Source organism: Anser brachyrhynchus (assembly GCF_964034855.1).
Source record: "Anser brachyrhynchus genome assembly, chromosome: 2".
In the NCBI taxonomy this organism is placed as follows: domain Eukaryota; kingdom Metazoa; phylum Chordata; class Aves; order Anseriformes; family Anatidae; genus Anser; species Anser brachyrhynchus.
The window spans coordinates 102,945,173-103,017,261 of record NC_137695.1 but is presented as its reverse complement, the minus strand read 5'-3'; the positions used below and the strand labels follow the sequence as shown (position 1 = coordinate 103,017,261).

General features: G+C 34.5%; 1 long non-coding RNA gene across 1 annotated transcript; it reads right to left on the bottom strand.

Annotated features, from left to right (window-relative positions):
- Positions 1–27,995: 27,995 nt before the first annotated feature.
- On the bottom strand, positions 27,996–62,667 carry LOC308190326. The gene is made up of 6 exons (XR_013947080.1): positions 61,705–62,667; positions 60,902–61,088; positions 51,762–51,869; positions 48,436–48,587; positions 44,319–44,443; positions 27,996–28,179 (listed from the first exon to the last, which is right to left on the bottom strand). It is a non-coding gene; the product is annotated as an uncharacterized lncRNA (long non-coding RNA).
- Between the last annotated feature and the right edge of the window lie 9,422 nt (positions 62,668–72,089).

The window sequence follows — 72,089 nt, the reverse complement described above, 5'->3', positions numbered from 1 at the left end:
TATGAAGGGGACAGAATAAACAGAAATAATTTTTACAATTATGCTTGACTGGAAATACATTAAGCCTTAAACAGACATGTAGTGGACAGGAGAACAAAACGTGCTGTAGGCAATAACAAGATTCAATGCACTGAGAATCAATTTTAAAGAAGTTATGAAGCCAGACATAAAACAATCTCTTTTGTTATCTTTCAGGGAATTCAAGCATGATATAATAACTTAATTCTCAAACACCTCATGACAAAGTGTCACATTTAAACCAGTGTGGTGATTTTATCCTGCTGAGCAGCTGAACACCACAGCTGCTCTCTCACTCCCCCTCCTCAAAGGAAAAGGGGGAGAAAATATGACGGAAAGGGCTCAAGGGTTGACATAAAGACAGGGAGATCACTCAACAATGATCGTCACAGGCAAAATGGAATAGACATAGGACGATTATTGCCTATTACTAACAGACTAGAACAGCGTGAAACTAAAAGCAAACTAAAAACACCTCTCCCCCATCCACCCTCTTCTACCTCCTCCCCCTGAGTGGTGCAGGGGAATGGGGGCTCCAGTCAGTCCCTAACACCCTAGGTCTCCGCCGCTCCTTCACGGTCACTCTCTGGCCCTGCTCCAACATGGGGTCCCTACCACACGATGCCGTCCTTCCCAAACTGATCCTGTGGGGGCTGCCCACAGGCAGCAGCTATTCAAGAACTGCTCCAACATGGCTCCATACCACGGGGTCCATCCCCCAGGAGCAAACTGCTCCAGCACGGGTCCCCCACGGGCAGCAGCTTCCCCCAGGCCCCCTGCTCCTGCGTGGGCTCCTCTCCACGGGCTGCAGCTCCGGCCCGGGGCCTGCTCCTGCTGGGGCTCTCCATGGGCCGCAGCCTCCTCCAGGCCACATCCACCTGCTCCACCGGGGGCTCCTCCACGGGCTGCAGCGTGGAGATCTGCTCCGTGTGGGACCCATGGGCTGCAGGGGGACAGCCTGCTCCACCAGGGGCCTCTCCACAGGCCGCAGGGGAACTGCTGCTGTGTGCCTGGAGCACCTCCTGCCCTCCTGCTGCACTGACCTTGGGGTCTGCAGGGCTGGTTCTCACTCCTTTCTCCCAGCTGCTGTTGTGCTGCAGGTTTATCCCCTTTCTTAATTCTTCTCTCACAGAGGCCCATCCAGCATCAATCACTGGCTCATCTCTGGCCAGTGGTGGGTCCCTTTTGGAGCTGGCTGGATCTGGCTCTGATCTGACACGGGCCAGCTGCTGTGCTCTGTGAGCAGAGCCCAGCAGCTCTGCAGAGGCCACCCCTGCAACTCCCTGCTACCAAAACCTTGACAAGTAAACCCAATACATCTAAAAAGGAATGCAATTCTGTTCTGTTCACTCTGATAATTAGACCATTGAATTTTCTGATCATCATATTGGAATGACAGATAATTAGCCCTGAATTATTAATGTAAAACATTTGTGATTTTAAAATGTACAGCTCTAAATTTCCCAGGCATTAAAAGCTGTTAGCAATAAGCTGTAAAATTCTCTATAATAGGACTTTTAAATAATAGCAATTGTTAAAACAACTGTTTTTTATTCAGTTCTACAGAATCCTTTTGATGGTAGGTAATAATTTCTACCTATGTCAAATATTTTTAATAATGAAGAGAAAGAAGGGCAATACTAATTTTCTTTTGAAAAACTAAAATTAAGCAAATAATCTGGATATATAAAACTTGGTTATTTGGGAATAGTTATCTTGTTTTAAGAATATAAATACTTTTTTTTTTTTCCCACCAATCCTATATGTTCCATTATTATCATTATTTTCGAAGGAGAGGTTAGAAGGAAGTATCTGTATCCCATGAACTGCCAAAAAACACTTCAATTATTCAAGGACTGTATCCTTTAAAAGCATTACAATAGCTAGGAGCAGAAGGAACTGTTATTTTGATTATAAAACTCAGTCTGAGAATGCCTATTTTATTAGCATTGTGATATATTTTAAATGTGATTGTTGAAATTGTATGAAAAACATGGAAAAATATATCATAACATGTCTATAACAGTGGTAGTTTTCCCTACTGATGCAGTAGATGGAAAATACTTCATATGCAACATCTGCATCTGGTTGAAATGAAATGAAAAGATAAGAGAGATCTTTCAAAAAAATAAAAATAAGAAGAAAGATCTTTTCATCATTTGTAGTGGACTGGATAGCAGATTTTGCTTTTGCATAAGACAGAATGTCTTCTGAAAAGTAGTAAACGGAAAAAAAAATGTCTTTGGTACTACAGTATTATAAATCAAACCTAAACTTTTAAAGGTACTTATACAGTAACCACATGATAACTTACATCTAAATCTAAGCGATATGAAGCTGACTGACAGGATATCTCCAGTTTGCTGGTGCAGTTTTACAAGTACAGCTATAGTTAGAGTATTTTTTAAATATTTTTTTTCAATAAACATTAAGCTAAAAAACTTGAAAAAAAAAAAAAGGTAGATGCAACAATAGTTTTAGTTAGTACTTTAAACCTGGATTATTACTTTGGCAAAAATACTCTACAAAGAGCTGCACAGATTTAAGGATTCTCATCAGATTTAAGCTGTTGGATAGAATTATTTTCAGAAATATGGGAGAACACTTGCTCCAAGATCTCAGATTTTAGGCTGACACTTAAAATTTGGTGTATGAATTTACATTTGGAAATATATATTTAAGGGCACTTAAGATTTTTTTCAGACTTCTTAGTAATCCAGAAAGAATAGCAATTTGACACCATATACAGATTAGGCTCATTAGGATACAAACACATAAAAATGTTTTTTCCTGCAGTTGTACAAGAAAGCACTTGGAGATTTCAAGAACTTGTATTTTTCAGCAGCTATTTAACACTTGCAGGAATCTTCTATTGTTTATTCAGCTACTTAACATTAAGCAGGAACAAGCATCTATGCTGAATGTTTGCCAAGCCAGATCATCCAGTAAATTAAATTCAACACAGAATCCCTGCCAGCTAAGCACCTGCTTCTGCCAAGTGCAGCTCTTTATAAATGTGACGGGTTCAGCCTGGTGCCACCTGCACCATTTGGCAATGATGATGATTGCCTCTAACTCAAAGCCATCCACCAGATCTTACCCACCCCTTGAGTACCTATGGTGCAGAGACAGAGTAGGATGCTAGACAGAGATTTGCAATGACTGGACTTGGGGCCAGCTTTCATGAAGACATAATATCCACTTCCCGTAGGGACAATGTGTTTCAGTTTGTACTCATTGCCTCCTTCTTGCCCTTCTTGAAGATAGGAATGTCACTGGCTTTCCTCTAGCACCTTTCCCATTCACCATGATTGATCAAAGATTATAAAGAGTGGGCTTGCAATGACATCTGTCAGCTCATCAGCACTCATGCATGCATCCCTTCAGGGCCCAATTCAGATCACAGAATCACACAGAATTGCAGGGGTTGGAAGGGACCTCAAGAGATCACTGGGTCTAACCCCCCTGACAAAGCATGTTCCCTAGAGCAGGTTGCTCAGGTAGGCGTCCAGACTGGCCTTGAATATCTCCAGAGAAGGAGACTCCACAGCCTCCGTGGGCAGCCTGTTCCAGTGCTCTGTCACCCTCACCGTGAAGAAGTTCTTTCGCATGTTGGTGCGGAACTTCCTGTGATCCATTTTTTGGCCATTGCCCCCAAAAATGGATCACAGGAAGATAGGACCCTGCATCCTCTAAGTAGAGTAGTCCATGTGCCTACTCTTTCAGCTGAAGCCTTGAAGGTTGAAACCATTAATAAAGTTTACAAAGACTCCTAAAATTGCTTTTATTGAGAAAGATTAGCTCCATTTTAATGGTGATTTTTAAGAGCTACCTTTCCCTTTGAGGGCCAGCTCTGTCAACAGCATAATGTATTCACAGTGAGCTGTGCTGGGAAAAGAGAAAGACATTCATATGCACAGCAGCACTGAAGTTAGATGTGGGTTGTCTAACTGGTTGGAAGCCTGGTGAGGTTATTTTCAAAAGCACCAGTACCTGCCTTGCTACCTTTTGCACAGCTAAACAACATGCAAGTCAGGGAACTGATAGTTTAAATTTTAAACTGTATCTTTTACTCAGATTATACATGCAAACAGTCAGGAAATTACACTCTCAGATGGACCATACCAGCAAGTTCTCAAATCAGTAAGTATTTAATGAAATGTAAGGAGAAAATTGCATCCTACCAACAATTAATAGAGAGTTATTCAATACTTATTTTGAATGTTTTATGAAGAACTATATTGTTGAGCTGCCTTATTAATTATAACAGAAATAGATCTGGCATACAATGAGTCCATTTTACCCTTGGAGGTTTCCTAGTTTACTGGAAACCAATCACCTAAAAAAAAAAAAAAAAAGTGTTTGCTCTGAACTCAAATTATAATTCCTATCTTATCTTATTCTGAGTTTCATGCGTTTTACCTTTTCTCTAGAGGAAGCTGAGGCAAAATTTCATATCTAGCTCTTAAAACCTGACAGTGTGAAGGAGATGAGACCTAGTCTTTAAACTACACAATTAAATGCACTATTTCCCCTCTCCCTGCCAGCAGGAATCCCAATTTCCTTAAGTCATAAAATGGACAAAATTCACTTAATAAGCAGATATTTAAAGTCTAGGCAAGGGTTTATTTATTCAAGGCACAGTAAACACTTGCCAGCTTTCTTATAGTCTTTTTGTTTGCATTTATTAGCATAACATCAAAGTCACTGACAGTTACTGTTCTCCCTATTGCTCAGCAATAACTATCCCTTGCTGAAATAGGAGATACTTATTAAAAGCAGCAAGGATGGATTCTCCCTTCCTTATCAGTTTCTATTCTCTTTCAGACTATTCAATTAAGGTTTCTCTCTTTCTATCCCCTTGCCATCCATCTCTTAAGATTTCGTGTTTTCCAACTGCACTTTTTAGGCTGAGCAGTTTTTGCTCCTGTTGCATTCAAGCAATATGGGGGAATAATGCTACTAATGACAAAGGGACACACAGATTCTTCATATACAAACCCATTGGAAACCACTATGTACAGACAGATTCTTCGTTTAGGCCGGAACATGCCTGGTGAAAAGAATGGGCAGCAGTGTGGACTGCAGCCAGAGATGTGAGGAAAGCAACCTGATTTCAAGTGGGGCGTTCAGGATTTGATCTGCATACATTTTCAGCTATTTAAGAAACAAATTCAAGCTGAAACAGCAAGAAGTACATCTATAGAAAGGCAAATGTCTGATGAATTCCAAATTTCTGCTCCTCAGCAAAGAGATCAATCTTCCTATTAGACACTGTGGCAACATTTCCTTCCTTTTTTTCTTATGACATTATAAGAAAATGAAGATAATACTTTTCATTAGAAAACATCGGTAACCTCAGCTATCAGTCGTATAAGCGAAGCATTAGAGCAAGATTACAATATCGATGAGAAGAACAGTCAATCACATTCATTGGGGTTTACTGCTTCTTATTCTCCTTTTAGGAAAAGGAGAAAGAAATATGTATACCTAAGATTTAAGAGTCTCAAGTAAATCCTGTCAACAACAACAATTTTACAAACCACACATCATGAACAAACTTGGCCTGTCTGTCTACTTGGCACTACTACTATCAACTTTCCCTGGACACTATTCTCGCAATAAGTGGAGAAGTGTTGATTTGAAAGGAAAGACATATATTTCTCCTGGTCTATGGCAGCATTAAAATCTTCCTTAACAAAGAATATATTACTTCACTGTTAACACTCACTGTAATGCAGAGTAAACTGTTTTAGAAGATTTGTTATTTAAATTCACTGTTTCTTTTCCCCAGATGTTCTGCTGCTGGAGTTAATGTACAACACTTACGATTATTTTGCGTAAAAAGCAGAGACATAATCACAAAGTTTCTAATTATCTGTCAAGCAGAGCTCCCTTGAACACTGGCAGAAAGACCATATGCTTAAGGGCAATTTTGTGTTCCATGAAACTAACACATAGCTTTGTTATCTCCCACTAGCAGATAGCCTCTGTATATGATGGCAATATCAAACATGTTACTCTGACCTAAAGGGTGGTTTCACCAGAAAAAAAACATATGTTTGATGGTCAAAAGGTCTTCAATTCAGTCTCCACACATAATTCCTTCAGGAGCTTCACATACATTAGGTTGCTACTCTCTTATAACAGATTTATGCACAAACGCAATCCAATATTTTTTTCAAATGAAGTAAACCCATCATTTTGCCTAGAATGACAAGCCCAGTCAGAACAAGTTGTCCCTATCCAGACATTGGACACACTGATTTGTATCGTCGAGGCTGCTCAGTCAAAGGAGTCCAAAGACATCTGATTTTGCCTGCTGAATACTCCAACACATTAAACTCTATTTTTAGCCACTGGCTGCTCTTTGTATCCTGAATCTGCCCTAGCCTCAAGCATAGGTTAATCAAGAATGCAGTGGAGCCAATCTCCTGTGATTGGTGCTGCCTGCATTCTCCTGAACCATCTGACAAACCAACAGCTTTGCTGCCAACCATGTTGTTATCTGTTCCAATAACCTTTGTTATGGGTTTTACTTTTACTTAGCTGGGATTATAGACAACGGTTCTCAGTCACTTAGAAAGAAAGACAATTGATGAAGATGAATATATTTGTAGAAAAAGATCTGATAAACCACTGACCATGAGTTTGCACAATAAATAGAAGAAGGAGGAAAACTACTATATATGTATTTATTCCATTTTAATTTTATAAAGCTTTTATTACTTGCAAATGCTTTTATAGTTTGCAAGTTATAACTTGCAACTGCATTCTAGAGTATCAAGCACACTTTCTGAACTGCTTATGGCATATGAAATCATTCTTAGTGGGACCTCAAGAACAGTCATGTTTTTAAAAAAATCTTTATACTGTTTAAGTAAAAGAAACAGTTCTTTGAAACACTTTTGGAATTTTGAGTGTGTTGTAAAAAAAAAAAAATCAGAATCAACATACTACTACTCAGATTACATATTCACCTCCACACAAAAACATTTTCTATAAAGAGAAACACATATATCAGTATATATCAATAGCCACACAAAAGCAAATAGCATCTTCTCCGTCATCTCACGAATACATGTCCTTTTTAAAGCAAGTACTAACCTTTGGTGTAGTATCACCAAGATGCCAATAAAAATAATTAAAAAGAAAAAACACCTTTTCTGCATCTACCTCATTCAGGTTATGATGGTATGTCTTCAGAATCTGGAAGTGTAACTTTTGCCTGGTGATTAATTCCACATGGTCTCTTGATGTAATCATAAAGCATGAGTATAATCACATTAGTCTAACAAAAAAGTGTTACTTTTATGCTCTCATGTACAAACACCATTTGTCCATGGCAATATTTGGGTGCTTTTTTAATATTACTGTAAGGACTACATAAATAACTGAACTGAACAAAAGTAGATAATGTGTTCAGTTCACCCACCTCACCCACCTCCACCCACATTAAAGATCCAAAATTTGTTTTAAGATACTGACACTCACATGGCCTAAGAGATGCTCTGGGCAAAAACCATCTATCACATAAATATCTGATTTATGGTACCCTGAACATATTGCTGGTAGGTATGAACTTCCATTTACACATTTTCTTATCTTTCTTCATGTATGTGTCATCCTCTTGACTGTTTCGTCAAGCTATTTCCCAGTTTCTTTCTTTGAGTCTTTCATGTGTAAAGAACACAGGAGTACAACAAAACAAACCATACATTTGCTCGTTGTCATCTCTGAAAGACTTCTTTTTTATTTAAGGTACAATTCCAGCTGACTGTAACTATTAAAATGTCAGTCTAGCAAACAAGAACTTTCCCAGAAGAAAAACATCTTCATTTGAAATGTGTCACTGTATTGCAAAGAATTAAAAGAAAGAAAAAATATAAGACAATTTGAGATAATGCAGCATAATGCACACGATCACCTATTTCTGTCTTCATCTGACACTGTTCTTTCTTGATGACTCAAACTGTTATTGTCTCTTATGGCTGACCGATAGAGAAAAAATGTACATACAAAAAAAAATTAATGAGAACTTCTGACAAATATTTTACTCTTCTACAGTCCATATATCATCACATAGCTTTTTCTTGGGAATTTACATATAAAATTAGATTTACCAAGGAGGGAATAAAATAGAGAAAAAGCTGTATAGCACAGCTCTGTGGAGAGTATCTAATCCACTAAAGATCAACTTCTTCCTCCACATAATGAAACTTACAGCACCATTCCCCCCACAGGTCTTTGTGGGATAGAAGGAGATGCAGACAGGATGATTTATTTCTTTTTATTTAAAAAGGCTGTATAACTTATCTTCATCAAAATAGAGTCACAAGTTAAGCCTCACAGGGTAAGATTCATGGGTTAGGTGACTTTAAGAAATAAAAAGCTAGAAGGTTTTCCCTCACTTACATTTTTGCTTGCCCAGATTAATTGTTAATAAAAGTATCCATTGATTACTATAGTTTTTGGAGCTGAAATGAAACATTTGTGTATAAATATGTATGCTAAGGTATTGTGTACTGGCTAGTGAATGCTTGATGAACTTTACAAATGTTTTATCTTTTAACACAAATATGTTGTTAAAGCACTGAGGTGTATAAGAAATGTGTGTTCAAAATTGTGCTGTGGAGTTCCACAGACACTAATATAGAAATTATCACTAGCCACTGTCGTTGCCTTATATCTAATTTGTACTGCAGTTTGGATATATTTGGGATTCCTTGAAGGAATAAACTGGTAAAAAGAGCCCTCTATATTTTTAATGTGTCTTGAATTTCTCCTGCATTATTTTTAAATGATATAAACATATGTCGAGGAGAACACAATTAAGAAAGGGCCCTGTAATGGAGATATCTTAAAATATTTCAAACAATACATAGATGAGATTCATTTCATTATAAACAGAAGCTTCTAGCGCAGTTTTGTTAAGTGATGTATACTATGTCATCTAGAGACAGAAAGAAAAGGAAAAAACAAAGCCACAACACTCTTATGTTACCTAATATCTGAGCTGGTCAGATCTAATAACAGATCTTTCACATGTTGCTTTATCTAGACTTGCTGGATTTTGCTCTCTTTGGACCAGATGAAACTAAAAAGAAAGGACAAGATGACAACAGCATGCTTTGTGGTACATCACAACATGTCAGGCTGACATCTTCCCACTCATCATCTGTGTTCTGCTTACATGGCATTGCTAAGAGCAAAGTAGATGCAGGAAGTAAGAAATGTCTCTGCTCCTCTTTGTAGACCTGTTTAATGGGTGAGTGGATAGAAGCACCACCAGATGGTGAAGAATAAAGGAGAGGGCCTTAGGAGTTTATGCAGGAGAAAAAGATGTATCTTGGGAGATGATATAGATCACTGGCAATCCGTGATAAAAGAGAAAGTAATATGCAAAACAAAACAAAACAAAAAATAGTAGGAGCTCAGGGTGAAAAAACACAGCTTCAAATAAATAAAATCAGAAATGGAAAGGAGAATCTAAGACTGCAGAAATTTTAGAACACAAATATTTTATCCTACCCCTCACCCCCACCCCTCAAATTTCTATGAACTATTTTCAGACAACAGGCAGAAATTCAGTGTCCACAAAGTCAAGCCTGACTTGGCAAATTAACTGCATACTGTGTGGAAAAAGTAACTCCCTGCATTTCCTCTAAACTGATGACTTGATCCCTTCATTTGATACTTCTGGTTGTACTCTGAGAAATAATAGACAATATTCCCTATTCCATGGTTATGTAATTCAACATTTTACAGACTCGTGTCTTATATGACATGATTTTTTTCAGGATCAATTTGGACATATGCACAGCCGTAGAAGAGGAAGTATATAACAGAAGATCCTCCTTTTTTTTTTTTTCCAGAAAATATTGTTTTCTACTGTTCTAGCTTTACTTTTTCTAGAGCACTCTAGCACAAAATAACTTTTCTATACATATTGGACTGAAATGCCTTCATTTTCCAGGTATTTCAGTCATCTATGCGTGGCCTTCATGCATCAAGCCAAATAGCAGGCATAGCTGTTGCTAACGCACTTTAGAGGAAACAAAAAACAAAGAGCTTACATTAAATTTCATTATTTTTATTTGATATACATCCAAAGTCCTGTTTTACTAATTTGGTTTGGGGTTTTTCAAGGGTTGGGAATTTGGCTGCTACCCTTTACTCAGACGTATTTTCTTTAAATTGGGGTTCTTGGTCTCTTTAACAATATTTTAGTTGGTATATACATATATAAATAAAAAAATCTGTAATACACAATGATGAAAAAATTAGATTGCTAACAAAAAAAGAAAGTTTTAGAGTTTTGCCACAATTTTAAACCAGCTTTGGCAAATATAACAACTGTAATATTAGAAATGTTTCTGGCATTTACCAGCAATGACATTTCTCAAAGAACATTCCATAAAGGAGATTTCATATCCTAATCTTCTCATGTCAAGCTCTTCAGAAAAGAAAAATCTATGAGGAAACATCATTTGACAGATAAATTGCTCCTAGCATGTGTCTAGCACATGAGCATTGTTTCTTCAGTGGTTAAATTTTCTTACCAGAACTACAAAAGTGGTACAGTACATATATGGAAAAAAACTCATGGACTCATAACACAGACTGATCCCAGTAAAGCAGTAAAACTAGTTTAAATCTTTGAAGTGATGACTCTGTGTGTTATCTTGACAAGCATCAAGATAACAGAATTTTCACAGTTGCTTACCACAAAAAGTGGTAATAAAGTAATATCTACAGAATTTTAAAACAGTGAGACAGAGTGCACGCACATCTCATCAGCGCTATTGGAACTGTGCAACATTACATGCTCCTCCCCACAAACACAAACCTTAACAGGGTTGATAAACAAACAAAAAATAAATAAACTTTAAACAAAACGACAAAAATAAACATCCTCCCCCTTGACCTTTCTATCTACTCTAGTCTTCAGAAACATAAGAAAAAGAATGTATAAATTGAGGAAAAAAAAATAAAAGCTATAAATATATATATATATATATATTTTCCTGAGTGTTTGGAGTTTGCATAGTTCCAATAGTGCTGATGAGATGAGTGTAACAAGGTGCAAAATGTAATAAGCACACAATTCTGTTTGCACAAGTTAGTAGGTTTTGTTTTAAAAATCAAACATCTCCCCCAAATATCTAAATTACAGCCAGAAGCAAAATAGAAAAATAAATGGAAAAAAAAAAAAAAAAGAAGAAGAAAGAAAAAGACCTTTGCAACCTCTTTACTGAAGAAAACTTCATTCTCAGAAGTGAGTAATTTTTTTTCTGCTCCTAGCTCTCTCAAATATGGAGCCCCCACTCAGGAATGATTCTGCACTTATTGATGATCTTAGTACTGTTAATGTATGACCATTTCCTCCCTACAGAGTTTTGGTAAAACAATAAATACAGACAATTTTTACATCACAGAGTCAGAGAGACAACAAATCTTATTGTGCATTCAGGTTCGATTTACGTAGGCTAATAAAAATTTAATTTTGATATTAACATTGATTAGTGTGTATTCTACTCTGTCTTGTGACTTAATCGTGATTATGAAGCTATACTGTGTCTTCAGTCTCTACATTTAGATTAGGACAAGATCAAGGGTATAAAGAAAAGGTTGGCATTTAAAATCCATTTGTATCTCCTTTTGGATGATTCTCTCTTTTCGCCTTTAAAAACAAAGTTTCCTTTTTTTTTTTTTTTTTTTCATACCCCCACTTCTCCTCATTTTCATATGCCTAATATTTATTGGTTAGAATTACAATTTTTCCTAAAACTCTTTTGGTTTTGTAAGCCTCACACATTTTTAATACTGTAGAAGACCATTAGGAAGGATATATATATAAAAATATACAAGGAGATCTGCAGAATGATATATTTCAAAAGAATAGATTAGATAAAACTAGATTAGAAAAGAATTCTTGATATTAATTTATAAAACTGAAGAATCACTATTGGAGTCCTTAGATATTTACCTTCTTTTTGGCAGAACAATTGTATACAGCTCAGTTAAGCTTCTTAGTACATTTCTCAATTTCTATGACTAAATTTAGCTTTTCTTTACTGTTAGGGAGCTGGGAGAATTAGAAACCCCACAATAAAATTGGAGAGATAAAAATAGCTTTAAAGAAACATCTAATATATTACTCAGCTCAAATAACCATGTAAAAGAAAAAGTAAATTATACTTTGTTTCCTAACAAGGAAGGAAGATTTAGTTAACATTATTGGAAGTAATATCTGTATTCATTTTCTTTCAGGCCAGTAGAGAAAAAGATATTGCTTGCTTTAAATTCAGTAACTCAGACCTTATTGAATAAACTTGTTTTAGAAAAATCCATACACATAAGAATTGCCTCTGTGGGTACAGAGCTGTTGTAAATAAGGATGTATATAAGTATCATCAACTTCATATGGCTTCACAGACAGGCTTATAGGCATCATTGAAAATCCATAATACCTATTTGGTTGTTTTGTTTCTCAAGACCTCTATTTAAAAAAGAAGGTTTATTCTTGGAGATGAAGCTAACATAAGCTTAATGAGAAAAGCTACCACAAACTCATCAAGGTTCACATAGCATCTGGAAGTAGAAAAGGTACTTTTACAAACTCAGACCACACCATATGACACAAGTCATCATGAGAGGTATACAATAAACTGTACAAATAACTGCAGCTTTCTATGTACATTAAACTTGTCTGTTCAATACAATTTAAACTCACTCATGAATTTCCAGACTCCCCCATCACTCACTCTTAACTACATTGGCTCTCCTGCCACACAGCAGGGATTTCAGTACATAGCTTCCATTTCATGATACGAAAGTAGGACTTCATTCTGTCTTCACCCTACTTCAGACATTTTGAAAAGGGAAAAGCATATAACAAAAAAGAGACATTTATACACCTTAAGGCAACAGTGACACCATATAGGAATTGAAAAAAATAAATAAATAAATCCAAGAGTAAGGTACATAGTTTAGTCTCAAAGCTAGAGAATGATGTTCTACCTTGGTTTATTTAGGTGGGTAAACATGTCTTGAGATAGTAGAAAGCAAAAAGAAGTGTCAATGCTGACTGTTTATCATTTTGGTCTGACCTGAGAAATGAAATCACAGAAACATAAAGGCTTAACCAGTATTGTCAGTAGTGATTCTCAAATCATGGTTATGGCCTCAGATATCTGCAGGTGGGATCTGATACAGACACTATTCTTTTTACAAAATTTCCTTGGAAGAATTCTGTTTCAAATATTTCAGTGTTTTGCTGTAACTGTGACAGTAAGATTACAATTATTGTGAAGATAATTTTTAGTCCATCTTTAAGTTAATAAGAACTATATCATCTCCACGAAGATATGATATGTGGGTAAACCATATCTCACAGAGACATGATTTGTAGATGAACCAAGGGTAATTTGAATTTTTTTTTTTTTTTCTGTTCACAGTTTGTAAAAATGACCCACTGCAATATTTCTACAGGTTTCTAAAAGCTGTTGTGCTTCATAGCTTGTTTACTTGCCCAAATGACAGATCTTACACCCTCCCTGAAAATAAAATAATAAAATAAAATAAAATAAAATAAAATAAAATAAAATAAAATAAAATAAAATAAAATAAAATAAAATAAAATAAAATAAAATAAATAAAATTCTTTTTCCTGTATTCACACATCTTCAATTAAATACTCATCAAAATGATAAAAAGTTCAGGAAAGATGCAGAAGCTCTCCATTGTTCTTCCTGATTGTATCTGTATTTATTCTATATACATATATACAATTATATCCATTTCTTAGCCTTTCTTGAGGTACATTGTTAAACTGTCGTAAGCAGAATATTAATCAACTTGAATACTTTGGCAGTAGTTGTATCTATTCAGTAATGGACTTACAAAATCTATGGATTTAAAAATTATGGAAGTGGAGGAATTATAGAATACCATAATTTTACACGGAATTAAATAATTTTTAAGGTACAATGCCCCACCACTTAAAATAAACAAAGTATCACTAAACAAGATAAGAGATAGTTGAGAGATCTTAAGTATATGTTGAAACTAGTACATATTGATAATGTTGATGCAGACAGCATCTCCCAATTTTTAACTTAAGAGAAGCAATGGATACACCTTAAGCTATTATATCAACATGCAGTAGTTTACTTTGATCTCTTTATAGGACACCATATGTTGGTTCCCAATATGTCAGATTGATAAGTAAGAAGAAATCTTACACTAACAGTGAAAAAGAGTAGTAAAAATTTATGCTATAGATATCACCTGGCCAAATGTATGAAATAATCAGAACATTTCTCCTCATTTCATGAGGACATCTCAATCCTCCTCGTGAGCTAAATAGTATTAGAATTTTTTTAATGTTTTAATTCATATTTTTGTAGTATCTCTTTTATGGCAAAAATGTGGTAGCATAAAGTTTGATCAAATAAAAATGTAAGTAATTTTATTTACTGTTTACATTAATATAGGAGTTAAATGCAAAATATTTAATCAAAACTTTCTGTTGAGCTTTACAAGATGTTGGTATTTTGAAACCTCCTTTACTGCAACAGTATTCTAAAAAACTTGCTAAAACTTGCTGCTCAGGATATCTATCTGTTCTGTTCAAAAACAGCAACAAAACACTTCAACTTTTATTATGCTATACTTCACTATTTTCTTTCTCAAAAATCAGGGCCTAGAGGTTACCACATACATTGAGAACTTTCTTTGTTGTGAATGAAACTTCCTTGTGTATGTTTGAAGGCAGAATTTTTCTCTGAAAGTATTTTTTTTTTCTCCGACAGTAATATAAAAATAAAAAGAGATGATGGAAAGGAGCAGAAGCTATAATGGTATTCTATATCCCACTGTGGCACAGTAGTTTATAATCTTTGTATTTGGCCTCCTTGACAAGATCCAAAACTTTACAAAATTCTGCAAGTTGGGCAGAGTCAGAAAAAGTGTCTAGAGCTTAAATTTCGTACTTTTAAAAGAAGCATGCAATCACATACAGCTAAAATGCTCAGATGCTCCTCTTGTATTATCCTATTGAAGGATGTTGTACCCTTTGCTAACAGATAAAACATGCAGATGTGGATATACATGCTATAACAATAACCTAGTAATATTAAGAGCTACTGCTGCAAATTTCTTAAGAGTATCTAATGCAATATCATAAAAATTATTCAAACATTTGTTAATAAATTACTAATCTATTTATTTATTTGTTTTGTCTAAAATCTTCAGATAACAGGTTCTATAAAGTTTTTTTCAAGGTTCTATACAGTATTTTTCAGCATAAAATATTCTATATGAAAAGCTCTTCTTGAAACATTCTTCTAAATTACACAGACATTACAGATGCATGATTTATTGGTTATGGTATAGTATTGTACACTTACCACTCTTTCTTATAAACAAGTTAATTATTTTGCTTAATGATTTTTGAAGACAATGATAAGAAAAACTTAACACTTCCCATGGGAGGAAGGGAGAAGGGAAGGAAGAGAAACCTATATAAGCACAACATAAAAATTACCTTTCATGTTTCTTAATATGTTCTATATTGATTGTGAAATTTATTTTGTGATTATGGAACCAAAATATATTACTAAGTATATTACTAATTAAATTTTATTTTAGGTGGAGCTATAGCTACTCTCACTCAATGAGGAGAATGTCTCAGACATTTCAGGAGGCAAAAATATAGCTATGTCTACCATTAAACAGAAATGAAAGATGTATTCAACAATGTTTTTTTCCTAAGACAGTTCAGCAATATCTGTTCCCCAAACTTTCTTACCTTTGCCTCCAGTGAGAGGCATGACAAAGAAAAGGATGCAGATCTTCAGTCCTCATAGCTCTAATAATAAAAAGCTAGGATTGAGACCCTTAGAAAAATTAAATTAGGCCCAATGAAGATTTTGATTATTTTTCAGCAAGTGCAACTGTGCAAAAGGAGTGGCTTTTCTAAGATTCAAAATAAGAAATGTTTAAATCAAGATTATATACAGACTTAATCATAAGATCTGTATACAGCTTAAGATAACAATACACACACATTTAGTGATCAATATTCATGTGCATGTAATTAACAAAACAGTCTATTTTTACATTACAGTTGTACTCAGGGTAGGAATATATTTAAAGTCCTACAGTGTCCTATTCTATCTCTGCATTAATTTACCCATAGAAATAAAGATTAGATGATCAGTAATGACTGGAAAAACTTGATGGCCATTAGTTCTTACAGCATTTTGAAAACTACAGAAGAAAACCTCACTACCTTCTCTTCTACAATGCCATTTACTAAATATCTCACATGAACATTTTGACTTGTCATACCTGTACATCTACTTGAAAAAAAAAAAAAAACAAACAAAAAACCAAAGACACACAAGCAGAGATTCTGATGTAGAATGTTAAACTAAAGGAATACATTCACAGGAGGGATAATTTTACATAAGAAAGCAAACATACTGTGTAATGAAAAACTAATTATATACAGAAGTTCGTTATGAATAGCTGTTCCCTCTAGCACTAAGCCTATTGTGCTTTTCTTTCTTTCTTTCTTTCTTTCTTTCTTTCTTTCTTTCTTTCTTTCTTTCTTTCTTTCTTTCTTTCTTTCTTTCTTTCTTTCTTTCTTTCTTTCTTTCTTTCTTTCTTTCTTTCTTTCTTTCTTTCTTTCTTTCTTTCTTTTTCTTTTTTCTCCTTTTAATGTTGCAATCATGTTTTCCCTACAAATCCTCCAGAGGAAGAACACCCTAATGGGACAGTCATGTACTTTGATGTTAGACAATTAATACTATGTCTTTTCTTTAGTTATTATCAAAACATATGCATAATGAACATGTTTCAAGGACCAGATATGAGCAGAACAAAAAAATTCTTACAACATTTAAATAAATGCACAAACAAACAAAACCACTGGAGCAAATTTGATATGCAAAGGGCTCTTTCTAGAAGGACAAATGCTGTTTATTTCCTTTTGCAATAATGCCAGATCATGCAGTTTTCTAATGATGGTACTCCCCCCTCCTTCATTTTATTCCCTAACATGTTGAAAATATTCCCAGCCTTTTAGAGTTAGTTACAGAAGCACATTTGGCAGACTCACCATCTTTGATAGCATAATTTTTAATCTCTCTGTAACCCAAGAGAATCTTTTAATAAAGAGATTAAAGTATTGAAATTTTATTCTCCACACTCAAGAGGACAGTGTTTGACCCTGATGACTAATTGAAAGCTAAATTTCATTGCATTATACTGGACACTAATTAAACCAGTTGGATCACTTTTCCAGCAATGTAACATAAAAATAAAATAAATAAAATAAAATAAAATAAAATAAAATAAAATAAAATAAAATAAAATAATTAAAATAAAATCAATACTTAGAAAAGAGCTAAAAGGAAGAGAGAGGAAAGGATAAGCAAAGCAAAGCAAAGCAAAAAAAAAAAATCCTGCCAAATATGATCAGAAATGAAGTGGGAGTTCATAACAGAATTAGATTAAAACATAAAGAGGATTATAATTTAATTAAATTGGTTTTTAGTGGAGTTCTAGTGCATCAGATTTTTTTCTTTTAGTATCCTATTTTGAGACAAGTGACTGTTTCAGCAGGAACAAGAGTTGTTTACATAGATGCTGAAAAATTATGTCTTTGTACAGTCAACAATGATTACTTGACTTGCAACAGCATTAACTACCATCCTCATGCCTGAAGTATGCTCTTCTAATAAGTGCACTTTGATATAAACTGACAATATCTCTCCCAAATAAAGCCAAATGTTTGCTCCATGAGGCTGTGTAAATAATTTATATTGCTTTCATGAGATTCTGGTAAGATCTGTGGGGGATAACAATGTTGATATTTACCCAGAATATGGTAATAATTTTACAGTCAGCACTGACATATCTAGTACTGCTTCAATGTGTTTATGTGTGGGTTTCTTTCCCTTTTCCTTTCCCTTTCCCTTTCCCTTTCCCTTTCCCTTTCCCTTTCCCTTTCCCTTTCCCTTTCCCTTTCCCTTTCCCTTTCCCTTTCCCTTTCCCTTTCCCTTTCCCTTTCCCTTTCCCTTTCCCTTTCCCTTTCCCTTTCCCTTTCCCTTTCCCTTTCCCTTTCCCTTTCCCTTTCCCTTTCCCTTTCCCTTTCCCTTTCCCTTTCCCTTTCCCTTTCCCTTTCCCTTTCCCTTCTTTCCCTTTCCCTTTCCCTTTCCCTTTCCCTTTCCCTTTCCCTTTCCCTTTCCCTTCCCCTTTCCCTTTCCCCTTCCCTTTCCTTTTCCTCTTCTCTTTCCTTTTCATTTTTCTCTTTCTGTTCCTTTTCCTTTAATAGAGGACATTAGTAATAGTAATAGTAATAGTAATAGTGTAATAATAGTAATAGTAATAGTAATAGTAATAGTAATAGTAATAGTAATAGTAATAGTAATAGTAATAGTAATAGTAATAGTAATAGTAATAGTAATAGTAATAGTAATAGTAAAATAAAGACAAAAATAAAGACTGTTTCATGCATCATGCTGATAATGATGTGGGGGAAATCCTTGCTTTTAAGATTACTCCCACTTAACTACTCAAGGAAGAGAGTCCACAGAGGGTGTAAACCATGCTAAAACTGTCATACTCCCTTTGAAGCCCTAACAGTACCAGGAAGAAATATTTGCCTTCCATCGGAACAACAAGCTGATCTCATTAGATAGACATATAATTGCTAGAGCTGACACAGAAAAATGTGAACTCATACCTGAGACAGAGATGGGCATGAGTTAGAAAAGGAGACAGGGAAAGGAGAGAGCACACACAAGGGTGAGGAAGATTTTTGGCAGCAATCCACTGATACATTAGCATACACTAATCATGGAACAGCAGAGCAAGGTGAAAAGCTTCTTCTGTGCATTACATGGTGGAAACACTATTCTGATCTCTGGCTTTCTGCTCTCTGGGAACAAGGAAAAGAGTTCATAATCACCATTGCTGAATTCATTTCATGAATTCAGTACGTCTTTGCTAAATTGACCTTTGAAAATGCTCACTGCAAACTTAATTTTTAAATTACTTGAGATTTTTCACTAAATACAAGCTATTGCATAACATAAATCATCCATTTGCATCCTTTTATTTCTTCAAGGGAAGATAATGGACAAGATGCCTACATATTTTTCTATTAACAGAAGCATCTGCATACTTGAATCAGAATAGGTGGAGAGAGCTGAACATCTGAAAAATTTTCAGAAGTAACCAAAGAGGGGTCAAAGCAAAGCTATACATCTATTCACGTTTTATGATCAGTTTTAAGTGTGTAGGTGCACCAGTATTCAGTCTTGCATAACTCATGGTTTTCTACTTTTGACATTTGGTTAGCTAATTTTTGAAATTCTTAAGACAGCAGAACATTTAAATCATTTCAAAATATCCTAAAACATGTTTCAAAATAAAATAAAATAAAATAAAATAAAATAAAATAAAATAAAATAAAATAAAATAAATAAAATAAAATAAAATAAATAGATAAGCAGTCTTTAAATAAAGAAAATGAAAAATAATATTTCTTTTTGGATACAGAAATACTTACATAGACATGCACACCCTTTAAAAATATAAAAAAAAATTTAATTCATTTTCTTCATTGTTCAAACTGTGGGCACTAAAATTTCAAATGAACCCCTAATTAGACTTATTATCTTAAAACTTCAGTAGAACAGTTCTCATTTATATTAAAGAAGATTTGTGTTCAAAAGAAAACTCTTTGCAGTGAAAGTCATGGTCATTTCTGTCTCTTGTCAGAAATCAATCATATTTTACCATCATTAAGAACAGGCGGCCTTTTCAAGATAAAGGATGCAAACACCTTGTCAAGAAATACCACTACTGAATTAAAATACCCCTAACAATAGGATTTTATTTTAAATAGTCAAAAAACAGTCTTCCTTATGTTTCAATTTTACCAGAAGACAATGGCAATCAAGGGAAAATAAGACATACAAAGAAAATGAAACAATGGAAAAATATGGATATAATTTCTGACATCTCAATATTTTTTATGATGTGCATGGCAGAAAATGGGAGGTGATAATTTTAATGTAGGCAAAATTTATCACCATATAAAAAAATAATAATATCCCACCCTATAGTGGACAATATAAGTTTTTGAATTCATTTATTAAAGTCAAGAGGTCATGCACCTACATTTCCCTACAAATATGGATTTATCAGTAATCCAAGGACCCAGTGTCACCATGTGCTAAGATCATGAAGTCAACACATAATTCAGGTTGAGCAGGTGAACCTTGGGAGGTCTCTAGTCCAATATCATGCTCACATCAGGGCCAGCTCTGAGGTTAAACCTAGTTGCTCAGGGCTTTGCTAGATGGGACTTAAAAACCTCCAAGGATGGAGACCACACAGCTTCACTGAGCAGCCTGTCCCACTGCTGGCCTGTCTGCAGAGTGAGGAGGTTTTTCCTTATATCCAACTGGAACCTTCCCTCTTTCAGTTTATGAGCATTGTGTCTCATTCGTGTACTACCAGAAAGAGCTTGTTTCCATCTTCCTAACAACCTTCTCTTGTCTACTAGTACACATAGGAAAGCTGCTGTGAGTGTCCTTGAAGCTCACATCCCTTCAGGCCAAACGAGGCCTGTCCATTTTGCCTCCCTTGGGAGGACACCCACCCACCCCTTGAGAATCCCCTCCCCAGGTCTCACACCACTGAGATAGTGTTTTTTTTCGTACCAGGGAGCCCAACACTGGGTGTCCTCCACATGTACTCTATTGAGTGCTGAACAGAAGGGTATAATCATTTCCCTTGGTCAGCTGACTATGAGCTGCTGGCCGCTTTTGCTAGCTCAGGTGCAACTTGCTGCCCACCAGGTCCCAGGGCTTATTCCACAGGGCCAGTCCCAGCCTGTCAGTCAGGGCCCAGCCTGTGCTATTGCAGGGACTCCTCTGTCCCAGGAGCACTTGGCACTTGCCCTTGCTCGATTTCACAAGGTGATTGTTGGTCCATTCCTCCAGTCTGTCCTTTCCTGCTCTCCTCCCAGACCCTTTTTTTTTTTTTTTTTTTTTTTTTATGGCAGCCTTTCCCCTAAGATTATCAGTTCCTACCAGTTTGAGATCATTCTTAAACCTGGCAAGGGTACTTTCTGCTTCCTGCAGGTCGGTGTTAAAGGTATGAAGCAGGACAGCTCCCAGGAGAAACCCTGTCATTTCTCCAACTTTTTACTGATCTCCAGGCAGTGGCACGAGCCACTAACCACATCCCACTTTGCTGACAACCCAGACAGTTTTTCACTCATCCTGTATTAACTGCTTCCAGACTCTTTCTTCCCAAGAAACACACAATATGCTGTGGGAAAACATGTACAAAGCCTTGCTAAAGGCAAAGTAAACAACCTTAAAGATTTCATCCTTTATGGGATTTTTTCTTCTTATTTCACATTACAGCAACAAAACAGTACACTAGACAGAACTTATTAGCTGTTGTGATATACAGCCAGAAAAAAATAATACAATGGTCTTTCAACAGAATATTGCTTCCAAAGCATCAGCAATGATGCAATGATACTAATGATACTGCTTTTGTTTCTTTTGCTTGGGGTTCTTTTTTTTTTTTTTTTTAATAGCTAAAGCAGATACCATCTTCTCTTGTCCTTTTATTTTATTTTATTTATTTTATTTTATTATTTTATTTTATTTTATTTTTTTATTTTATTTTATTTTTAACTTAGGTAGATAGAACTATAGACATCACCCACCCATGCCTTTCCAACAGTGTTTCTTTAGGCTTTTTTCAGATGAACAGATGGAGTTATTAGAGGCAATATAAAAATCTGATAAAATTAAGTTATTCACTGAAGTGTATTGAAAAATGCTCATCTCTCTACATCTCTCTAGGCAAAATCTGTTCCTTTACAAAAACAGGAATCCACTGGAACTAGAACAAATTATTTTCTGATATAACACCAATTACTTTACTAACGTTTCACTAATTATGCTTATCCTATGAATTGTACTTCATGGCCCTTTCAGAATCTTGATTATTAAAATGGAAACAAAACAAAAATCTAATATGTAATGATATGTAGATTTGCATGAAACCAAAGAAACTTTAACTGCAGACTTCTTTTGCCCTCTGATGTTCCATCTGCAACATATTTCCGGGCTTCCAATAAGTAAATTGCCTGTTCTGAGCTGTAACCCAAGGTCTGAAACGGCTGGCTGTTTGTCTTTTGGTACCAATGGACTTAGGCCTAGATCTTAGACACGGAAAATCAGGTTACTAAATAAATGCTCTTTCTATCTTGCCCTGAAGGAGAACTCTACTTCCCCAGTTTGGTATCATAAATAAGAAAGTCAGTTATAAATAAGAAATAGCACATAGAATATACTCAGTAAGTAAACTAAACTTATTTATATATACAGATATAAGTGGGAAATTCCCCTTCACGTCTCGTGTAGCAGTCTACGTATGCTGCATTTATATACATCAGGAAAATACATCAGTAAGATGTTGGATGGACAGAAACATACATCTGAAACATACATCTGCACACACAGAACATGGAAAAAAGGTGTGTGCACAGTGTGCAACGCAGGAAGACCTCACAGCCCTTTGGTATGTGTCTGCTCCTTTCAATCTATATTATCTGCTTTGTGAACAAAACAAAAAGTCAGGGTAAATTCAAACGAGAGCAGATAAAATCCTAAATAAAGAAAGCAATGATTTTGCCCTTGATTTCCCAGGAAAATTGTCATTATCATTATCATTATTAACAAGCTCTAAAATGTTTTTAAAACTTCTGTCTTTATCTCTCTGTTGTTCTTTTTGTTGTTGGTGGTGGTGGTTTTTTCCTTTTTTTTTTTTCTTCCCAGGAGGAGGGGATTTTTTTTTTTTTATTTTTTTTACGATTTACTTAATAATTTTACCAATATAATTATAGATTTAACCCATGGTAAAAGGAAAATATAAGCCAGAGTGAACTGTATTCCTGTTTTCAGTATATCATTGACAACATTTCAAACTCATTATTTTCCCAGATATATACAGACTGGATGAAACAAACAAACCACATCTTAAGAATCCAAAGGGAGAACTGTTTAGGCAATGATATCCTATCTCCATAATAACTTGCGGTGAATGAAACTGTATCTATAAAACACTTTTTCTAATTAACAACACTTTGTAAGAGTATTTGGAGATTGTCTGTTCCTTTAAAGGTGTACAGTCAAAGGAACTATATACAAGAACATAAAGACAAAACTGATTGACAAACTATATGAATTTGTTGCAGTGATGTGAATAAACATGGTCATTAGTAGGTGTATGTGGAGCAACAGAAAGCTATTTTTTAATTTAATTTTATCTGTTTTAAGGAAGATTATAGAAACATAGAAGCATACAAGCATACAACCATTAAGGTTGGAAAAGACCTCCAAGATCATCTGGTCCAACCATCCGACTACGACCAATATCACCCACTAAACCATGTCCCTAAGCACCAGGTCCAACCTTTCCTTGAACACCCCCAGGGAAGGTGACTCCACCACCTCCCTGGGCAACCTGTTACAATGCCCGACTACTCTTTCTGAGAAGAAATGTCTCCTCATTTCCAGCCTAAACCTCCCCTGGTGCAACCTGAGGCCATTCCCTCTAGTCCTATCACTAGTTATCTGTGAAAAGAGGCCGACCCCCAGCTCCCCACACCTTTCTTTCAGGTAGATATACAGAGCAATAAGGTCTCCCCTGAGCCTCCTCCTCTCCAGAGGGGAGGACAACCCCAGTTCTCTCAGCTGCTTGTGTTTCAGACTTGTGTTTCAGACCTTTCACCAGCTTCTCAAGTTCCAGGCACGGTCCAGGGCCAGTGCCCTTCTTGTACTGAGGAGCACAGAACTGAACACAGTACTTGAGGTGCGGCTTCACCAGAGCTGAGTACAGGGGGACAATCACCTCCCTGGTCCTGATGGCTACACTGTTCCTGATACAAGCCAGGATGCCGTTGGCCTTCTTGGCCACCTGGGCACACTGCCGGCTCATGTTCAGGCAAGCATCAACCAGCGTCCCCAAGTCCTTTTCCTCTGCACAGCGTTTCAGCCACTCTCCCCCTAGCCTGTAGCGCTGCATGGGGTTGTTGTGGCCAAACTGCAGGACCCAGCACATAGCCATGTTGAACCTCATCCAATTGGCCTCTGCTCATTGACATATCCTGTCTAAGTCCCTCTGCAGAACCTTCCTACCGTCCAGCAGATAAACACTTCCCCCCAGCTTGGTGTCGTCTGCAAACTTACTGAGGTTACACTCAATTCCCTAGTCCAAATCATCATTAAAGGTATTAAAGAAGTTGGGACCCAACACCGACCCCTGGGGAACACCACTCATGACTGGTTGCCAGCTGGATTTCACCCCATTCACCACTACTCTCTGGGCCCAGCCGTCCAGCCAGTTTTTAACCCAGCAAAAAGTGTACCTGTCCAAGCCATGGGCTGCCAGCTTCTCCAGGAGAATACTGTGGGAGACCGTGTCAAAGGTCTTGCTGATGTGTAGGCAAACCACGTCAACAGCCTTTCCCTCATCCACCAGAGGGGTCACCCAGTCACAGAAGGAGATGAGGTTGGTCAGGCAGGACTTGCCTTTCATGAACCCATGCTGACTGGGCCTGATGCCCTTGTTGCCCTGCATGTACTGCTTGATTGCATTTAAGACAAACTGTTCCATCACCCTTCTTGAAACCAAGGTCAGGCTGACAGACTTGTAGTTCCTTGGTCCTCCTTATGACCCCTATAGATGGGTGTCACATTAGCAAGTCTCCAGTCATCCAGGACCTCTTTGCATGACCATGACCGCTGATGGAAAGCAGCCCAGCAATCACATCTGCCTACTCCCTCAGCACCCTCAGCTGGATCTCATCTGGCCCCATGGACTTGTGACAGTCCAGGTGGAGCAGCAGGTCTCTAACTCTTTCCACCTGAACTGTGGGGGTTTATTCTGCTCCCTATCTCAGACTTCCTAGTCAGGAGGCTGAGTACTCCAAGGATAAGTGGTCTGGCTAGTAAAGACAGATGCAAAGAAGGTGCTAAGAACCTCAGCCTTTTCCTTATCCTCTGTAGTCATGTTCCATCCTGTGTCCAGTAAAAGATGAAGATTCTCCTTGGCCCTCCTTTTACCATTAATATATTTGTAAAAACATTTTTTGTTATCCTTAATCATAGTGGCCAAGTTGAGCTCGTGATGGGCTTTAGTCTTCCTGATTTTTTCTCTTCATATGCTGGCAACTTCCTTGTACTCGGCCTGAGTTGCCTGCCCTTTCTTTCACTGGACATAAATTCTCTTTTTCTCCTGGACACTCAGCAAATGCTCCCTGTTCGGGCACGCCAGTCTTCTTCCCTGCCAGCTCATCTTATGGCATAAGGGGCAGTCTCCTTCTGCATCTCTAGGACTTCCTTCCTGAGGAGCATCCAGCCTTCCTGGACCCCTCTGCCCTTCAGGGCTGACTCCCAAAAGACCCTCCATAGCAGCATCCTGAATAATTCAAAGTCTGCCGTCCAGAAATCCAAGGTAGCAGTTTTACTGCTCGCCCTCCCCCTCACCCCCCCAACCTGACTTCACCAAGAATAGAGAACTCTACCATTTCATGGTCACTTTGCCCAACACAACTCCCAGTCACCACATCTCTCACCAGTCCTTCTCTGTGAACAGTAGGTCTAGCAGGGTATCCTCCTGGTAGGCTCACTCACCATCACTAATTATCTAAGAACCTTGCCAAATTGGATGATAAGAAAAGAGAGAAAGAACAACACACAGACCTAAAACCTGACCTGTTTTATTCTGTTAAAAAAAATGCAGTAATGAAAACCTGGAAATAAAATATACCTATTGTGCATTTTAAATATAGCATCTCACTGTATGCAGTCTAACAGCTAGTGAAGGCTTAAAGGATCTAATATAAACAAATGTCCCTCAAATTCAACTCATTACTCCAGTTCTGATTCATTCACTTACATTAACAGAAATGTCAAGCTTTCATACAAAATTTTAAAGGCTGCTTCTGCTTGGTTTTTAAGGCCAAAGGTGATGACAGAAGTGACTAATGAGCTGATAAAAGTAACTGTTCAAACACTAACAGGGAAAAATATTCAAATACTACCCCTCCTGAATTAAAGGTATGCTTTTCTCAACATGGCCTCCAACATGAGCTTTTCTTTCACATGCACTCAAACATTGAGGAATACAACAGAGAGAACAAGAGCAATCAAGGAACATCTACAAGCACTGCAAGAAACAGATTTGTCATGTCCAAAATATCAAGGATTCAAAATTTTAATGTACCTTACAATACATCTTTGGCTAAAGGAAAAAATATATATTTCTCTTGGTATTTCTCTGAGTCTGATCATAGGCAACCCAGAGAAGAATCACAATATTACCTGAATTTTCCATACTTGTAAGTATTTTCTTGTTATTCTGAGATATCTCACAGAGAGGTTGAAGAAGACACAGGAGATGGGAGAAAAAAAGAAAAAAAAAAGAAAAAAAAAAGACAACTATAAACAAAACCAGAAACAAAACAAAATAAAACTGAAATAATATGTTCTCAGTGTTATCAAGAATAGGATATTCTTTTTAGATTCATCCTTCTCATTTCAGTTCTATGTATAATTCAATTAATGTTTCGACTAGCTCTGATCTCATCTTCTGGGTGACAGGAAGTGCAAGTGCCTGAGAGCATTTATTTTTCACATTAAACACCATATTAACCATATTAACGTATTAACCATATTAACCAGGCACACCAGAGTGAGAAGAGGGAGGTGGAAGGGGGGATGTGTTACAGCTATAGAAAGCTTGAAGTATTTCATCCTTTTGGCCTTACACCCTTCTGCTTCTTCATCTGTTATCTCACTGACAGCATCTTTGAATCATCACTCTTAGTAGTCTCATATTTGAATGCCCTTCTCTAATTACAAGCAAACTGTTTCCCTCTGTCAAACTTTAAGAATAAAACGGACTTTTTTTTTCAGTCTTTCTCAAAATAAGTTTTTTGAACAAAACAACACGGATTTAACTGTCTAGGGAAATTTCCAGCTTTAGCATCTTGCAAGAAATTATGATTAAAACAATTAAAAACAAAAAACAAAAAAAAACAAAAAAAAACCAACCCTTCCTTCTCTTTGAGAAATAGAATATCTTTTCTTTACAACACAAGTGTTCAATCTTATTGCACAATGTGTTCTTTGCCTTTGACATTTAGCAGCATGAATGATTGATAACTTAGCATTACTTAGGTAGGAGATTAATCTCTATGTAGATTCAAGAGTAGGAAGAAAGAAACATTCAAATTGTGTGTCTTTATACCTGCACTACTGTAAATTAGAAATGTCAAAAATGTAATTCATCAATGTGCATTTTTTTTTCTTTAAAGGTATTACCAGAAAATGAAAGGACTCTTTAAACCCAAATACAGACATATTGTTTGTATTTAAAATATATGCAATGTTCCTCATTATTAAAAACAAACAAATAAATAAATAAATAAAAATCTGCCATTTTCTGAAGAAATTTAATAAAACATGGGAATAGCCACTAGTATCCCAGGTAACACAGGAAATACAGAATATATTATGGTCATAATATCCAAAATGTGTGTGGCCAATTTAAAGCAATTCTATATCAAAAGATTGTTAGCTATTGTAGGAAAAAAAAAAATACATATAACAATATCAAGAAACTGAATGAAAATTTTTACTTGTTTTTGAAAGGGCTGAAATGGATACATCTCTATAGGCTATACTTGTGTCTCAAAACTGCTGATGAAAAGAACGACGGCAAAATGTCCACACTAGCTCAGCGTAATAGTGGTCATATCCTTTCAGCCAGACATGGTCTTCTAGTATAAGTAAGGGTTGACAAGGGCAAGACTTGACAGGCCATATGGCAAAATTGGACATACAGAAAGCTTTGTGGCACACATTTACATTTTTATTAAGATTTATTTTCTGCTTTCAAGGTGCTCCAGCAGGTCCAGAGGAGGCTCATTGCTTCATCTTTTGTCCATCTTCATTCAGGTGTTGAGGGATTTCTTCATTAGCAGGATCCCTGCACAGCATTCAAGAGCCAAACCAAATGAGGCCCTAAATGTGTACTTCTTGAGTATCCCTTCACATAAATAAAAAGAATATTTTAATTAAAAAGGGCAATGAACTTTCACATAAAATACTTTTTAAAGACTGCCTGTTCTTTATACAAAACTGGGACAATAGTTAACTACCGTGTTACGGTCATCTAAATTTTATCTTCCACGCAGTTTAGCACTATAGAAAACAAACAAATTATTTTAAATTAAATTAAAACAAATAAATACAAATAGAAAGAATAAACTGATTAAAGCAATTCAAATTTCTAATTAAGACTTCAGAAGTACACTGTAGCTAAAAAACAAATTCTTACACTTAGAATGAAAAGCAGTCAAACAAAAACTGAATGTACTTATGTTCTTCACATGCATTACTCAGTAAATTAGTATATTTCCTTACAAATTCAACATTTTCACACACACAAAAAAGCTTGTAAAATAGTTATATACAATTCTGCTTAATAACTTTTTTTTGCAGATGAAAGTGTGCTCAGAGAGTTATTGTTTAAAACAAAAATTCAAAAGAATTGCTCCATTGTATCCTTTGAAAGGATACTTTACTGCTGTCTTGTGACAGCAATCTCTGAGAACAGGGATACTGAATCATAGAACATTTATAATTATTCAGAGTATCTTGATGCATCACTTCATCTTCGTTACTATGAAACAGTTTGGAAAGCCTTGCCATAACATAACTGTGATCCACTGAGTTAAGAATATAGTGAATTATCTCTTTTGAGAGCTGGAAAAAGACTGGTTACTGCAAATGATGGTCTCTTATTCCCAAATATGTAATGTTATATGTTCTATAACTAGAACATAACTATCTTTTAATATGCACAGGAAAACTATGTTAGAAATCGTAACTATCTCCAAAAAGCTGAGAGCTAGAGAATGACAGAATTGTACTCTGCCTTTTAATAGCTATGCTTTATGATGAAAGATTCAATTCAATAATTGAATACTATGTCACCAATATACTGCCCATAGTTAATTCTGTTCCTTGGATGGATAATACTCAATGACCATAGACCTATTCAGTACTGGGTTTTTGTTTAGAGTTTTTGTTTGTTTTTTAATCAATCACAGTGTGGATCCATGCATAATATACTGCATATTATCCAAACTCTATACTGAATATAGAATCAATAATTATCATGGGGCTTTCATGTGGTTCTGCTACCACTATATTTGCCACCACAATTCACATCTGAGACAAAGACTTCCTGTGATCATTACTAACTTTATTTTATGTATCGGGAGCTGACATAAATAAATAGGTGCTAAAATTGTTGAATATGTCTATACCTTTGAGCCCCCTGATTTTTTAAAGTTCTCAACAATATAAGAGATTTACAATATTCATAACACAGATCCTAAAATAGATTAATTATTTGTGCATTTTAGGCTCTAAGCTCCATAAAGAGAAATGTGGAAGACGTTACTGGCTAAATGCAGACACTTTGCTTAATTAATTTGCTTAACAACACACAGTAAATTCCCAGACACAGAATATAAGCAGTGATCCACCATTACAACCACAAGAACTTTTTAAATTCACTACATGACTTTTTGAACAGACCGAACAACATTGTTACTTCAGCAACCGTACTTATTACAAGTTATAGTTCATTTTCAGAGCCTTACTTATTCAGCAACAGTGTGAGACATAGATTCAAAGGAACAAGTAATGTGGCAATGTGGCAGACCCCTGTTTTCAATGTCTGTATTTGGTATCAATATTTGTATTTGTTCTCAGCTAAAAACAAACAAACAAACAAACAAACAAAAAAAACCATAATCAAAGCCCATAGTCTGATATTCTGCCTGCATGCTATATATTGCTATGTATTGCTTCTTTCAGTGCTTGCTGCCTTTCTGTCACTAGTGCAGTAGTGCACAAATATAAATTGTTGGAATCTACCTAAATATTATTTCTTCTAATTGCATTTACTGTCCATTATCACAAGTATGTTCCCTAATTTCTACTCAGACATTCATGTGAGATGGTGACTTCTATTGCTTCACAAAGCACTGTACAAAAGGTTGTTTAAAAATAAAATAAATTAAAATAAAATAAATTAAATTAAAATTAAATTAAATTAAATTAAATAAATAAAATACATTTCTTCTTTATTTAGCAAGTAGGAAATGTTATCAGGGTTGACCAAGTCTGTAAATTATGGAAGCCATGAAAATAATTCAACTGTACAATATTATTATAAATTTAAGAACATAATTACCCTAAAGAACATAGCTACAGCTAAACTGGTACAAAGAACTAAGAAGGTTATCTGTAGGATGGCTATTCTTAGTTTCTGCACATCTGATTGTTATACAATTGAATTTTCATAGAACATCGGTTATAATTGGTTGTGGAATAATGTAATAATCACATTCAACAAGTCACGCTTACTCAGAAAAGAGACTATAACATGAGCAAACATCTGAGCCAACTTTATCACAAGGAGCTGGAAGAACCTACGTGCCCCTGAATCAGGTATTTTAGAAAACTCTTACAAACTAAAATTGATTCTAATAATATTACCACTTACATATCTCCACGAATAAGAAATTAAACATTTGAGCTTTCTTCAACAAAATTGAAACATTTATAGACCAAACACAGTGTTCAGGCACTGATAAAGACAATATAAATTGGTAAATAATAAGATAGCGGATATACTATAAAGAAACGGTAGATGAAATTGAATTTAAAGGTAAACATCCCTTAGTTCTTAGATAAAATAGATGGCTACTGAAATTTGCTACAAAAAAAAAAAAAAAGATTTATTTCCATAAATGTACATAAAAGTTACAACATTATTCTTTACTATTTTCCACTTCAACTACAAGAACATTTTTATGTTTTTAAATATAAAATAATACAATAACAACACAATAAATGTAAATATAATTTATCTCATGCCCTTAGAATCCAGAACAACCCCTTTCAGAGAGTCGTGTACAGAAAATATTGTTTAAAGCCCAAAGTTTGGGATTTTGAAAAGCCTAATCTGTCTCTCTACCAGTAATAAATCTTTTAAGTCTTTGCTAAAACCATTTTGAAAGGATTACAGATGGTTAGAATCTTATAAAATAGGATTTGACAAGTTGGAAGAAGAAAATTTCTCCTTCTGCTGGAATAGTAACATAAGATATGTGAGTTGGACAAGGAATCACCTTCTTTAATGGCTCGATGAAGAAGTTTAGCAAACATTTTCCAGAGATAGATGTTTATGCTTGATCCTGACTTTCAAAACTAAGAAATGCAGTCATTTCTCGGCCACACTCTGTAAGAGTGTGTGTTCTATAACAGTCAGGGATCCAGAGAGCTTTTTCAGGAAAGGCACTTCAGCTCCAGCAAATAGTTTAAATACTTTGAATCAAGCCTACCCAAGTCATAAGTAAATGCAGAACATATATATATGAGTGTTTATTTTTATTTTATGCTTATCTTTTGTAGACAAAGAAAATAAAATCTTGATTCACTATATATACTAGCCTGAGCTTAACTTGGAAGTAAATCAACCATGCAATATGACATTCTCAACTTGCTCAGTAAGGATGATTATTAAATGGGACTAATACAGTCTGAAGATACAAGAAGGATAATGTAAGTATTGTGTACTAGGATTCTTGATTCAGCTATAGATTTGACGTATGATGTGGTGCCGTGTGTGATGAGAGATTCCCATGCAAAAATCAAAGGTGAGATGTATAATGTCAGTATACCAATGTATTCTTAAACTGCAGTTCCATTTCTGAGCTAATTCACAGAAACAGAATTACAAAGCACTGAAATATGCTATATAAATAACATTTGAACTGAGCAGGAGAGACTTTATGTATCACAATAAACTGGTTAGTCCAGGTTTCAGAGAGCATGGGAAGAAAATTAAACTGAACTTGAGGTTGCAAATCCTTTTCCTCCATAGCTATTATTGTTTTCAAGAAGCTAAGACAAAGCTTCTTTCTGGTTTATATACATATCTAATATATATATATATATAAAATAATAATTTTTTTTAAAAAAAACAACAGTGTTTGAAAAGTTCACCACACAATGTAAAGTACAACTGCAAAGAGATATGCAGATAAGAGGATACAAAGGGCAGTTCCAAAAGCTCATTAGCTTCTCTCAATAAGTAGGTCATAATTTATTTCAGTGTTTACAATGAGACTTTAACTCCTAGAACTAAGTATTTCATTTTAAAAATACAGTTTTATCTCCTACGTTATAACAATGTATTTGCCCATCTTACATACCAAATTTGAAATGTTTAAAACCTGACAAAGTCATACAAAATATAGTGTAGGAGACACAAGAAAAGTGTCAAGCACAAACATGAAAAACCAGTTGTCTGTTTGTACATACATCTACTGAATCTGCCTCAAAACAGTAACACATAGAAACCTGTAAAAGTCATCACACCACAGCACTGCCACAGCGGTGTGTTCTGTAAGCTGACTGCAAAAACTACAATACCCAAGTCATTTAATACAGATAAAGAGGACGGAATGGTGAAAATGCTATTTCTCAGACCAAACTGACCAAAGAATGGGGAAAGTTGTATCTAAGTCTGCAGGTTCATAAAAAGAGCAACAATGCCAAAGCCTCCACAGGAACGTTCTCAGAAGTTAGAAGTAAGGGCACACAAAGTATAGCTGCATCCCTGGGATGCTTATGTTGGCAATATCAGGTAGCACCTGGCTAACACAGGAGCATTGCCACTCTAGAGTGAATATTGCTAGCAGCTGGGGTATGAGAAAACCAAACAGATACAAGACAAGAAGGAAAAATAAAAACACCGACTAATCAGTAACTTTGTAAGATTCTTAAAAATCCATTCAATACTTACTTTTTTTGTTGTTGTTGTTAAAGCTTAAAAGTGCTTTAGAAAACTTAGACTTGTTACAAGAGGGGAGTAAGCAGATAGGTCCTGATTTACTACTTACATGAAGAGACTACTGCTCTGCCTGTTTGTTTCATTTGTGATTTGAAATGACCAAAGAAATTAGATCCATAGTGCTCCATACTGGCTATGGGATGCATGTTCAGCCGTGTGCCTGAGAACCTCTGCCTGTAGCCCTGCCAAGCACAGGAGCTGGCTGCATGGATCCACAGCTCTGTTTGAGGAAGAGAGGACTCAGAGGAGGATGAAGTCTCATCTCCAACACAGGGAGGATGTGTCAGCAATACGCCAGATATAAAGGCTGGTTTCCTGACTTATAAGAATAAGCAAAAGCATGTCCCCAAGCATGCAGAGTCTGCAATCCAGTAACAGCTTACTAAAGGGAGGTCTGTGAATAATGGAGGAGTTTGCAACATCAAGTAGACCTTATTACACCAAGCAAGGAGCTGAGCAGCAGTCAGTCAGAAAGACCTGAGAGAAATGGTATGAATCAAAATAAATCAAGATGTTTGTGATTTATGTTGGGCTGGAGACCAATATTTCTCTCAAATTGGGATCTATATTAATTCGCATGAAGAGTTAGCGATATAAAGCCCCCCCCTGCAGCTTTTTTTGTTTTGTTTTGTTTTGTTTTGTTAAAAAAAGTCTTGAAATATAAATTGCTGCTTAGCTTTGCTGCCATTTCATTAGTTAAGTAGTCAAGTGCTCAGGAGCTGAGGACAGTATTGAATATCTGTTTTTAACTTCATACATTTGAAAAAAAAAAAGCTCAAAAATTCTTGAAGCAACTCCTTAACACCCTTCTTCTTATCAAAAGCAAAGATTCTTTCAAGACATACTAGTTGATTTCAACTGTGAAATTCTGAATGATCATAATTTCTCATCTTCAGAATTCATTTGAATACAAATTCCAACCATCCAGTTATGTACTGTGTATTTTCAGGGCTGCTAATAACTCTCATTGTTTGCATTTGTTGTTGTTTGTTTGTTTTCCTACTCTAAACAAAATGGAAATTTTTACTAATATTTAACAGAATTCTTTCCAACCAAAAACAATATTCCTGATTCTGTATCAATGTCCTGTGGTAAATGGAGCTGGAATTTATTAATATTACCCCAGATATCTCAAAATATATGCGGTATCTATTTAATATAATATTGATTAAATATACCCATGCAAATTTTATATTTCACTATTTTGTTTTTCTTGTAGAGACCCAATTAACAAACAGATAAATTATCTTATTGAAATGGAGAGTAATTTACATCTAAGAAAGTATATTTAGTGATATTCATAACAATCTGCAGGTTAAGATGCGTATCTCTTTCCTAATAAAACCCTGACTGTATTACTTTGGGAATTCTGAAAATATGTAGGATATATCTACAATGCATCTACCAGCAAAAATACAATAGAGGGCCCTTTGGCCACAGCAGAACTGATCTTTTTGAAGAAGTGCATACTGCAGGACATGGGATGAGGTCACAGAGATGGGAAGATATCTAAAGACACCCTAAAAGACATACAAATTGTTCTCTTTGCCTTTAGTTGCATACCTGGAGCAGTGCTGAGTATGAATAGCATACAAATAGGAGTATGAAGCATATGAATAGGAACATACATCACAAACATGAACATAAAAATTAGTTCCTAGGTCATGTATTCTCTCATGTTTTTCTTTGTCCATACTATATCCAAAAGGATATATCCCCCACCTTTTCTTTCCTTCCCTGTTTACTGCAGATAGGAAATGTGCTTGTGTTTCAGATGGGAATAATTGTATGGTTGGTGCTCAGCTGAGTTTACCAGCAACCAACACCTGCTTGAAAAGCAAACCGGAGCCCCCAGCTAGAGGAACTTTTTTCAAACAGAACCTCTCATATTTTAACTTTGGAAGCGATATCTCTATAGGTTACTCAAGACAAGTTTTTCATACCTCATCTCTAGTACAATTCTTTCAAAGGGACAAAGGCATACATTTTCTCAAGGCACTGAGTACCTAAACAGAGCAAGTTGAACATTGGAATTGGTCTGTTATGTGTGAATATGCCACTACTGAGAATGCACTCTTATATGCAATAGGACAATTTTACTCTCTTCTAGGGAATACTATCCATTGACATAAGACAGCGTTTGCAGATCTATTTCTAATATTTCTAGACACAATCCTAATACTTCTGAACAAAATAGATTCTGTTCTCTAAGTTCATATCTAGTGGACATTGGGTTACATCTATCTTACTCAAGTAAAACCTGCAGTACTAAATTAATTGTACTTTCTTGAGCTCAACAAAGTATCTAGTGAACAGTAGGTCTTCCCAGAAAGGCACTACACATAAATCATCATAATTCAATGGAAAAAAAGAAATGTTATTGAATGAGGTGTTCTAAATTAATGGTGAGTCTGAACTTCTTTTAACGTCTAGAATAAATGGACATTTGGTCAACGCCCATGTTATTGTCAATACAATAGCAGAAGCTCTTTAAAAGTACATAAATTAAATGTTAAAGTCATTTAAAAGCAAGAGATCTCAAACTGATTTTGTATGTAAATTTTATTTCTCTTCCATCAAAAATATAAGCTCCAGTATAATTTTTGAATGAACTGAAAGCTATGATATTATTTTTATTAACATTATAGTTTTATTCATTTAGTAGAGCTTAGATATTAGACTTATTTATAGATCATAAGCTTTCCCAGGAGAGGAGATAATCCAAGCTTTGAAATTCTGTTCACAAAAACAAAGCTCATATGCTTGATCCCACTGTATCTAGTCTGTATACAGAAATATGTATTTTGTGATTACTACCGGATCCACCAAAAATAGTAACATGAAATGTTTCTTTCTTTCAAATAAACAAATAAATGTAGCTATCAAAACGTTTTGTTCAAAAAGGCTTCTGAATAGCCAGTGAAAGGCAATAGGTAGCAGAATATGTAGGAAATAAATAAATAAATAAATAGATTCAAGTGCTGTTTGGCTGAAAAGGTGCCTTTATCTTTCTTGTCTTTTTGACTTCTGCAGAGGCACCTAGTACATGTGATGAGGGAATCTCACAAGCTGGAGGAATGCCAGCCCTACCCTAAAGCCTAAGGGTAGAGAGTCTCTTCAGCTCATCTCTTTACAGCCTTCACAGTTCAGTGCTGTGTGTGCTTTTCTGCCCAGTGGGCCACAACCAACTTCAGAAGACATCAGTCTGAACTTAAATGATGAGATAGAGTTGGAATCATTATGAGGACACATGTCTGTGTTCAGGGCTAGTGCATTGCTGGAAGTGTATGCAGTTTTGGACCTCCATAGGATTTCTCAGAAATGAAGGACCTCATTAGTGGTACACAGGTGCTCCCTTGCTCAGTTCACCACCACCATCTCAATTAGTTTACCAATCTGATAACTATACTAGCCAAGGGAGTCTATGCTAATCCAACTAGTTTTCTCTCTGCTGGAACTGACCTTGGGCATTGTTGTAGTTTTTGTCTGTTTGTAGAAAACACTAATCAATTCAATAGACTTCTAATGAAGAATTTTAGCTTAAAATCTTACTTCTGACACAATATGCGCTCACCTACATTATTAAAATATTCTGTATAACAATATTATATTACATGTTGCATTAGAGTTATAATGAGGATAATGGAATTTATAAGCTAATAAATTCAAGAGTTAAAACTTTAAGAGTTTAAACTGAAACGTTTTTATTTCTTTTTCTATTAGTTCTTAATTTTACAAAGTTAATGCACTGTTTCAGTGTGGTACTCAAAGACCTTTGCAGCAATCTTCTACATAATTGTTCAGTCCTCCTAAATTTTGCTAATAGATTGCATTGGTTAGTAAGAACAGCAGTAATGTGGACTGTTCAGTACAATGATCATATCAAGAACAACAGTGAGGTAAGAGAATTCCCTTTGGACACGAATAACATAGGTATTAACTTAACCTTATATTAACAAGAAGTATCGATATAAACAACTGAATGAGAGCAAAAAATACTCTAATCTTGAACGACAGTCATTTATAACAAGGAAGAGCTTCTAAAGGGAAATCAAAGTCATTGCTTGGACAGGAGAGAAGCTATTCACAGAATCACAGAATTGTAGGGGTTGGTAGGGACCTCGAAAGATCATCGGGTCCAATCCCCCTGCCAAATCAGGTTCCCTAGAGCAGGTTGCTCAGGTAGGCTTCCAGACGGGCCTTGAATATCTCCAGAGAAGGAGACTTCACAACCTCCCTGGCAGCCTGTTCCAGTGCTCCGTCACCCTCACCGTGAAGTTCTTTCGCATATTGGTGCGGAACTTCCTGTGATCCACTGAACCACTGAAACCACTGAAAAAAAGTTGGCCAAACCCCATAGTCTCCCATACTTAAGATATTTGTAAACATTGATAAGATCCCCTCTCAGTCCTCTCTTCTCAAAAGAGGAAAATTTGTGACCTCCTCAACTGAGTGTCAGTATTAATCAGTTCAAATAACATTCGTGCCCCTTTTCTCATATGTGTAGTTTGATATGCTCTGCTTTACTAAAAGCCCATCCCCTTTTGAAAGAAACTGATCAAGATCTGGTCAAGATGCACACACTGGCCTTCATTTTTCTTGCATCTTCTCTAACCTAGAATGTCTGCATATAGTACATAGGTTTTTGCTTTTTTCCCTGCCATTAACAATTATATTCCAGCTGTAGAAATGTAAATATTGATACTTGGTACAAAGATGTGATACAAATGCATGTGTGCATTACATGTATATACATATATGTATATATATACATATGTGGTAGTGGATCTCTAAGCCTTTAAAACACTAAGGGACACTTCAAGGTCACTGGTTAATAAAGTTGGTCATTGTCAGATGTTTCTCTGTAACTGAAATACAATCTGTGGTACATCTTTACTGTACAAAGAGGCTCAATTAATTTCAGTGAAGTTAAAAGGAAAGCCCTCATTGTGACAATAGGATTAAGAACATTTCATTGCTAATGCAAGATTCACTTAGCACAAACACCTTCTTTGAAAAAGTACATGCGTCCAAAAAAACCCATATTAATCAGATGGCAGGCTTCACATAACAACCAATTTTAATTAAAAGTCTATCTCATCTGCATTCATTTTACCACTGATAGCCACCTATGAACCAACCAAGCAAGCAAACAACCACCAACCAACCTGATTTTTCCAGAAAGTTAGAGAATGTTTGCCTAACCATTCATTACAGAATTTAACAGAAAAAAAACATACCTGCTATTAATGTGAAATCTGTGTTATATTTTGGGCAAACATTATATTACTATAGATTAAAATCATAACCAGTGTTGGATGACTTTTCATAAGAAGTGTTTGCTTGATTTGTGAAGCTGGCTGAGTGCATCTATGATGCTTCCCTCTATTATATACAGACTGGATTTCAATAAAATCCATGTAGTTTGTAAAACATTTTTGAACAGAACAACAGTTCCTGTCCAAATATTGTATGATAGACAGACATTTTTTATCCAATCAACAAAGGAATTCAATTTCATCACTGTAGTTGACTAACATTTTGACAAAGAAATATTGCCAGATGCTAAACAATCTGTCTGAAAAGGACAATGTGAAAAACAAGAATTCCATGTACTGTATAGTTGGTCAAATTTAATGGAGTGGAAGGAGATCCTTTTCATTACTATGACTACATCTATTCCAAACAGCTCCAGGTTGGTGGGATTTTTTAATATTTTCTTAGGATATCATAGTCAGTGTGTTGATTATGAGTGCTTTTGGAATTTTCTCCGAACAGCTCTGAGGATTTCATGAACTAATACCAAATAATCAGAACACTGAATGCATTATATATGTCAAAGGATGTTAGACTTGTGGTTTTATAGGAAGAAACTCCATTCAGTGAGAGATATTGACATCCTGTCTCAGAAGGAGATTAGTAGTTCAGAAAACCAAGTAAAACATGAACAGGACAATTAAAAATATCAACAATGAGACTGCTTGCCAACCAGGAAATTTACTATAATAAAAAATATAGTAAGAAATTTATGTATACATATATAAAGAAATGTAGTAATAAACATAGTAAAAAATTCTCCCCAGGTTGATTACTGAGTACAACTTTAATATCTTTAGCATGACTTATTTATAAACATTGTAAAGCTATGATAAGTGGAAGTGGTGCAAGTTAGAGTTAGTAGCTGTCATTATTTTTATTTTAGAATTTTTGAATTTTTGTTTGGGGATTATGGATCTTTCAGAGCTTGGTGATATTGAATGTAAATAAATATCTAAGAAGAATTCTAGCTGATAGCATTTTTTTTTTTCCCAAACCATTTTCAGGATTTCCTGTGAAGTATCAAGTAACTAACAAGAAGAAAAAGTACGCACTGAAACTTTCGATACAAGACATGTTTCTGAGAACCTTATGCTCACAGAATGAAAAAAAAATAAAAAAAAAATAAAATCTTAGTAAGGGGATAATTTCAGTACAGGGTGGATGACAGGTTGACCATGAGCCAGCAGTGTGCCCTGGTGGCCAAGAAGGCCAATGGGATCCTGGCACGCGTAAAAAGGAGCGTGGCCAGCAGGTCAAGGGAGGTGATCCTCCCCTTCTACTCTGCCCTGGTCAGGCCTCACCTGGAGTACTGTGTCCACTTCTGGGCTTCCCGGTACAAAAAGGACAGGGATCTCCTGGAAAGAGTCCAGCGGAGGGCCACAAAGATGATACAGGGCCTGGAGCATCTTCCCTATGAAGAAAGGCTGAGAGACCTGGGTCTGTTCAGCCTGGAGAAAAGAAGACTGAGAGGGGATCTTATCAATGTTTACAAATATCTTAAGTATGGGAGACTGTGGGGTTTGGCCAACTTCTTTTCAGTGGTTTGTGGGGACAGGACAAGGGGCAATGGCCAAAAAATGGATCACAGGAAGTTCCGCACCAATATGCGAAAGAACTTCTTCACGGTGAGGGTGACGGAGCACTGGAACAGGCTGCCAGGGAGGTTGTGAAGTCTCCTTCTCTGGAGATATTCAAGGCCCGTCTGGAAGCCTACCTGAGCAACCTGCTCTAGGGAACCTGATTTGGCAGGGGGATTGGACCCGATGATCTTTCGAGGTCCCTACCAACCCCTACAATTCTGTGATTCTGTGATAACAGCAACCTAGAGTACTCCTTGCATGATCTAATAAACACTTTTTAATATCCTTCCAAGCTTTGTACAATAAAAGTTATTTATTTACCTCAAAGGCTGTTTTGTTTCTAGAATATTTTTTTTTTCATTTTAGTTCTTCAGCATCAATTTAATTTTATTTCTTTTTCACTTTTTCAAGTTTTACAAACAGATGTTTCCTCATTGGTGTACTCTGTCAAACTTAAAAAAAATGGAGCATTTACATCTGACCACTCTACTACACAGTTTGACTCCTAAATATGGTATCAATAATATAAAAGATCCTGAGATGAAGAAAAATAAAATAAAATCATTATATTGTTCATCACTGAAAAAAATGTAGATTTTTTATAGTCTAGTTTATTTATCATTGTTTATTTCTACATAAAAGTGGTAATTATCTTCATAAACTAAAAAACTGAAATCACCTGAATTCTACGGCTTTTATCCACAGGAGTACCAGCATAAGTTATACTTAATTTTACTGTGATTTTACTCAAAGGAGGATGAATTGTGCAGTAATAGAGAGCCCAGTGCTACAGTTTCCATGTTGTCTCTTGTATTATTTACAGAGTGCTAGAGGAGCCTCCAAGTTTGCCAGAATCTGGAAGAATCTCTAGAAGATGTCTTTAACATAAACATAAGTCCAATAAATCTGGGGGCTACTTCAGACATCACTAGAAACTAGTTTCCAGCCACCTCATGCTCCTCTACATTAATACTAACAGCTTTTCAGCCAGATCAAATATGGGACCCTGAACTTAGAATCAGCTCTGTATTTTTATCAGTTGCCAGGCTTTATTCTGAAACAGCTAAAACCAGCTCTATTCTGAGCTGAAAGACAGCATGCAGAACACCAGAGATAAATTTGTGTTGAGACTGCTGAAGGAAGGATTTTGAAAACAAAGCTCCCAACAGAAAAGTTATGTGACAGTTAAGTAAGAAACAGGTGTCACTGTTCCATAACATAGTAATTAGCAGATGGGATATTTAATGGGAACATTGGATATTTAACATCATGAACCAACTTATAAAATTGATTAATTGAATATTCTGAAAAGGCTCTTGGAAGTACTCTCATAGTACTGAAATAATGATTAAATTCCTGGTTAATTCACACTGTCACTGAAGTTTAAACAATACTTGAAATTGTTAACTTGTAAATTAAACCTAAATATAAAAAGGTTGTTCATAGCTGTCTGACTTCTGTTTACTTCTGTTTTGTTTCTCATGAGCAGCATATGTAAAGATTAGATGATCTTGTTTGTTTGTTTTGCTACTCAATTCTAAACAAAATGAAAATTTTTACTGGTATTTAACAAAATTCTTTCCAAAACAAAACAAAACAAAAAAATATTCTTGAGGCTGTATCAATGTCATCAGAGTTATGGATAGACTCAGGAGAGAAAGAACAACAGGCCACATTAAGCCCCAGATGACTCCCTTTGTCACTGGCCTGGGTTACTGTAATTTGAAGACATAAGAGATATGTCAACTTTACCCAATACAAAGATTTCCAAAGTCATTCCAGAACCAGAAGATTCTGCATGTGGGTCCAGTTCCACATTAATATAGTTACCTGGTTTTCAGGCTGCAGAGTGATCATACCTAAGCAATGCAGCAAAGTTTGTTTTGAGAAAACCTGGGAATTTCTGCATGATAATGCATCACGCAGAAATAGATATATCTGAGGGAAACTGTAAACAGACTTATTGCAAAATTTGGACTCTTTATTTTCGTTGTCTCATTTGCCATTGGCAGCTAGCATGCTTGCATGAGAAATGATTTTGCTATCTTGTGAGAAATATTGATATTATAAAGGAAAATAATAATTAAAAAGAACTCCTCAAAAAAAAATATTTTAAAGATTTTTACTGATTTCAAGAAAAAAAATAGTTCTAATAGTGTCAGTTTACCATTTCCTTTTAATAATTTCCTCCTTGTATTTACTATTTGAATATAAATGCATTTTAAAAAATGTATTTTGCATTTAATTAAATAATTGAAAAAAATAAAAGGGATATATATTTTTTTAAGTTTAGAAAAATACTGAAATTAATTCTATCATTAAAAAAATTAAGTTTGATGAATAACATGATAGCAACATGATATTAATTATAATAAAAAATAGTTTAGCCTGGAGAATAGTACAAGTTTATTAATCTTAATCACCTATGCTTAATATTTATCAAATTAATAAACAATTGAAAACATGTAGTAGCAATGGGAACAATTGAAAACATGTAGTAGCAATGGGAACTATATCATATACATAACAATAACTGGTGGTATTTGTGAGCATATGTATTGTTATCTGTCTTTGTGTGTCTCAGAAATCAAGACCAACATTTACCCTCCAAATATATCATCTGCTCTCATTTAAATTATATATTCTACCCGTCAAATTTTAATTCATTGGATACACATATGTGGCTGAAAGATCAGTTTCTGCTTTAAATAACATACTAATTATCAGATTATTTCAGGTCAGTTAAACAAACGTGAAAAAGAAGCAAAGAAAAATAGGAAAAAATTGTAATGTTAGAAATAGAAAATCATAGCTGAAAGGGACAAAAAACCAAGTTGGCTTCTAAACCTTGTTGCAAATATTTTTAAGCACACGTATCTAAACAAACAGGAGTTAAAATTTTAACAGATTTCTCTGAGAAGGTTTGCTAATATACTGTTCCAGATGGCAGTTTCCTAATAAGCTTAAAAGCTTTATGGATAAAACCTTGGACATCAGAACAGATAAATGAATTGTTTTAAAAAAGAGAATAAAAAAATTAAAGTTGCTGAGGTCATTCAGTACTCTGAACTCTGAGGTTTTAATCTATCTAAAGCACTGAGGACCATCTGCAAGCTAATTCAATTTAGAGATGGATGTGTAAAACTAATTTCTTGCTAGAGGCAGGAAAAGGTTTCAGTTTTCTATCTATGAAATAACTTGCTTTGTTCTTGAAAACAAAACAAATATTAAAAAAAATGTAGAAGGGTACTTGGAAAGACTAAGATATAAAGAGAGTTAAGTAAAAAGATCACTTTTCCATTTCTGAGATAATAAATGAATTTGATGGACAAAATAAAAACAAGAAAGTGGGTATTTTAAAGTGAACAGCATTCTGACATACTTACTGATGTACTATACTTATGTACTATACTGATGTATAAGAAAAAATGCAATATATTTTCACCATAATTTTTTTTGCAGATAAATATGTTGAGAGCTAGATAGGATTAAAAAAATAATAAAAAAATCCTACTGAGTACACTAAGATAAAAACTAACATCAGTGTGGAGAGTAGAACTTGAAATCTTTTTGATGAACAAACAATATTTCTAAAATGAGGATGAAACTGAAGTAATGGCAGAGATCTAACATGAATTGTGATGACTGGAAACAAAAGACAGTTTACAGTGTTTTGGGGGGAGTAGGAGCCCCCTGTATTCTTGATATGACACTTGCTCATTTCATCAGAGATCATAATTGTGAGACTGAATTGTGAGAGAAATATTTTATACATAATTCCGCCTGAATATATCTATTCCACAGATTTCCCTAGAAAGCTCACTGGAACACCACCAAATAAGGAATAATTTGGCATATGGCAGTTCTTGAATAACTGAAAAGGGTATGCTGCATTGAATCTATACCAAGAGAGCTCTCAACATTTAAAAAATATTCTCTGAAATCTTCAGTTTTTCTCTTGGTCACACTTAAATCACATTTCAGTCCATAAACACTTACTAATTAAGACCTCGACTTTTTAAATTGTTATTTATTATTTTTCATGAGATTATGCTTGTTTCCTGAATTACATGGCAATTAGAAACCACATCCCCCCTGTATCATATGATCAAGATTAATAGGTATGCCTACAAATGATGACCATGGCAATTTCACAGATTTAATGAAAGTAGATTAGAGATTAGAAAGGTGTTTAAGCATTACAGAAAATTGTACATTTATGTGTAAATGTATAAGTATTTGTAGATTATTTCATCCTTACCCACAACCAATAATGTTTTTATAGCATAATTAAATTAACTGGGATTATGAATAATTCAGTTATACAGAGTGCTGCTGTAAAAAGTAGCATACCTGTTAAAATAAAATAAATAGGATGGAGAATGAGTGCTTAGGAATTATGAGATGTTCTTTATCTTTAAGATTCTGCAACAGCAACTCAGATGAAGCTTGTTTAATTGATGGCTACAGGCATTTTCCTTTAAAAAAAAATATGAAATTAGAAAGTAAACCATTTGTAAGCAGCAAGAATTACACCTAAATAACCTTTTGCTTTCAAATACAATTTAAAAATGCATGAAATTTGGCTTTGAAGCTAATCATATAGCTGAGGTGAAACAAAAACTCTGTACTTACAAAGCAATCTTAATGTATTGAGGAATCTCTAAGTGTTTTTCCCATCAAAAACATAGGCCTACTATTGGTCCATATTTACTGCTAGTAGGGCAATAGATTGGGGTGATTATCCAACCTAACCCTATACAAGCAGCGACATCCTTCTGACTGAAACTTGTAACCAGAAGAAATCAGCACAGCTCTATGAACAACAGTGGATATAGATTTAAGACATAGAAGGTTCAGTCCATTCATCACTTATGTTTAGACTCCATCAGGATGGAACTCAGATGTTGTAGAGCATAGTTTGCTTCTCTCTTTTTTTTTTTTTTAAATCCAAATTATCAGAGTCTAACAACCTTTTAAATTACAAGAATTATTCAATTTGCAAAAAGAGAATAATAGTGGAGGAATATTTCACAGGGCTTGTAATCTACTTAATTCCACTTTGCACAGTTTGAGCTTATTTATTTGATATCTGAGCTACTGCTTTTTTCTTTTTACCAAGGTCATTAAAATTTTCTTCTAGGAAAATTATTTCAGAGAATCAAATTTTTCATAATGTAAAGCAAAGAAACTGTTCTCCATTTTAGACCATTTCTCTAAAGTGTTAACTCCCATAACTCCCATTAGACATTGAAGAATGTTGAGTAGAAAAATCAACAAAAACTTTCTCCTGTTTAGAAAACAGCTGAAGAGATCCATGTTGCAGAAATGGCAGGAAGAATCCAACCAGTGTTAAACACTATGAAGGACTTACTGTTCAGGCAGGCAATTTTCTCTGCATGAATGTAATGTGATTACAATGGGAACTGCTGTAGGCTAATGAGCTCCTATTCACTGTTTTTATGGCATAAAACTCACGAAAGTGTTCAGCATTTCCCCCAGCACTTTCAAGCAGATGGCACTGTAGTAAGGCAGTGCCTTTCCACAATACCCCTCACAGCCCGTGTACTGCAGCAACACTAAAAGCCCAGAGGTCTCTTCTGTATGTGGTTGTATGACATTTAAGATAGACTAGCAGAAACTCCAGCAGTGCAAATTGGTTTTATCGAACACCTTTAATTAATGGGATTTGAAATACGTATTACCATAGTTAGCAGACATTTAGAACAACTTTGTTTTCTACTATGAACTAAATCACTTTTTTTCTTTCTTTGTTTTTGTTTGTGTGTGTGTTTGTTTGTTTGTTTCAGGTGTTGGTGGACAGGTGTCACCTTAAAAAGCTCATCAACAAAAATAACCAATCTTGGTTGTATGAAAAAAAAAATAATCTTTTTATTTAATACAAAAATTGTGTTAAAGAAAATTCTGACTGAAGAAAAAAAACGTGATTCATTTGTTAAAGAAAGATAATTAAATCTTTCAGATAATATTAAATTGAATTTGAAATAGAAATAGAGTCTCCTTTTGCATCTACTTTTCAATATATCATTCATTATTTGTATCATCAGGTATTGAGCATTTTAGGACTAAATACCATTAAATATTGGTAGTATAGCACTGTTGTTATAACTTTCAAATTTAGACATTAGACTATTTTTGACTATAGGGTACGAAGCATTTAGATTTTAAAATACTTTGCCCAAATGTCATCTAGCAATTTAAATGTTTATAAGATACCTTGGCAAGTGTTTTGTGATTCAAAACCAAGACATTCAAACCCTACAAGCTAAAATTATTTTGAAGAGAATTATCACAGTACAGAAATTACCTCTTACCCTAAACTGATTAGTTGAGAAATTTTCCCTAGCTCTGACCCATTGCTGTTCAAGGCCATCAACTGTAGGGAAAATAAATAAACAAGTAAAATCTATTTTCAAGTTATATTGAAGTAAACATCAGGCTCAAAAACTTTGAACTGATCGCAGGTATTAACTGACAGTGCAAATAAAGCACAGGGTCTCAGTACTGTGAATGGCATTACTGTACTGAAATCAGCAGAATCATTCAAGTTTACACAGGTGGACAACCAGATACAACCAGACACAAGATAAGGAGATCACCCTGTCTGTGCTAGCAATCATTTTCAGACTCTTCAGATCAGGACTTACCTGTTTTGTAAGACTAGGTATTGTCACTTTGGCTCAGAGACGAAGCCCAGATAACCTATACAAGGATCACATATGAAAGAGCACAGTGTAGTCTTTTTGCCAAATACACTCCTGAAAAAGACTTTTCTTGTTTGATTGTTTTGTTGTAGTTGCTGTTCATTCTTGAACCAGGTTTCCTTTGCCAGTTTGAGCAAAACAATAACAATCTTTCCTTATTTGTTGTTTGGCCACAGAACTAAAGAATAATTGACTACCTCGAGTTCAGTGTGAAAGTCTTATTTAATATTGAAGAAACATGTTTTCTTCTATTTCTCAAGTCAACACTGAAGCTCACTAGAGATGCATTTATTTCCTCTCTATGGAGCTTTTATTCTGTTTTCATTACAAATGCTGCGGGTGATCATTAAACTCTATTTGAAGCTCTGTGCAAAGAAATTACACAAGAGCAGAGCAGGTGTTCAGACTGGCTCAGAAACCACAGAAAGCAAACTGACTTCTGCACAGCTTATCTTTCATGGCTGCTGCTCTCCCAAGAGATATCGTTATGGTAGAAAAATGAAAGAAAGATTAGTACGTCTTACAAATCTTGCTTTTATTCTTGATTATATAGCTTGTCAAGACTGATCCATTAGCTCTTTGAATATTACAGAGTTGTGTTTTAATTAACAGTATTACATGCAACTTGTTGATGGGAATGTGGGTATACAAACAAGACATCTGCTGCTTAGCTTGTTCTCATTTCAGACAGTGGTTGTGATGCAGACACCTTTCTCACTTCAAGAGCATAGCACTGAATGTAATTACTTGTTTAGAGAGAGTTATTACAGCAAGTTATTCTTCAGATAGTAGATAAGAGAAAAAAAAAAAAGGACCAATCTACATTCTGGGAATTGGTAAAAGTTGCCCTTGACAGGCTAGGTAACCATGCTTTTGAACAAATCCAATATGATATTTTTGTGCCCTGCACCTATCAAAATTTGTTTCTGAAAGAACAAAAATGCTAAATATCTGTTCACACTCTGAATTACATTTTCATATGAACCCTTTGATTATATCCAGGACACAAAGAAAAGATAAGTTTGTGAATAACAGCTTTTTACCCCGATTGTGCCAGTAAGTCTCTGTCTTTCCTCATAGAGAAAAATTAGCTCTGGTTTCACTAATTTGCAGTCTGCTATTAATCTAAAAGGAACTTGGGGTTGTAAAGCAAAATTTGGTTTCCAAAGTAGTTCTTTTCCTAACTTGAAAAATCAACATGGAAGAACACAATGACTACAGCTTTTAGGAGTAAAAGCATTTTAATCTCAAAGAGCATTTTGTCAATGCACAGATCCATATAAAACATGTGCTTGCTCTTTCAGTTTACAGTTACTACAACACAATTTCCTTTTCATTTTTTCAAGAAACATGTTTATGAATCCATGGCAATACTGCTAGCCTGTTTCAAACAGTTCTATTTCCATTCCATGATGCCTACATTATAAAGAACAATATTTCCGTCATTTCAAGCAGTAAGAGGAACAGTGAGTGTTGATTAGAAGATGCACTGATGAACCATTTTCTTGCTCTTAAATATTTTTAAATGATGAAAAGCATGAAAAAAAAAGATGACTTCTCATTCTCAATAATAAGGTTTTATTGCTTTTCTTGAAGAAATCTCAATAATTTTTCAAAATGTAAGGCAGTAATGTTGGGGAAGAATCCACCACATTAGTCTATCCACATCTGAAGAGTTTTAAGGGTTGTCTCCATCCTTCAGACTGAATTAGTGTTAGCCCTCAGTAGATTGACAGTAACCATACCTGATACTCTTTAGTCACCAGTGATAGGACCCGGGAATGGTGTCAAGCTGAGGCAGGGGAGTTTCAGGCTAGACATCAGGAAGAGCTTCTTCACTGAGAGGGTTGTCACACACTGGAACAGGCTCCCCAGGGAAGTAGTCACTGCACCAAGCCTGTCGGAGTTTAAGAAATGTTTGGACTGTGCACTTAGTCACATGGTCTGAATTTTTGGGTAGACCTGTGTGGTGCCAGGAGTTCGACCTTATGGGTCCCTTCCAACTCGGGATATTCTATGACTCTATGATTCTGATTGTCATGATCATGTCACTAACTTCAGAAGTCCCAACTGTTTTGACTGAAGTAGGGATTAACACAGTGTTATCCTAAACAGCTGATGAGAATGCTATCATTTATTGAGATAATTCAATTCTCTTGTGATTGTTTGGAGAATGTGTTAAACTAAGCAAATAAGGCACTATATTTGAAACTTTGCAATATGTCAACACCTGGATACAAACAGTGTTTAAATGCCTCCAGGGGCTCATTTGTGTTGAACGAAGTTAGACATAAGAGATGAGGTTCTCCTTCACTATCATGCAGTATTGTTGCTTAGATACAAAGAGTGCATTTTAATTTGTATTATGCAGAAGAGCTGCAGCACTACCTTTAGCTTTGCTCCTACACTCATGCAGCTCTGCAATTGCCCAGCATGGCACAATCTGTCCCTTAACGTGACAAAACAAACAAGCAAGCAAGCATGCAAACAAACATTAAAAAAACAAAAGCAACAACAATAAAAACAAACAAACAAACAAAAACCACCATGCAAAAGGTCTAAACACCCTGGGGTTTGGTATATAGTAATGTAATAAAGTTGAAATTACTTCTCCAAAAACAAAAGATAACTAACAAAAGAGACAATGCATTCTGTCATGCTGTTAAAGAAATATACTCAAAGGCAAATGAATATTTCAAGACCTTATTTTCCTGATTTCAGGTGGGTCATGGTTTCATTATTTTGTTTCAAAGACACATACAAAAACAGACTTATACATTGGAACAGTAACATCAAAAGCTACATCCACACAAGCAAATAGCTTTGGCTAAGACCTATTTTTCAGTGTTAAGGCAAATTTTCCACTTCAAAACAAGGTGGCTTTATCTTGTCCTGACTTGTGGATGTCCCAAACTATGCCTGGTGCTCATCTAGAATAATAGTAGCTTAGTTATCACACACCAAGACTATGTCGATGACTGTGCTAAAAATAAGCCTTTTCAGTGACCACAGTACTATGTCTGTAAAGTTTACTAGTAAATGAATGATGGTAGCTTTCAAGGACTGTGATTAGGAGTACAGAAAGAACATACCATCAAAAGTTAAAAACTATCGTGCAGTTCAGAACTGGTATGTAATGCTACAACACACATGGTTTCTTGTATGAAAGCAAATGTAGTAATTGTCAGCATTCATTGAACATACAAAGAGATATACTATAAACTCCTGGAAATTAAGAATCTCTAAAAGTCATTTCTTTAGCACAATGGTAATTTTGAGGTGAAAAAGGAAGTTTTAAGAGATTTTAAAAAGTAGAAAATGTCAGAATCATACTCTACAACTCATATAATAATAATAGTAATATCTCCCTACTACATTTTATTGCACAGGATTTCAGTCAATCATCTGGAGTTGATTCAGGATTAAAATGTTCCAGAAAAACTACCCGTTAAACACAAAATATAATGTCTTATCATTTGCACATTCATGCAGTGCCAAGGAGTCACCATTACAGTCAAAATCTGCATGATGATATTGTTGTAAACACACAACCAAAAATAAATAAATAAAAGTCTTTGGATTCCCAACTTCAATTTAAGATTTTCATTGAGATTTCAAAATCTGTTTCATTATATATCTATACAGCTAGCAACAAGACACTTGTTTAACACTATTATTTTAACATTTTAAAATCTATCTCCCCAACTTTTGTTTTTTTACCTATACTTTATTTCGTGTGTGTGTGTAAGATTTTTAAAAAACTTTGAAAAAGGTCCTTACTATAGTAAAGTTATTTCCATCCTTTCCATACAAACTGCTACATTTTAGTCATTTAAATTCAACTTTTGAGTGAATACTTTCTTGCCTTGAAATGACTGTTTCTCACTTTTTTTCTGCACCAGTGTAATCAAACAAATATAACGTGTATCTATCAAGTCCACCCTGTCAGCAGGTATTTATTTCCTCTGAAATGCTCTTTTTGCAAATTGCAATTTAATAATTTTGACATTTGTTTGAAGTTTAGGAAAAAATATGCTTTAATGAGACCTTCTGGGTAATTTTATTTTCTTATGTCTGCAAAGATTCACAATTGCATCTCTCAAATTGAGCTTGCACCAGTATTGACAATAAACAAATCCATGAAATATTATTTTATTTGTTTGGGGGTTACTAGTTGTTACACTGTAAATTAAGGAGTCTTTAAAACAGTGTATATTTGATATATGCCAGAATGGCAAAAGTTGGAAGAACTGAAGTAGAACTACATAATTCTAAAAGAGAAAGCATTGCTCTTGAGATTACTGACAGAACCAACTACTTCTGATCCAAGTAAAATGGTATCTTTTTCATAGACCATGATGCATTTCCTCATTGAAAAAAAAGAATGTTCACTATTCTACTAGTGACAAGTAATTACTTGCATTATAAAAGGTGAAAGAAGTATCTTGCTATCATGAAAGTAACTGCAATATAACAACATTTATTTGTTAGGAGTGGCTGAAGAATATTCTGAGATTTATTATTATTAATAATTATTGAAACAGTTGCAATCAGTAGGACAAACTCAAACCCAACTTCAGAAGGTAAAATATCCAGGTTCATATTCCTACCACCTGGATTGTTACAACAGTAAATACTAATTAAACTGCAAGTCTAATAAAGACTTGTTCTTAGAGCTATATTGTGCTGTAATCTGAAGAAAATAACATAAAGCAAATATATCATCCTTTCCAAAGACAGATATATTTGTGTATCAATGAAACGTGTGTCATTTCTGCCCTTACACAAGCAATACTCTCACTGACATCTAGTTTGACTCCATCATCTGAATTATGTTATTCACTATTCTGCCCCAGTGATTCTCTAGATATGGACTTTGTTAAGTCCAAGAAAAAAGCACAAAGATAAGTAAGTCAAAACACTTATTAAACATATCCCATTCTTGCAATTAATGACAGGAAAGAAATAATACATGTAAGAGTCTATTAAGACAGAGGCTATAACTGCAATGAAGTGAATTTATTTGTAGCATGTTGCACTCTATTTCAATATAAGCAATCATGTACATTACCGTTTGTAGATAGATGGTCAGTACTCAAGACTGCAAGTTCAAGGAGTGACTCACAATGAGGATCTTCTCTTAGGATTGATTTTCAAACTGGAGAAGAACAGCTTGGATCTGTAGAGTAGTAGAAAATAAGAATGTGAAAGAAGATGGATCTATCATTGTATTTCATATGTATGTCATAAAATACCCTTCTCCTCTTCCTTTAAGAGGTAGATTGCTCTGCTGCTTCTCTATACCAAAATGCATTTCATCTATCACAATAACCAACTGAAAGGCTAAAAGGCTATATACTTGGTCATCAGTGTGCACTGAACTACAAATACTGTTATAATTCTTCTATGTCTAGAATCCTATACATTTCTGGTATGTAAAAGAAGTGAAAGGAAGAGAGAGAACAAGCCATTTCATTTCTAACAAAGAATTACAGACACTCTTACAAAACTAGATATCAAACGAGTCAGGTTCTAGAGGAAGAAGTACTTCTCTCTTTCCTGTCCTATTACACTGAACTCAAACCATCATCTCTTGGTCAGAGATGCAAGACACCTGACAAATTCTGAAAACTAATTTTCTATTACACTATAAAACCCTTAAACTGTTTAAACTCTTTAAGCAGCCAAGGTTTTCAAATTGTAATTGCCATCCAAATGGAGATCTGATATTGGTCCCTTCTTGTTAATTGCAAATGTGTTACAGATGTGGAGAATTCTGTTAAGGTTGTGCTGCGCTTGATGAAGATATGCTCTGTTTGATTTAGAGTTCCTCTGCTCAAGACAAGGACTTCTGGATGAAAGATGATTTCAATCAAAATAATCAGTCTGTATTCAGATCATTAATTATGTTTTTATGACATTTATAAAGAAGTCAAAAAACATGTTAATTTTCTAAAATAAAAATGAATAATATTTGCTAATTTGCTGTGGCTTAATTAGTTCCATTACCATACTGAATCTATCCATATCAAGCTGATATATGTCCAGACAGAAGTATTCCTTTTCTTATAAAAACAAGTTTGTTTCCAGTTTCTATGACCCTTTCTTAGTGATTTATAATAAAGTATTGATGAACAGTCATCTAAACCAATGTTGCACTTCAGTGCAAGTAATAACAAGAGCTATTAATTTTGTAGCAGACACTTTGACAAGTAAAATGGCAAGGAAGAAAAAAAAAAAGGCAGAAGCAGTGAAGAACAAGTATAAACATCCCATCTGTAGGATTCTACACAGCAAATATTCTGCTAAAAACAGTCCTAGTCAAAATGGTATCAACTAGAAAAGGTCATTAAAAAAAATGTCCTAAATTTGTGCTACAGACATCTTGAATATATTCTCATCCTTCAAACTCTTCCCTATATCTAACATTCAAATAAAATTGTGTAGAACTTTTCAGCTGAACTTAGTTATTATGTGAATGCTCATATTAATATTGATCCAATTATAGAAATGTGAACATACAGGTATCCTTGTACTCATCAATCAAGAAAAGATTATTTCCAAAGTTAAAATCAAATCCACAAGATCTGCAAATATGTTAGACTGATTCCTACATACAATATTATATCATATGATTATGCAAACTAAAACATCTATTATCCTGAGAAATTATGCAAAAAGGATGACAAATAGATGTCTGTTGCTCATCCTTTCTTGCAATAATTTCTAATATTCATTAATGCCATAGATCTCTAGCTGAGAGCCATTGAAGAGGACAACATAACAAACAAACAAAAAAACACAAAAAAAAAAAAAAAAAAACAGAAGTTACATAGTCTTTAAATTATCTAGAAACATCTGAAAAGCAGTTGCTGACATGCTGAGCAGCCACGAGATCTTCTTCTTCTACCACATTTTTGACAGGTGAACACTGCATGTGTGTATAATAATGAAATATACTTAGAAACTGAATACTGCTACCAAACCATGTAACGAGTGCAAGAAAACTGAACTCCCCTTAGAGGGTACATTTCATCAACCAACTTTCTTAGGAGAAATGGCACTAATGGAAACACAAGAACAGAAGTGCTACCTATAAAAATAACTAACATCCATGGAATATCATATTCTACAGTCATAGAAAGACTTGGGTTGTAAGGGACCTTAAAGATCATCTAGTTCCAAACCCCCTTCCCCTTCCCACGGCAATATTATATTGCCATCTTCTATGTTCTCTCAAAAAATATAATTTTAATTCATTTTATGTCATTAAGAAACACAAAATGTATGAAAAGTTGGATGTCATTCTATAATACTGTCTTCAACAAGTATAGATAGAGAAAGCAAAGTTAACACATTGTTAACAACATGAAGTTAGTGCACACATTTCCTTATACTCCACCTGTCTCATCACTATGTGATACATAAAGTTAAATGAAAACTCTGGATATATCAACATCCCACCAGTCACCATTCTCAAGCTACACAAGCAGATTTTTAAAGTACTGTTAGCTATTTAGTTACTAAATATGGTCTAGGATAAATGTTGCATATGAATCCAGTCTTGAGCAGTTTATTTGCAGCACACGCTATCAGCAATGAATGAATTTTTCTCGTCTGAAAACCAATTTCTAATGCAATAGGAATTGGATATTAGATTGCAGAAGTGACTGAATTCTGTTATAGAGGAAGAACCTACTCAATATTTTTTTTCCTGAATCTTACTACTGAAACTTAAGATTTAGCTAGTTTTCCTCTTTTAAAATATCTCTGTATTATATTTATTATATTTAATAGATTTTTTTTTTTTGGTATAAAAGCAATTAATTTTTTTGCTGTTATTTTGTTGACTTTTTTTTCCCCTTAATATCACAGTTCAATAATTTAGAATCAAGCTCCTAGAGATCTTTGGAGTCTTTATTCCCTATATAATATGTGCTTGACTTGGATATGCTAGTTCAATTACCTTGAGGTTTGGTTATAGAATATCAAGAATAAAAATGCTATGGCCCTTCAAGATAGTTTTAATCTTTAGGTTAAAAAGATAAATGGGCAAAAAAAAGACAACAGAAGACAAATAATAATAATAATAATAACAATTATAACAATAAAACCCTTCTAATTCAGGTAAAAAAAAAAAAAAAGTCATCAGCCAAGACTGCTGACAAGAATACCTCATTCAAAAACTTTTTTTAATTCTAGGTTTAACACAGAATTTCTATACATAAATGTCCCTATCTGAACTCCTGTCAACTAATAAAATTATTGTCTGAATCAAGCTTTTCCAAGGTACTACAACTTTCCTCAGTTTCTTTAGTGTTTCCACATTTTTTCTAGTCTGATTAAATCTTTGATCTGTGGTTCAGCAATATTTTTTGCTGTCATCATTTGTGATATTCTCTTTATTTTTTTTAGGAAAACATTTTGATCAGGAGAGATTTCAATTGAGCCTTAATAATAAATAAATACAATTTAGATGTGCAATATTAATAAATGTTAGTAATACTAAAAGATAGCAGTGCATATAACTACTCATAATAATGACTACTCATAATACATATGTAGCCATAGATTACATAGAATACAATAATTAAAGGATTGATTTGTAGCTTGAGAGACTGAATGACGAAATAGGTTTGTAATATTGTACTTGAATGGTGGCCAATAAATAAATAAATAAAGCACCACTTTTTCATTTTTCATATAGTTTAAGACTTATGTAAGGATGTAAATTGCTCCAAACTCTATGCCACTCCTTTGGTGAATCAAGTTTGAATCTATAATCCAAAAACATCCCTTGATAAAGAAAGACACTAAAGAAATTTGCACTTCTAAAGGTCTGTTGTTATGCTTTCTCACAGTTCTGAAATGCAAATTAGGAACACTTTACAGTTTTTATAATGCTTACTAAATTTAAACAAATCCAGGGACTGATTGAACCTGGACTTGCAAAAAGTACCTTTATTACTGTTCTGCATAATTAGCATATAACCACGATGCACTATATGATCACATTTATTACAGGAGTGCCTTCAGAAAAGACTGAAGTCCTGTTATGCAAACATGGGGTAGTAGATCAGACTTTCTGCACAGAGTTTAGCACAAGGTGAAGGATGAGACACTACATATAAATATTTGGTGTTAGAACACCAAATATCATATTAGTTCATGTTTATTCATATTCTGAAGGTGCTTCAAAGACAATAAAATATTGAGAGACAACAAACATGAAAATGGACTGGGGCAGCATATACAGGATGAAATGTGAAGTAAGGAGAGGAGAGAAGAGAAAAAGTAATGTAAGAAAGATACAAGTAGTAATGAAATTGAGGTGGAAGGAAAATAAATAAATAAAAATAAATAAATAAACCAGGGTAGCACACGTCAGCTCCTACACATGGCTAAACAACTGCCTGTAAAAGTTCACATAGGCCGTATTGGGAACAACATACCAGTAGCAATGACTTAGGCCAGGAAGGTTCAACAAGACTCTTTAATTTACTTGCCTAGTAGCCTGAAAGTCCATAGGCCTGCAATTTAGCAACCTCCATTCCACTGGTTTCTCTCTTCAGCTTTCACTCTGGCCATAAGGCAATGAGGGTGGAAGACCTTTACCACATGAAATGTTATACATCTTATGGATCCTGGGCACAGGATGTTTGCATCAGTAGCTCATTAGATCTGCTCTGTATTATGCGACATCTCCTATTCTCTTTCCTCCTACATGTGCTCCTGCTCATATTTATACAGTCAAAGTCATTGGATTTAACATAGCTAGCCAAAAACCACAATAATAACTTACTGCAAAAAGACAGAATGTGAATAAAATCTCAGTGCACAGCTATTTGCAGGGCTACAATTTGGAGAATCCAACAGATCTGCATAAATTTAATAATAATAATAATAATAATAACAACAACAACAACAACAACAACAACAACAATAAAATGCACCGACTAATTAAAAAAGAAAGAGCACTTTTTCTCCTTGTGTTAAACCCAAACAGAGAGGGAGAGAGGACCTCTATAAGCCTTCAGAATTAATAAAATATAATAAAAAGAATTAATAAAAGAACTAATAAAAGAATTAAAGTAATTCTTTTATAATTGAAGCAACATGTAGGACTCAGTTACTCTTAAAATGTTTTACTGGAAATATTATTTGGTTTTAGACTTTAGGGAGGAAGGCTTTTAAAAGTGAATTTATAACAATTTTATAACAATCATTCCATGGTTTTCTGCATGTTTCATCAGCTGTCTCTGGCAAATCAGCCCACTTCAATGCTTATCAAAATATCTGCATTCTAGATTAAAAATAAAAGACATGGGTACTTTTTTCTTTTTTTCTTTTTTTCTTTTCCTAGTTTTAGACCAGTTTTCCTATTAACCCTTAAAAACAGAGCCATTTGCACAGACACTTACTAAAGAAATCAAAACTTCCTATTTATATTCTAGGGCTGGGAGTGCCTTAATTTTCTTATTTGTCATTCCAAGAGACGGGTACTTGGCTTTTTTACTTCAGGTTCAATTGATATTTCACATCAGAAGGGAAATACCACATCCCAGCAAAAACTGCAGTGAAATTAGTATGTCCTTGCAAGATCACTAAATGACATCACACCAACAAGGTATTATAGGCATCACACTCGTTACAGTTTCACCAATTCTCCCCAAGTAATCTGCAAAAACTGCATATTTCACAGATTCAATTTCTTCCCTCTATAATATTAATTTTTGGTCATAGGAAGTTCTTGGTTTAAAAGGAGACTATTTACTACTGTTTGTAATTATTATCAAGTTACTAATTATTATGAATTATTATTATAATTACTAATTATTATGAATTCTCTCCAATACTTCATTGGAGCATATATATCTCATCTTACCCAAGGAGAGACTTTTGCATGCATTTTTCCATAACAGTAGAAGAGTTATTCATGATCCAGACTTCATTTTTACTGTTTGAGTTTATATAAATTTATCATATACTTATTAATTGAAAGCATAAAAATAAAAAAGCAGAAAAGTGGGGAAAACAATTCAACTGTATTTTGTTGCCGGTAGCCAAAAATCCTGTACGTGCCCATTGACTAAACCTGGATGTCCTTAATGCATCATTTTAGTGCTAAGCCTCCTAGAGGTCTGGAGTCTGCTGAGAGCTACAGCACTTCTTTCTGCAGCCTGTGATTATACATCATAGCCAGGCATATTGAGCAGCAGGACAGGAAGACTACTTAATTCTCGGTTGAGCTGGACACAGCACACCTTTTCAGCAAATGACTCACTAGAACAGGAAAGACTCAAGTCACTAACAGTTAAGAAAACCATTCTTTAAACCTCATAGATATATGAACTTCCAATTCACATCTTTGATAACAACTCATCACAGTTCTTATTTAAGAGTATGCAAGAAATGCAAGAAATGTCCAGTTAGGACTTTTTTTTTTTTTTTTTTCAATGAGAAAACAGTAAAGCAAACTTCAGAGTATTAGAATTAATAAGTATCTTTTATCAAAGAAACTAAACATTTTTTTTCCCTCTTAATTATATACAACATTGTATATATTGCTGATTGGAAAGAACAAAATGATGGTCATAAATGCCTTAGACATCATTACATAAAAACAGCTTATGCACCAAAGAAAAGTTGATCACGGTACCATTGCCTCCTGTGAGAAAGAAGCAGAGAAATTAGCCTTTTGAAGTTCTGGTATGGCATAGTAACACAGGGGAAGACATCTGGACAATATGAGCCAAAGCTCAGACATCTCCATACTTCTCCAATACGAACAGCTTGTGTTACATGGCATACATAAAAATCTGCTAAACACAAAAGACTGGTTTAGCAGAATGACTGGATTAGCAGTTTTGATGCACTGTAATAACTCAAGCTATTGCATTCTTATAGGCCAAAAAAAGAATAGATTTATTAGACTGCACATCTCTGATGTTTTACAGAGTTTTCCTGCACATTTTTATAAAGAGTACAAAGTAATGAGACTAGAAAACAAAGTGTTTGGCAACTGGCAAGTTGTTTTCATTAAGCATACTGTACAGTGAGTTCTATACCAAACAAAACAACAGCAGACACCAAACTTCATTATCAGTTCTGACCTGTAAATTCTTCAGTGTGTATGAAGCTTTTATCATTTTTAGAGGTTTCACATAAAAAGAACATTGGAAACATTCATGATAACAGACTCCCACTTTATAGCATTAAAGCATGAAATTGACCTTCTCTTTTGCTGGTTTCTGAATGATGCATATTATTAGAAGTAAAAGCATACTGCAGAAAAGTCTCATGGAAAATAATTATAGGATTTAAAACATGTTGGAAATATGGAAATTTGGAAATATTTAAATAATGATATATAGAAAATTTTAACAGGAAGAATGAAAGATGATTGCTAAGATATTTTCAGATAAATGTGTCACATTGCAGTTATAGCACCTACTCATTCTTCAGCTGACAAGAAAAACATCATGTATAAGACAAAAACATTTTCCCATTGCCATCTATTGGAAGTGATAACTTCATCTGTAATCACGTTCTTTATAGAAATCTACTGTTAGAAATAAAGATTTTTGTGTGTTGCATTAAACAGTATTCAGTTATCCAAAAAGTGAAGTTCAACTGTGAAATCATCAGTGGTCAAAACAGGCCTGCTGATTGCACTGTGCTATGGAAACACAGAGTTTTTAATAAGTAAATTTTTTAATAAGTATTCCAGAACTTTTCAAAGGAAAAATAATAAATTTATTCTGGGAGTTTGACGATCTTATGTTTATTCCTGGATACTGTGTTACCACAATTTGATAAGTAGCACATTTTATGTAGAAAAGCGTATGAATGATCCTTCAAAATAAAGTGAATATTAAAAAACAGATGAGTTCCTGATGAATATCTAGAACAAGACATCTGGAAACTATCTTAGAAAAAAACTACTCAAGTCAATAAAATGTAGTAGTAGTAGTAGTAGTAGTAGTAGTAGTAATTATTATTATTATTATGTTATACTTTCATAAGTTACAGAAAATAACTATCCTGAATAAAGCTAAGAAAATCTGGACATCAATCTTACATTGGGAGAACCAAAAGTACTAGAGAAGATAGACTTCACAAATAAAGCACAGAATGAACAATGACAACAAAATCCTACTGTTTGGGAAAAGACTCAAAAATTAATATAAATATATATGTGTGTGTGTGTGTGTGTGTGTGTGTGATTTTTGAGAATGCCAGCACAATGTATAAAGAATGAGTTAAGAGGATAACAACAGCTATCATTAGTTAAGATTAATAGCAAGAAGTTACTCTGTACAGAATAAGTCTTCATAGCAACAGTGCAGAATTAAAATAGTTATACTGAAAAGTATATATATTTTCATTAGTCTAGACAAAGTCCAGTGGGTTAACACAGTGATAAAAACAGTGATATACACATGAGGGAGGAAAATGTGAACGAGAAAAGGAGGTAAATAAGCCAAGTTTAGAGACTTTTGTATATGGAATATGTAAGCTAATTGCATAAGTATCAAATACATACTTTATTCCCTTTGCATTTGTAAAAATCACAGGTAAATTTTATTTTATTCCTCCACAAACTATATTATCCTAAATATGGAGTCACACCTCCTTGGAATTATTTTAATATATTCAGAAGTTCTGTAATACCTATTTATGAAAATGTTACTATTTGACATTGTTAGTAAGATTACATTCCAGAAAGGATATATTGTCTTTTAAAATTTTAAACTGATAAAATAAGAAAATGAGATTGCTCAACTTTCAAATCAATGCTTTTTCCTGTATTAATCAGCAGAATTAAATACAAATTAACTACATAATTGAATTTAGATATTTACGTATCTATTCCAGTATTCCAGTATTTCAGGATCTAATCATTTTGAATTTTTTTTTTTTGTCTCCATTTGAAGCATTACTAGCTACATAGAAATATTCTACACATTTGTAAAGACAGATCAATAAACGTGAGAACTTTAAAGAAGCAAATTGCAGCAGTATAATATGACACAAATCTTTTGTTGGCGTACTTTTTATTGACTTGGTACCTGTAACTGTACTTATGACTTGTATCAAAAACCTAAATTCATAACTAGGGTATCTTCACTATAAAATAATTTGGTTTGAAGTATGGTTATTTGCAGATAAAGTATTAACTACATAAAAAGGACTGCTTTTCTGCCTTACTAGAAGCTTCCAAGAAGGTGAAGAAAACATTTTCAATCTTCATTTTTCATACTCTGATAAACCAAAATAAAAGTCTGTTCCTTGTCTCCACCAGTTTATTACAGTTGTCCAGATGTAGTGACAAAAGAAGAAATAATGGAGGAACTGTCATGAGTTCACATGTCCATCCTACTTTCTTGTAGAAGATCTATAGGATAAATCAATAAGCACAATGAGGCAATTAGAGAATTGTACCATTTCATTTGCATATCATTTAGTTTAAACATCAATTGCTTCAATTAATGTAGCTACAAAATGAAGAGGCTCAACATCAGAGTGATACAATTGAAAATTGAAGCTCTTAGATTAGGTAGCAAGTTTGTGAAGAAAACAAAAATGTGGGGTTGTCCTTGGGTTTTATTTTTAAGCACTTTAAAAAAGTGATTTTAAAATAGATTTTAAGAGATTTTAGGCACTTAATAAATAATAATAATAAAAAATAGAAACTGGTTTGCAGGAAGCTACTGTAAAATAAATTTCAATTGATCCCTAGTCTCACTAGCCAATTATGTCTCAGTTTTTTATTTTTCCATTGGGTAATTCCTATATGTATTTATAACAGCACATTTATCCTTATAATCAGTCTAATCCAGTGCTCAGCTATTCAACATTTTTATTAGACAGTATATTTTCTGCCCTTTTTCACCTGAGTCAACAATTTAGGCATAGTGTTTGCTGGTCATCCAGAAAATGTATCATCCATGAAAATACCAACAATAAATAAAATATATAAATAAATTAAAAAAAAAAATCAGGTCACACACCTGCAGAATCACAGGTAATTGTATACTTCCAGTCTTCATTTTGATATCAAATCAGTCATTATTTCTCTCCTGGAGTGGTTTTCCAGAGCTGTGGATTTACTCTGTGTAACACTTTTTTTTCCAGTCTATATTTCCCCTAACTTGTTCATGAGAAAATCATGACAGATTATCAGGCAGCTAAGTCAAAACGTTCTGTATCTTCTAGCAGTATATAGTCCATAAGTCCTTCTCCTTTTCATGGAAGAAAATTAGATTTGTTTTTCACTGCCTGGTTTCCTCCTCTATCATTTCTATCACATAAGTGCACACACACATCGGCACACAGTATTTTATTGCCATTCCTCTCACTGGACTTGCTATGACAGAGTTGGGTCTTTTTTTTTTTTTTTTTTTTTTAATAACAAGGTCTAGGTTTAGATCTGTTACAAATTCACAATACCAATTATTGTTATTGTACATTCCTACTGGATTTTCAGGCAATATATTGCTGTTGAGTCATAACAGATAGACCTCTATAAATGAATAAATAAATAAATAAAACAAACGTGCAGTACATCAAGAAGTGATACCTAAAGTGATCAGAAATTTAAAATTGAAAGCTTAGTGCTAGAAACTAAATGATTGTTTGAGTGCTTTGATAGTACTTACTGTAAAGGAGAAAAAAACATACTCTGCCACATTCTCTGACAATTCTTTATGAAATGGCATTAACACTTTTCTTGTATTTATTGCAACAATTCATTGAGAGACAATCTGTTAATCAGCACACTATACAGACAATCAAGTAAATGTTTATTCATCTATTGCAACTACTGCTCTCTCCCTTTCTTCATAATCTTCCTTTACAAAATACTTTTTCAGTTGGTCACAGCTGTTGTGGATTCAGTAAATACTGACTTTGCTTCCAAACATTTTAAAAATTATAAAAATATTATTTTGGGGAGGAAAAAAAAAAAGTGATGAAAAGAACTCATTTAAGGAAGTTGGAATTTCAGAATATTCTTATTCAATTGCGTGAACAAAAGTGGATAAGATGCTTCTTCCTAGCTATTTGTACCTCCAAAGTGTTGACCTGTGCTTGTTCAGAGAGAAAGAGTGACGATGCACAGAATACAGTAAATAAAAAGAGGTCACAGTTCTCTTACTGATGCTCAGAAGTGGATTTAAACTTCTTGGAGAACTGTCAAAGAGATCAGTTTATGGAAGTCTCTCTTCTCCTTGACCCATAAAATCAGAGTACTTCAATCTTGCTATTTAAATATCATAAGGTTTCAAAGAGCCAAAGTTTTCCAACCTGTTTTACATTTATTTATATTTATTTAAAGTATGAATAAAAAGTGCTAATGTTTTGTGTTATTTGTGCCACAAATAACTCTATTCACTTTTCCCTCTTTTAGGTCTTGCAAGATCAGATTCAGTTGGTAAGAAGAAGATTTTTCCATTCCTCTAACCGTAAATGCTCATAAATTTTCTCAGGACTCTATAGTGGCAAAGTCTTGTTTAACTATTATGATTCAATCGCTCAAATTTGCACATTGACTAAGCAAACCCTAGGTCAATATCTACTGTGAGGTCCAATATATCTTGATACTGATTGAAACATTGGAATCAATGCAATTATAATTGAACAGAACTTACTACTGAAGACTTGGAAGGCTTGCAAAGTAGTTCAAAGAGGTATCATTGAAATTTCTGTATCTAGAAATATGCTGCCAATGATTATTGACTGATATCCCAGACTATAGAGGATTTATTATTTATTTATTTATTTATTTATTTTTGAATTTTGAATGCCTGTCTTACACTGACTAGGCATTTTAGAAAATGGTCTAGGGCAAGAGTAAACAGAGTTTATTGTTGCAAAGAGTTGCTCGGGATAACATTAAAGTGCTTTTCTCACAGGATTCAATATAAACAAAAGCCTCTTTCACAAATCTGATTCATGCTAGATACTAACACTCCACCAATAGGTCTTCTGTGACATAGTACAGGTTCTAGTTATCCCATACAAATGCTGTTAACTTAAGGCATTTCAGGATGATTGATTATTATGCTGTGGAAGTGTGACTGAAGAATTACAGTAATTGTCATGGCTGTGTGCTAACTTTGAAAGCAATGGTACTAGCATGTTATTAAGAGAACTTTGAGGCAAGCTGTTTTTTTAAATGCATTAGTATTCTTGGCATTTTTTTTTCATAGTCAACGAATCGTTGAAAAAAAAGACCTTAGTTTTCTCTTGTTCTCAACAACCAAACACATTTTCATACACTTTTCTTTTTTTTTTTTTTTTGTTTGAATAAAAACAATAACACAGATATATGCATATAATCTCAGGTCCACCTACATTCCCATCCATGCAAGAATTTTATTAAAATGCTGTCAAAATAAATGAAATCAAGGATGAAGACACATTCTTAGCTAATATAAATCATCTAGTTCTGCCAATTTCAGAAGAGCCATCTGACCTACTGGGTTGTGAATATGACATAACTGTTTACTGTTTGATGTATGGCGTTATTTCTCCTTTAGGGATAACTTTAAATAAAGGCTAGATATCCATGGCACTTATCAACTCTAAGTTTCTTGCAACCCACCCTAAAGCATAAAGAATCCACAAAATAGACACATGGTACTATCCCACCCATTGTAGAACAGGCAATAAATTCTATTCCGCTCATACTGTCATGGTTTTGACAAGAAAATTTTCTTCATGTTTGTCTTTCTAAGAAAATTTACGTGGAAAAGCCTTGCTTTCCTGGGGAGTGGCTGAACACCTGCCTGCCCTGGAAAGTTGTGAATGAATTCCTTGTTTTGCTTTGCTTGATTGTACAGCTTTTGCTTTACCTGGTAACCTGGCTTCATCTCAACCTATGAGTTCTTGCACCTTTACCTTCCTGAATCTCTCCCCCATCCCACCAGGGAAGAGTGAGAAAGTGGCTGTGTGGCACTTGGCTGCCTGCTGGGGTTGAACCACAACACATAATGAAGACATAGCATTATTTCCAAGAAGAATAATTGCTGCTGTATAGAATGTGTTGACAAATACATACACATAGTCTTTCAGCAGAGCTTCAAAACAAATAATAGTTCTGAACAGGGATTTTATTATTATTATTTTTTTTTTTACTTTTTTGTCTTCTTGAAAAGGAAATAACATTACAGATTTACAAAATTGTAATAAATCTTCTAAAGCAAAGCATAACAGAATACAAGCTATACATGATTTCAGCATGTCTTCTGAGGAAGAATATATATTTCATATTCTATCTAGCAGAACTAAACACATTCTCACATTGGGTTATGCAGATGGAGTATGGAGGTGAAGCCAAGAAGGAAATCATCATTTTAATGCCTACCTGTCTTCTTCAAAGCAATATAATGAAATTTCATGTTAAAATAGACATACAGAAGTATGTCCTTCATACAGAAGTCACTTGTACATAACTATACTAATCTGAAAGAATTTAAGGTGGTTAAGAAGGGTGTAAACAGAACTTGAAGGAAAGAACCTGAAGGAAAAAGCATTCAGTTTAGATAGCATATGAGATAACTAGACCTCTAGAAAGCAAAAGAAAGGAGAAGGCTGAAAAGTTTGAAAGCCATTCAAATTTAGTTTAAAATGGATTGTTGAGCTTTTTAAATTTTATCTTTACATATCATCTTTTAACTTACAAGAATCCCTCTGTGAACTTCTTCTATCTGCATGAGTACATTTTGTGCTCTTAGAAGTCTTTCATAATTCACAAACAAAGGTTTCAAAATCCTGGTTTCAAGATATTTTTTTATTTTATTTTATTTTTTTTAATTCATGTTACGATTATAAAATGTGATGAAGAATCATATACAGGGAAAAGTGCTGAAGGGCAATTACATCACCAAATATTATATTATAAATTCAATCACCGCATAAAGTTGTGTTATTAGCCTAGATTCAAAAATGCATGGGACAACATTTATGTAAGTTCCAAATACAGTCAAAATAATATTAGTAATAAAATTATAAGCTTTACCCAGATATTCATTATGTCCTCTAATGACATCATTGCTGATAAGTAATCATATCTACAATATCTTGTCTAAGTTGTGATTTTATATTCCACATTACTAATGCAAAATATTATACCACTATCTATATACTAAGCATACTGGTTTAGACAGTAGTTTCATATATATTCTCTACCAACATAAACCATCTCTGTAGAAAGAGAAAGAATTATAAAATATTTTCTCACTTCTTTTAATGGTGGCATCTTATAGTGAGTATATCATCTGTTACAATGATCATGCCAGTACAATTCAAATCTTTTGGTGTCAAATCCATCAATTCAAACTGAATAATTAACTTTGCTCCCACAGATGTTTAGGGTGCCTAATTAACTTGATACAACATTCATCCGGTTAACAACCGAGAAGAGTAATTTGCTCACGTTGTCATTCCCTAAACATTAATGTGACACTGGAAAAAAAAAATGCAAAAACAGCTTCTTGAAGCTGTTAGGAAGAGTATTTTCCCTAAACACTACATTTCTTTCTCAATAAAACATTATTAAAATTATGCAATGCTTCTGTCATATTATTATTGACTGAAATTATTCAAATTTTACTCAACAATGTGTTTTATTCCAGATATCCAAAGCTACAGTATCATCTGACTCACTAAAAATTCAGACTGCCTCACATGTTGTGTCCAGACAGGATGTCTCTTAAGATTATTACCTGGAAGGCTAGATAGATTAAAAACATTTTTTTGCTTTTTTGTTTTCTTCAGTCTAGAAAAAACATTTTCTTGTTTATGTTTGGAGATATTAGAATCTTTTTTCAAACTGCTCTCAACTGCTTCTGTAGTTTATAGGCAAAGATATTGACAATAACTTTCACAGAATCACAGGATCGTCTAGGTTGGAAGAGACCTCCAAGATCACCTAGTCCAACCTCTGACCTAACACTAACAAGTCCTCCACTAAACCATATCACTAAGCTCAACATCTAAACATCTTTTAAAGACCTCCAGGGATGGTGACTCAACCACTTCCCTGGGCAGCTTTGTTTCATGGTTTCCATCTACTCCCATAAGTCAAAGCATCTTTCCAGAAATGACTAGGGACTTCTCAGTACATGCAGATTTATCCCCTTTAAACAACAAGACAATGAAGTCATTAACTGGGTTGTAAGATCCCAGGGGAAATAAATAAATAAAATAAAATAAAATAAATAAAATAAAATAAAATAAATAAAGTGAAGTAAAATAAATAAAAATTAAATTAAATAAAATCCAAGGGTATTAACAAAGGTTGGCATTTATAGTTTATAATCTTTAGACTACTTTTCCCCTTCCAGAACTACTGACTTATTGATGCTATGCCATAAAAATCAATTTAACTACAGAAAACTAACATTTAACCACTTACTAAGTTCAGTCTTGTCTTTCATCATTAAAAACTACTTAATTTCATAAACCTAAGCAAGAAGCTTCTCTGGAAAAAAAAAATAATAATAATAATAGTAAGTCCACACATTTGCCCTGAGAAGGATTTTAAAAGGTATTTCATATCTTTTTTGGATTTAGTGTGGTAATTTTCACTACAAGAAACTGCTTGATTTCCCATTAGGCTCCTAAGAAAACTGTGAAAATATACTTCTAGTGATTTTTTATTTTTTTCTTGTATCAAAGATACATTATTTTTTTCATATGTCAAAGGCAATGCTGAAATTAATTTGGGCAAAAAGTTCCTATTCCATTCCATGACCATAGTTAAATCAGTATAGCAAAGAGTACTGTTTTATTTGACGTAAACAAATAAACCAGGTGTACGCAGGGTGCAATATCCTGGCATCTGGCTGCCATCCAGCACTTTTGGCTGAGTTATTCCAAAACATCTTAGACCTGTCAGGGTTGCTGGACACATGTGCTGGTCTGCACAAAACCTGAAGCATTTACTGAGGTCACACCTGAAGAGCAGGTGCATATAAGAAAAAAAAAATCTTCAGGCTAATTTTGGAACAGCTTCAATAGATGCTACAGACTCACTTGCTGTGTCTAATTACCCTAGGCAGGAATTAGATGGCAGCTAAGTAAATTGTGCAGTGTCCTTTTTTCTACCTTCTTCATCAGTTTTCTGGAGATCCACAAAGGCAACTGAGTATTACACTGCAGCACATGCAAAGACAACATCCTGACTGAGCGTAAATGTTCCTTGCCATAAAAGAAAACAATCATAAAAACACTTTGTTTCAGCATACTGTAACATGACATTATCAGGTATTTCATGTAATTTTACTTCATTCAATTTAATAGTTCAACACCCTCCATTCCACCCTTCATCACAACCCTTCTGATTTCAGAACACGAAAAAAGTATCAGGGCTCTATTTTTCTGGTCAGGTTGGCTTCTCTTAAGTCATTCCTGATGGTGTCCACTTCAGTAACAATTTAAATGATTCCACAACATTTTAAGCACAAGTAATAAATAAATAAATAAATACATAAATAAAAGTACTAATTTAGTCTGTCAGCATCTATCAGTTCTGTTCCATGAGACCATAATGTACAGACTTGTCTGCGGGTTTCAGGGCAACCTAATGAAAAAAAAAAAAATGTGTATGAGCCATTTGTAAAACCTGATAGTCTCCACAGACTCCAAGTCCAGTGGATGAGAGCTGTGCATTGCAATTCAAATCCTTGCTCTAAATCTCAGAGAAAAAAAATGGACCCTCTTTCCCACACACATGCCATGGACCTTCCCTTCCCTTCCCTTCCCTTCCCTTCCCTTCCCTTCCCTTCCCTTCCCTTCCCTTCCCTTCCCTTCCCTTCCCTTCCCTTCCCTTCCCTTCCCTTCCCTGCCCTGCCCTGCCCTGCCCTGCCCTGCCCTGCCCTGCCCTGCCCTGCCCTTAATGCATTAAAAACTGAGCTGAATCATAGAGAATACCAAGCTGAGAATGCTCAATTGTGTAAACTGAATCTGACATACAAATTGGAAACAGCTTTTGAAAAACATCAAAACAAGTCCATTCAACATAGTGGATTTCCAGAATGACTCACCCATCCACCACAGGTCAAACTGAACCAACCAAAACAAAACAAAAATTTAAATCCATAGAAGCCTGACTTTTCCAGTTATTTTAATATTGTTTAGAAAAGATTTTGTCTGAGAATGGCAGAATCTAATATTAACATTGAATACTTTCATAAGCACAGAGAGATTCATTGTGGCTTCATAATTCTCACCTTCACACAAAATTTGTACCCAATATAAAATTTTCCAAACTATTCAAAGGGTTTGAAGAACACAGTCCATTTTTGTTGCTGTAAATTTGCTTCCAAATATATATATATATATATATATATATATTTGGTTTCGGTCTTTATCATGATCTAAAATTTTAAAAACATTCTCTAACATCAAATGAAATGCAACTTTTTATAGAGATTGAATATTAACCTTCACTAAAAGTATTAGAAAAATACAACACAAAACTGATAATAATAATATTTTCAAATGAATAGAGCATTATTTCAAAGCAAATCTCTGTTGTCATTGCAAAACAAAAGTCAGAGGTCTTAAAGTAGCCTACAAGCAACTATTAAAGTGATTTAATGGAATTTGTCATCTTCAATTCAATTTATAAAATAATCAGCATTTTAGAAAATAAACCTTTTAGAGAAGCAACATTTTTTCAGCAATTTTGAACTGAAATTGTAATTAAGCCTAATTAACTTCAAAGGGATTATAATTAGAAACTCAAATTTCCAGTATGGTAATGACTTTGTATGTGCAAATGACTGAATTGAATCTTTACTTCCTATTGAAACCAGAAGTTCTAGAAATGGCAGTTACTGTTTTTACATAGTTCTGACTGGAAACTAACTTGGTGAAAACCTCATTTCTAGCCACTATGTTATGAGGTTAGAAATAAAATCAGGAAAATTCAAATACAAACTGAATAACTGTAACGACTAAGTGGAGAGTATTTTACACTCCAGTGGGATTAGGGCTAGGTTTAGGGCCAACACACAGAAAAACAAAATAAGAACAAAATTTTCTTCCAGAATCAATGATATAAAACACTTCTGTCATCATCCTGCAGTCCTTACACAGATTACTTTCCAGTTCTTATTTTAGCTAGTTACAATTTTGAAAAATCTCCAATAAATTGTTTCATTTCATATTTTTAATACTTTAATGAAAGAAGGCATTTTAACCACTTGAAAAGAAAACAAAACAACAACAACAACAACAACAACAACAACAAAACACAGTTAGTTTCAGGAAAAAAATCAGTGAAAAAGTTTGTTTCTTTTCAATGTTATTGCCTAAGGATTTACAGACATTTCAAGTTCAGTTTGGTATTGTAACCACTGATGAAAATGTTATGAAACAATAAGGTATGCCAAAAAAAATAGGGATAACTTTATAACTTAAAAAAAAAAAAAAAAAAAAGTTGTAAAATAAGTTTTCCCCTTCTTTAAGGAAATGTAAAGCAAAGGGTAAAGAAAAAAAAAAAAAGTCAAATGACAATTAAAAAAAAAACATTTTATTTATTATTTACACAGATACAGAATGACTTGATGACTTTATAACATCTTTTGAGATTCAAATCTTTCTTAGCAAACTTTTCAAATATTTTCCTCTGCTGCGTGTAACTCATGAAAACGTGCAGGATTGGACCTACTTGTTGGAACATTTATCCCAGATGTAAGCAGCTGTTTCAAATTATTTTTCACCTGAGATGGTTCATGCCTCTCACAGCAGCTCCCTAACTATCAAGACTAATTTGAATAAGAGCCATGCTCCATTGCCCCTGTGGAAACTGAGCAACTGTGCAGAAAAGAGCACAAGATTCATTGACTCAGGGAAGGAGGAGGAGAGGAGAAGGATGATGGGTGTGAAGATGCTGCAGTCATGAATAAAGCTCCTAAGTTTTAACATGTAATATTTAAGCAGTGGGAAAAATATTATAAATCTCATGTAAAAATGTTCAAAAAAATGCACGGTTGAGTGACTCTCTCATATGGTCATCATCAACAATGCTTTCATTATTTTGGATTATTCTGATTAACAAAAGTAATTTCAATCTAATCAGAAGAGTATTATTACTATTCAGATTTATTTTAATTAAACCCAAGAACATGGTCCCCACAGAGTGTGGATATCATTACATTCATATATCAATATTAACATGGCCCTTGCAGCTCCATTATAGTCCATTCCTGGCCAGTTATCCCTCTGCATTGTAAGAGTTTGCTGTATCACTTTTCTGAAAAATAAGACAAATTACACTGTTGTTGAAAAGACCACATGCAATGTAGTCTTTTGTATTGGATCAATAAACATCAATTAATAGGTACAAGCCAGGAAGATTTCACTCATTTGTCTTGTTAAGGGAAGTAAAAACCCACTATTCATCATCATAGCTATATGTTCGGCTAGCGCATAATATGTATCTGGACCTTGACTGTGGTAACTGAACTTCAATACAATCAACAAGACATATCGACAAAAGAGTGAACAGTGCTTCAGCCATCCATCATGATACTGCAGGTCCTGCTGAATCATAGATGGCAAAGAGCTAAGTGTCCTGAACACCCAATGTTATTAGAGGACAAAAGTGATATTTACTTTCATTGAAAGTGTCATTTTCTATTTAGAAACAGAAATGATCTCACGGGAGTTTGTGTTCCTTACAAACTACATAACAGAGGATTCTGGAATGTAGTTTGATATTTTCTTCCATATTACAAATGGTCATAAGAAGCAAAACAACATTTTTACAGTTAATTATGAACAAGACGCTGAACGGTATATGCTATCTCCTGTGTTCAGGTAAACATATGTAAAAAATGCAAAAAGTATAGCTGAATGTAAAATATATAGACTAGGTATTACTTGTTCTGTCTACCCAGCCTCTTAGAAAAAGACTAATCACCCACCATAAGAATGAACAAATATTGCATCCTATGATTCTGTTCTCCCTGATAATAACATCATTTACAGTGCATAAATCTGTGAAACTGTTTGGGAGCCACTACATTGTGCATAGATACATCCTAAGAGGCATGACTGAAAAAGTCAAGCAACTACACAAAACAAAACAACAAAACAAACAAACAAAAAGAACAAGAACAACAACAACAAAACCACATTATTTTTGTAGAAGGCTGAATTCTACCTGGTAGCCCACCTGCATTTGCACTGTGGGAAGTTTTTATAACTCTTACAGAAGCAATATGCTTCATTCTTGTGGGGAAAATCATAACCCCTACAATGCACATGGCTGCAGTGCATCATAATTTTGTGACATCAAATATCTGGCTATACATTTTATAAAAATGTAGTTATTTTTTACTTGATGCCAGAAACTAAGTGTTTCTAAAGATGGCTAGATGAG